General features: G+C 59.6%; 1 protein-coding gene and 1 long non-coding RNA gene across 3 annotated transcripts in view; one reads left to right on the top strand and one right to left on the bottom strand.

Moving 5' to 3' along the window:
* Window positions 1-718, bottom strand: part of LOC144740301 (uncharacterized) — a 5,637-nt gene extending 4,919 nt beyond the window's left edge. Inside the window, exon 1 of the long non-coding RNA XR_013589613.1 lies at window positions 435-718. This is a non-coding gene — a long non-coding RNA (uncharacterized LOC144740301). The remainder of the gene's footprint in view (window positions 1-434) is intronic.
* Window positions 719-13,180: 12,462 nt separating this feature from the next.
* Window positions 13,181-42,099, top strand: LOC144740300 (clathrin light chain A-like). 2 transcript variants are annotated; one of them, XM_078623172.1, is made up of 5 exons: window positions 13,181-13,923; window positions 22,733-22,782; window positions 26,408-26,528; window positions 27,477-27,588; window positions 40,131-42,099. In XM_078623172.1, exons 1-5 carry the CDS (start codon window positions 13,572-13,574, stop codon window positions 40,303-40,305), a joined length of 810 nt encoding a protein of 269 aa, XP_078479298.1. In that variant the 5' UTR covers window positions 13,181-13,571; the 3' UTR covers window positions 40,306-42,099. The 2 variants fall into 2 exon arrangements, with proteins under 2 accessions (XP_078479298.1, XP_078479299.1); XM_078623173.1 differs by lacking the exon at window positions 13,181-13,923 and adding an exon at window positions 14,719-14,787.
* Window positions 42,100-70,916: the final 28,817 nt, after the last annotated feature.

Genomic DNA, 70,916 nt, shown 5'->3' with positions numbered 1-70,916 from the left:
TTGTTGTTGTTAGTAGCGGTACTGATTGTTGTTGGTGGTGCTAGTGGTGGTGGTTGTTGTTGTTAGTGGTACTGATTGTTGTTGGTGGTGCTAGTGGTGGTGGTTGTTGTTGTTAGTAGTGCTGATTGTTGTTGGTGGTGCTAGTGGTGGTGGTTGTTGTTGTTAGTAGTGCTGATTGTTGTTGGTGGTGGTGGTAGTAGTAGTGGTACTGATTGTTGTTGGTGGTGGTGGTAGTAGTAGTGGTACTGATTGTTGTTGGTGGTGGTGGTAGTAGTAGTGGTACTGATTGTTGTTGGTGGTGGTGGTAGTAGTAGTGGTACTGATTGTTGTTGGTGGTGGTGGTGGTAGTAGTAGTGGTACTGATTGTTGTTGGTGGTGGTGGTGGTGGTTGTACTGGTACTGATTGTTGTTGCTGCTGCTGCTGGTCTCCTCACACAAAGGCCGCTCCTCCGCCCGTCTCCCCCTCTCCTCCTCCCAGTCGCCGCTCAGTCGCCCGCAGCAGCAGCGGCAGCAGCAACAACCCGCGTCCGCCCTCGTCTCTCCCTCCTCCTCCTCACCGCCGCCGCTCACCGCTCCAACCTTGGCCTACTACTCCACTCGCCTCACGATTCGCGGTTCCGCTCCCACAGATCTCACCGCTCGACGTCGTCGGGAGGCGGGGGGCGGGAAGGAGGCAACGGACGATAAAGGCGACGCCCCTAATGCGCGGTGACGTCATCACGCACGCTGAGGGTGCGTGGTGACGTCATCACGCACGCTGAGGGAGCGTGCGTGGTGACGTCACCGCGCACGCTGGGGATGTGCGCGGTGACGTCACCGCGCAATCACCCTCCCTCCCCCACCCTCTCACGTCACCCGAGGACGTCAACACGCACCCAGCACCCCGCGTGCGTGGTGACGTCACCGCGCACGCTGAGGGAGCGTGGTGACGTCATCACGCACGCTGAGGGAGCGTGCGTGGTGACGTCACCGCGCGCGCTGGGGATGTGCGCGGTGACGTCACCACGCAATCACCCTCCCTCCCCCACCCTCTCACATCACCCGAGGACGTCAACACGCACCCAGCGCCCCGCGTGCGTGGTGACGTCACCGCGCACGCTGGGGATGTGCGCGGTGACGTCACCACGCAATCACCCTCCCTCCCCCACCCTCTCACATCACCCGAGGACGTCAACACGCACCCAGCGCCCCGCGTGCGTGGTGACGTCACCGCGCACGCGGAGTGCGTGAGGGGAGCGTGCGTGCGTGTGTGCGTGGTGACGTCACCACACGCGAAGGGTACGGGAGGCGGGGTGTGTGTACGAGTGGTGGTGACGTCACCGCGCACGCGGGGGGTGCGTGCGTGGTGACGTCACCGCGCACGCTGGGGGGGCGTGCGTGGTGACGTCACCACCACTAGTACACACACCCCGCCTCCCGTACCCTTCTCGCGTGGTGACGTCACCACGCACACACGCACGCCCCCTTCCGCACGCCGCGTGCGCGGTGACGTCACCACGCACGCGGGGGTGGCGCGCGCGTGTGCGTGATGACGTCACCGCGCGCGCTGGCATGGCGTTGCGGCCGCCATCTTGGGTAGGGGTTGTGGGATGGTGTGTACAGTGCGTGTGTGTGTGGTACAGGGTGTGTGTGTGTGTGTGGTACAAGGTGTGTGTGTGTGTACAGGCTGTGTGTGTGTGTGTGGTACAGGCTGTGTGTGTGTGTGTGGTACAGGCTGTGTGTGTGTGGTACAGGCTGTGTGTGTGTGTGTGGTACAGGCTGTGTGTGTGTGTGTGGTACAGGCTGTGTGTGTGTGTGGTGTAGGCTGTGTGTGTGTGTGGTGTAGGCTGTGTGTGGTACATGCTGTGTGTGTGTGTGGTACAGGCTGTGTGTGTGTGTGTGTGGTACATGCTGTGTGTGTGTGGTACAGGCTGTGTGTGTGTGTGGTGTAGGCTGTGTGTGTGTGTGGTGTAGTCTGTGTGTGTGTGTGGTGTAGGCTGTGTGTGTGTGTGGTACAGGCTGTGTGTGTGTGTGTGGTGTAGGCTGTGTGTGTGTTTGTGGTGTAGGCTGTGTGTGTGTGTGGTACAGGCTGTGTGTGTGTGTGGTACAGGCTGTGTGTGTGTGTGTGGTACAAGCTGTGTGTGTGGTACAGGCTGTGTGTGTGTGTGTGTGGTACAGGCTGTGTGTGTGTGTGGTGCAGGCTGTGTGTGTGTGTACAGGCTGTGTGTGTGTGTGTTACATGCTGTGTGTGTGTTTGGTACATGCTGTGTGTGTGTGTGGTACATGCTGTGTGTGTGTGGTACAGGCTGTGTGTGTGTGGTACATGCTGTGTGTGTGTGTGTGGTACAGGCTGTGTGTGTGTGGTACAGGCTGTGTGTGTGTGTGGTACAGGCTGTGTGTGTGTGTGGTACAGGCTATGTGTGTGTGTGTACAGGCTGTGTGTGTGTGGTACAGGCTGTGTGTGTGTGGTACAGGCTATGTGTGTGTGTGTACAGGCTGTGTGTGTGTGGTACAGGCTGTGTGTGTGTGTACAGGCTGTGTGTGTGGTACAGGCTGTGTGTGTGTGTGGTACAGGCTGTGTGTGTGTGGTGTAGGCTGTGTGTGTGTGTGGTACAAGCTGTGTGTGTGGTGTAGGCTGTGTGTGTGTGGCACTCAAAAATCTGTCAAAACTTGACCCCCCCCCCCCTTCCCTGTACGCACGTTTGACCCCCCCACCCCACCCCCTACGAATCCTATAGAACGGACGCCATTTAATCCACGCAGACACGATCAAGGATTAATCATATTCGATTGTTTCAGCAGACAGAGAGTCCACTGCCGAACGATCTAACTCATTCTTGATTAGAATCTTTCGTGACTGCATGGATCCATCCTCTTTGGTTCTTTCGGTAAAGTCACGTGAGGTAGACAAAATAACATTTATCTTATTTAATTTTTCTACCTCCGTGACTTTAGAAAAATAAAATAAATTTTGGAAGTTGGGAAAAATAAAATACTCTTTAGTTTTTTCGGTAAAGTCACGTAGGTAAAACAATAAAATAAATTAAAACAACAATTTCATTATTATTTGGTTCTTTCGGTTAAGTCACGTCTAAAGATAAAATAATAAATTAAATTAAATAATAGAATACGACGTTTCGATTGCAACACAAGCAATCATCATCAGGTATAATGAAATAGCGACATAATATCTAACCAGAAAACTATAGACAGACATATTAGCAGACAGATATCACAAGATACATACATAGCGAGAGCAACACAGGTGACAGAGAGGGGTGATCGTCTCTGTGGGGTGGCCTTAAATAGACAGAGGGGGGGCGGAAGCTCTCTGGAAGCTCTCTGCTTCCGCCCCCCCTCTGTCTATTTAAGCGGAAGCTCTCTGGAAGCTCTCTGCTTCCGCCCCCCCTCTGTCTATTTAAGGCCACCCCACAGAGACGATCACCCCTCTCTGTCACCTGTGTTGCTCTCGCTATGTATGTATCTTGTGATATCTGTCTGCTAATATGTCTGTCTATAGTTTTCTGGTTAGATATTATGTCGCTATTTCATTATACCTGATGATGATTGCTTGTGTTGCAATCGAAACGTCGTATTCTATTATTTAATTTAATTTATTATTTTATCTTTAGACGTGACTTAACCGAAAGAACCAAATAATAATTCCTGCAGTCACGAAAGTTCTAAAATTAAGATTGAACAATTTCATTTTATTAATTGTTTCACGTACGTGACTTTACCGAAAAAACGATGAATCCTTGCAGTCACGAAAACTTCAAATCTAGATAATAAACAAATTTTCAATGCATTTAATTTTTCTACCTACGATTCATTGCTAAAGGTTGCTGTTTGGTGTTTTCACATGTTGACACTCAATCTACTTGGTTAGAAAAATAATATATCACGACGTTTCGATCGCAACGCAAGCGTCCGTCATCATTTTAAGGCCAATGTCGACAAATTATTATCGAGGCTTCAACACCCCCCCCCCCCCCCGTACATTGTCAGTAGACCCCCCCATCTCAGAGGTCGCAACCGGGTACCCGATACCCGTACCCTACCCGATACCCGGTTACCCGTACCCGACCGGGTACGGGTAGGCCGTGAGTCACTGGTGAGTCACCGTTTGTCACTCATTTCCCAACGTCTTGTCTCTTCTCACAATTCAAGTTCCTAGAATCAACCCACCCTCGCCTGCAACATGGCTTCATCCCAGAGGTTCGCAATCAGGTACCCGTACCCGTACCCGGCCGGGTACGGGTAGGGTACGGGTACGGGTAAGGGTACCCGTTTGCGACCCTGGTGCGACCAGGTATGGGTACGGGTGAGGAATCAAAACCCGTTTGCGACCTCTGCCCCATCTGCAAGCGTACGCAATTGGGTTACCCCCCCCCCCCTCCTTCTCAAACAACAGGGAGTGGCTCTTCTTCTGAACAAAATGAAGGGGGCGTGGGAGCATGGCGGTGAGGTGTGGGAAGCTGTAAGCCCCAGGATACTTTGGGCTCGCCTTCCCATCAACCGGAGGCGAGGAGTGGTGGTCGTGGTTACTTATGCCCCCACCGAAGATGAACATCCGTGGAGGGATGCAGGCAAGGCCGATGAGTCAGACGCCTGCTATGACCTCCTGTCACAGGTGCTGGCTAAAGTGGCCCCTAGGGATAGAGTCATCTTGTTGGGTGACTTCAATGCCCAAGTTGGTCATGATGCTGGCACCTGGGTTGGAGTGATTGGAAGGCATGGGCCAGATCAGCTCAATAACAACGGTAGGAGGCTGCTAGATTTTGTGCAGCCCATGGGCTTGTTATTACCAACACGATTTTCTGGCATTGGCGCATCCACACAACATCATGGATGCATGCCAGGTCCAAGCAAGAACATCTGCTGGACTATTATTATTACGGACCAGCGGATGCGAGCCCATGTCCTTGACACCAGGACCTACCGTGGGAGCTGATCTGCCCACTGACCATCGACTTGTCATCTGTAAGGTGCGCCTGCCATTCTTCCACTCCGGTGCTGGATGTCCATCTTGGACCCCATTAAACTCCATAGTGGGATGGTCTCAGCTAGCTGATGATAGTTGCAAGCAGTAATTTACACATCACTTGCAGCTGGGGTTAGAATCGTGACCCCCTCCTCCTGATTCTGAGGGGAAATGGGCGAAGTCCAGGACTATGGCTCATGCAGCTGCAACGGCTGCATTGGGTACGCGTCCCAGACCTCCCCAGAGACCCTGGCTTAATGAGGAGGTGTTCCAGCTCGTTGAGAGAAAACGACGGGCCCACTCCCATCGTCGACAATATCCGACCCCCAGGAACAGTTCTGCAGGTTTGCAGAGCATTTTGTTGTGAGGTCTTGGGGGGAGGGGAATTCCTTCAGCCCTGACAACATCATGGGTCAAGGTGTGGACGGCTCTGCTAGGGCTGCGGTGCCTCAAATATTGGCAGAAGTAGCCACCCCTTCTGAGTGGTTGGCTGAGGTGCCATCTGTTGAGAAAGGGCGATGGGCGATCTAAAGTCTGAGACCAGGAAAAGCGCCGGGCAGAGGCAATCTCCAAATCGAAATGCTGAGGGGGAGTGGCGTTTGTGCACAGACTGCCCTACATTACGTCATCACAACAGTCTGGACCACTGGACGGGTTCCGCAGGATTGGAAGGATGCCCTGGTGGTCCGCCTCTTTAAGAAGGGGGACCGCACAGTCTGTAACAACTACAGGGGCATCTCACTCCTCAGTGTGCCGGAAAAGGTCCTGGCAAGGATTATTCAACATCGCCTGACCAGGCCCGCTGAGGAGAGGCTTGCGGAACCCCAATGCGGTTTCATACTCAGGCGGCCCTGCACGCATGCCATATTCTCTGTCTGTCTGATACAGCAGAAGTGTAGGGAATTCCAACAAGACCTACATCTCTTCTTTATTGACCTGGTCAAGGCCTATGATACCATCAGTAGGCCTGGGCTCTGGGTTGTTCTTCGTGCTTTCGGAGTTCCTGACTCTCTACTCACGATCATTAAGGACCTTCATGATGGTGGATGGGCTCCAATGAACCTTCGTGGCCAGGATTTGGAGCCATTTTCTATTCACTTTGGAGTGCAACAGGGATGGAAGTTTTCCATGGCTGTACCACCAAACACTCCACCTGCTCAACTCCCCATTGGTGATGGAGCAATTGGGGAGAGAGTGGAGAGTGTCCCATACCTGGCCAGTGTGCTTATGAGCAGCTCCGGTTTTACAGCAGAGGTCTCACTTCGAATCAGTCAGGCGGCAATATCTTTTCATCGGTTGCGTAACGCTGTGTGGAAGCTCCGCACGAAGCTTCAGGTCTTCTCGGCCACAGTCATTCCCTCCCTTCTCTACGCTTGTGAAACGTGGACCCCTCTAAGAGAACATCTGCGCCGGTTAGAAACATTCAGGCTGGCATGCCTATGATCCATCCTGGGTTTAACCAGGCTGGATTGTGTGATGAGCTCGCAAATCCTTGAGAGATCTGGACCAATTCCCATCAGTGAGCTCCTCTGGCAAGCAAGGCTGCGTTGGCTGGGTCATGTAGCCCGCATGCCCAGCCACCGCATGCCCAAGCAGCTTCTATTTGGCCACATAGAGGGGGATAAACGGGCACAGCACAGGCTGTAGAACAGATGGACTGATCGTGGTACGAGAGGATGTGGAGCTGAGTGGACTTGCCGACGACTGGTACCAGCGGTGGCAAGATCGTGCTTCAAAGAACTCGACCTGTGGCCTGTACAGGTGTATGGAGTTCAATGAGACGTGGACGACGTAGTCGGAGGCACACATGTAGTTACACACACAAATGGACTGACACACACACACATGTAGTTACACACACAAATGGACTGACACACACACACATGTAGTTACACACACAAATGGACTGACACACACACACATGTAGTTACACACACAAATGGACTGACACACATGTAGTTACACACATAAATGGACTGACACACACACATGTAGTTACACACACAAATGGACTGACACACACACACATGTAGTTACACACACAAATGGACTGACACACATGTAGTTACACACACAAATGGACTGACACACACACATGTAGTTACACACACAAATGGACTGACACACACACACATGTAGTTACACACACAAATGGACTGACACACATGTAGTTACACACACAAATGGACTGACACACACACACATGTAGTTACACACACAAATGGACTGACACACATGTAGTTACACACAAAAATGGACTGACACACATGTAGTTACACACACAAATGGACTGACACACATGTAGTTACACACACAAATGGACTGACACACACACACATGTAGTTACACACACAAATGGACTGACACACATGTAGTTACACACACAAATGGACTGACACACACACACATGTAGTTACACACACAAATGGACTGACACACATGTAGTTACACACATAAATGGACTGACACACACACATGTAGTTACACACACAAATGGACTGACACACACACACATGTAGTTACACACACAAATGGACTGACACACACACACATGTAGTTACACACACAAATGGACTGACACACATGTAGTTACACACACAAATGGACTGACACACGTGTAGTTACACACACAAATGGACTGACACACACACACATGTAGTTACACACACAAATGGACTGACACACATGTAGTTACACACACAAATGGACTGACACACATGTAGTTACACACACAAATGGACTGACACACACACATAGACCCATAGAGACCCATAGAGACTCACAGAGACCAAGAGACTAACATAGATCCATAAAGACTCACAGAGACTCACAGAGACCCAGAGACTCACAGAGACCCAGAGAATCACATAGAACGACATAGACTCATAGATACTCACAGAGATCCATAGAGACCCATAGAGACTCACAGAGACCCAGAGACTCACATAGAACGACATAGACCCATAGAGACTCACAGAGATCCATAGAGACCCATAGAGACTCACAGAGACCCAGAGACTCACATAGAACCACAGAGACCCAGAGACTCACATAGATCCATAGAGACCCATAGACACTCATAGAGACTCACAGAGATCCAGAGACTCACATAGAACCATGGAGACTCATAGAGACTCACAGAGACCCAAAAACTCACACAGAACCATAGAGACCCATAGAGACCCACAGAGACTCATAGAGACTCACATAGACCCAGAGACTCATATATACCCATAGAGACTCAGAGACTCATATAAATCCATTCAGCCCCACGGAGACCCACACCCGTAGAGACCCATAGACATAAACTAAAGTGTGTTTATGTTTTGATTTAAAGCTTTCGTGACTGCAGGGATTCATATTCTTGGTTCTTTCGGTAAAGTCGTCACGTAGAAGGGAAAACTAAAATTATCACGACGTTTCGACTGCAACACAAGCAATCATCATCAGGTTTGAAATCCACAGCAAGAAAATTTGGATTTCAGGATCGAACCTACGACCTCCTGTAGACCAGGCGAGGTAGTCAACATCTCCCCATTGTCAGGATCGAACCCACGACCTCCTGTAGACCAGGCGAGGTAGTCAACATCTCCCAATTGTCAGGATCGAACCCACGACCTCCTGTAGACCAGGCGAGGTAGTCAACATCTCCCCATTGTCAGGATCGAACCCACGACCTCCTGTAGACCAGGCGAGGTAGTCAACATCTCCCCATTGTCAGGATCGAACCCACGACCTCCTGTAGACCAGGCGAGGTAGTCAACATCTCCCCATTGTCAGGATCGAACCCACGACCTCCTGTAGACCAGGCGAGGTAGGGGAGGGGTCATTTATATCGCGATAATCGCCACTGATATCGCGATAATCGCCACTGATATCGCGATAATCGTCGGCGATTATCGCGATAATTGTTGACTATATCGTGATATCGTCGAAGGTCAAGCCGGGTCACCCCCACCCAAGATGGCGGCAGGGACCGCCCCCCCCCCTTCAGTGTCTCGCGCAGACAGCGATGACGTAGCCCGTGACGTCACTCGGCTCCTTTGTTGTGGGCCGCGGGGGGCCTCTTCGTGGTAGGTGACGTCATCCGCCGCTTGGAGCGGTGACGTAATCGGCAGCATAACAGCACGGTGGGTGACGTCATCACCCCCTTCGAGCGGCGACGCCTACGACAGCTTAACATGGTGGATGACGTCATCCGCCGCTTCGAGCGGTGGGTGATGTCACCAACAGCTTCACAACCCGGTGGGTGACGTCACGGGACGCCGGGGGATGATTGACAGGGCGGCGTGGGCGGGGCCTCCCGAACCTTCCTAAGATGGCAGCCGTTGCCTAGCGACGGAAGCGGTGGGGAGGGGGTGAGGGGGGATTAAGCGGTGGGGACGAGGGGGGGGGCGAGAAGTGGGGGGGGGGCGGCGGGGGGTCACGTGGACTTCCGCGCGCGCCGACTGCGTCCGCGTGACTCCCGCGCATGCGCATTGCGGGGCGAGGGGACGCAGCCTCTTCCGGAAGACGTCTTCCAGAAGAAGCTTCCGCTTGTTTTCTTGTTCGCTGTGGCTGCTCGTCTTCCAGAAGACATCTTCCGGAAGACGTCTTCCAGAAGACATCTTCCAGAAGACATCTTCCAGAAGTAGAAGATTCAGGAAATGAAATATGTACTGGGTCTCTATGGGTCTCTGAGTATGGGTCTCTATGGGTTTCTATGGGTCTCTGAGTATGGGTCTATATGGGTCTCTGAGTATGGGTCTCTATGGGTCTCTGAGTATGGGTCTCTATGGGTCTCTGAGTATGGGTCTCTATGGGTCTCTGAGTATGGGTCTATATGGGTCGCTGAGTATGGATGTCTATGGGTCTCTGAGTATGGGTCTCTATGGGTCTCGGAGTATGGGTCTCTATGGGTCTCTGAGTATGGGTTTCTATGGGTCTCTGAGTATGGGTTTCTATGGGTCTCTGAGTATGGATGTCTATGGGTCTCTGAGTATGGGTCTCTATGGGTATCTATGGGTCTCTGAGTATGGGTTTCTATGGGTCTCTATGGGTCTCTGTGGGTCTCTGAGTATGGGTCTCTATGGGTCTCTGAGTATGGGTCTCTATAGGTATCTATGGGTCTCTGAGTATGGGTTTCTATGAGTCTCTATGGGTCTCTGTGGGTCTCTGAGTATGGGTCTCTATGGGTCTCTGAGTATGGGTCTCTATGGGTATCTATGGGTCTCTGAGTATGGGTTTCTATGGGTCTCTGTGGGTCTCTGAGTATGGGTCTCTATGGGTCTCTGTGGGTCTCTGAGTATGGGTCTCTATGGGTCTATGAGCACCGTACACCAACGCTGTGTGCAAAAATCCCAGTGGGATGCAAGTCAAACAACAACAACCACAAGACAACTTAGATTAAGGCCATCAGTCTCACTCTGTACTACAACAAACAAACATGGCCAAACCAAAAAAACTTTTCTAAATCACCAAAATAAAGCCATAAAAGCAATGAAACAGTGATCATAGGAACTGTGACCGAATTTTCACAATAAACGACATAAACAACATGTACTACCAGACCATGATCTCGCTTAGCCTCGTCAAAACAATTGCTGATTACAAGACTTCCGATTTGGTAAACAATTGAAATCTCGTCTCCGATGTCAGCAGTTCTCCTGGCTGCAGAGTTTGGTAGTACATGTTGTTTACGCCGTTAATTGTGAAAATTCGGTCACATCTTGGTTCTTTCGGTAAAGTCACGTAGAAGGGAAATAATAAAATAATAAAAATAAAACATAATAAGACGTTTCGGCCACAACGCAAGCAGCCATCCTCCGGTGAAGAACAGGTCTGTCGGAAAGACAGCGTCTGAAATTTTCAGACGCTGTCTTTGAATCCCTGCAGTCACGAAAGCTTTAAATCGAAATTCGGTCACAGTTCCTATGATCACTGTTTCATTGCTTTTATGGCTTGATTTTGGTGATTTTCGAAAAGTTTTTTGGTTTGGCCATGTTTGTGTTGTTGTAGTACAGAGTGAGACTGATGGCCTTAATCTAAGTTGTCTTGTGGTTGTTGTTGTTTGACTTGCATCCCACTGGGATTTTTGCACACAGCGTTGGTGTACGGTGATTTTTCTGCAATATTTTGCTGTCTTTTCTTGGATTTTCTGTTTGCGCATAGTCACTTTAAGATTTCGATTTAAAGTTTTCGTGACTGCAGGGATTCATCTTCTTGGTTCTTTCGGTAAAGTCATCACGTAGAAGGGAAATAATAAAATAATAAAAATAAAGCATATTAAAATAATATATATTATATTACTTTATTATGTTTTATTATTATTATTATTGTATTATTTCCCTTCTACGTGACTTTACCGAAAGAACCAAGAAGATCACTTTAAGATGTTTTCTTGTTCATGTTTTTGTTTTTCTGTTTGTTGCGGTTGCACCCGATTCAAGAGCCGAATGGCTCACAGGGCTATACCTAATCAATGAAATTTAACTTGAATCTGTCCCATCTGATGACGATCGCTTGTGTTGCGATCGAAACGCCGTGATCGATTATTTTTCTAACCAAGTAGAATGAGTGTCAACATGTTAAAACACCAAACAGCAACCTTTAGCAAGGAATCGTAGGTAGAAAAATAAAATTTTATTGAAAATTTGTTTATTTTCTAGATTTTAAGTTTTCGTGACTGTAAGGATTCATCGTTTTTTCGGTAAAGTCACGTACGTGAAACAATTAATAAAATGAAATAGTTGTTTTAATTTATTTTATTGTTTTACCTACGTGACTTTACCGAAAAAACTAAAGAGTCTTTTATTTTTCCCAACTTCCAAAATGTATTTTATTTTTATAAAGTCACGGAGGTAGAAAAGTTAAATAAGATAAATTTAATTTTTTCCAAAGAGGATGGATTCATGCAGTCACGAAAGCTTAAAATCAAGATTAAGTAAAACTGTTTAATCACACTGGTCAACACACTTTGTTCTGGCATAAGGTATTCCAACAGTTTTAAGGTAATTTTGGGGTGCCGATTCCAAATCTGGCATCAGTTTTTGTCTATCACATCAGGTTTTTGAGATATCAAATATTGTATTTTCAATAAAAACTGCGTAAGAAAAATATTAAATAAATGTGGATATCTACATAAAATTATATTATAAACACACCATCCTAAAAATACAGCACCGTATTTTAACACTAAATCAGTCACTGACTCGCAACAACTTGCAATCATAAGTGACAAGAGTTAATTTCGGGTAAAATCAATGTTTTTCACTCTAAATCCTTAATATGCGTGGCGGCTAGAGTCCTCTCGTCCTCTGGCTTGAGATGGCTGCCACCTATGGGTCAGATGATTGCCTGCCACCATTAAGCAATTGGTAATTAAATATAAAAAATAATTCCTAAAAAGTGTAAAGTTATGGAAAAAAAATTTCACGAAAATCAATTGTCACGCACAACGAGTCTGTGTGCAGAATGTCAGCTCGATTGGATCACGGGAAGTGGGTTAAAAAACGACCGAAAGATTTGCACGGTCGTAAGCGCGCAAGCAAGCAAGCAAGTGAACTTAATATAAAGGATTTAAAAATGAGATGTGATGGAGCAAATCTGAGATCATATTTGGAATCGGCACCCTGAAATTAGTCTAGAACAGCTGCAAAAGTCCAGGCCAGAAAAAAGATGCTTTTTTTGTTGACCAGTTAATTTATTAAGTCCAATTATTTACCAAATCGGAAGTCATCTTCCGGAAGTAGGAAACCGGAAATGCGCAATGGGCCGAGAAGACCTCCAACTTCCAATCCCGGAAGACGGAAGACGTCTACCAAACTCGGTAGACATCTTCCGGAAGACAGAACTCCGCAGTGGGTCGCGTCCACCGCATCTGCCGATTCAGGAAGACGTCTACCGAAATAGGAAGATGTCTTCCGGAATAAGGAAGATGGGGGGAGGGGACTTCTCTGCCCACTGCGGAGTTCCGGCTTCCTGCTTACGGAAGTCGTCTTCCGAAATCGGAAGATATCTTCCGGAAGAGGAAGAAGCCCTTAAGCAGTTTATGGTGTGGTGCGCGCGCGCGGCATCTTCCGGAAGACGTCTGCCGAATCCGGAAGATCGAATCCCTTAAGGAATCAATGGGGAGGTGGGTTGCGCGAGGCTTCTTCCGGAAGACATCTAGCGATTCCGGAAGATCGAACCCCTCAAGGAGTCTATGGGGTAGTGGGCGCGCGCCATCTTCCGGAAGATCGCCACCAAAACACGCGCAGATCCCCGCCCTTGGCTGTCATCATCAGCGTCTCCTCATCATCAGCAGCAGCAGCGTCAGCGGCTTCATCTTCTCTGCGTCTCTCGGTCTTCTCTCTCCTCACCACCACCTCACCACCACCACCCTCGTCCTCACCACCACTTTACCTCACCACCACTTTACTACCATCCTCACCAATACCTCACCACCCTCACCTCACCATCACTTTACTACCATCCTCACCAATACCTCACCACCTCACCACCACCACCTCACCAACATCACCTCACCACCACCTCACCAATACCTCACCACCACAACCTCACCAATACCTCACCACCACCTCACCCTCATCACCATCACCTCACAACAACCATCACCAAACTCACCGCCATGTCAGACGCCTTCGACGCTGCGTTCGGTAGCGATGCCACTGCTGCTGCTGCGTCGTTTCCTGAAGGCGGAGAATCTTCAACATCGCCCACCGCCGTGCTGAGTGGAGGAGGTGGAGGTGGTGGAGATGAAGACCCTGCAGCGGCCTTCTTGGCACAGCAGGAGAGCGAGATGGCCGGCATCGAGGGCATGGCCGAGGGGACAGACGGTGGCGGTGGCGCGGCGGCGATGATGATGATGGGAGGTGGGGTGATGGAGGGAGACGTGGGGGGGATGGGGATGGGTGGGCTGATGGATGGAGAAGGCTTCGGCATCCTCGACTCGGGAGAAGTTCCGCACAGCATCGGTGGTGGTGAGTGGTGGGTGGGTGAGGGGTGGGGTGAGTGGTGGTGAGTGGTGTGGGTGAGTGGTGGTGGTGGGTGGTGGGGTGGGTGGTGAGTGGTGGGGTGAGTGGTGGTGTTGGGTGAGTGGTGGGGTGAGTGGTGGGGTAGGTGGTGGGGTGGGTGAGTGGTGGGGTGAGTGGTGGGGTGAGTGGTGGGGTGAGTGGTGGGGTGAGTGGTGGGGTGAGTGGTGGGGTGAGTGGTGGGGTGGGTGGGTGGTGGGGTGGGTGAGTGGTGGGGTGGGGGGTGAGTGGTGGGGTGGGGGGTGAGTGGTGGGGTGGGGGGTGAGTGGTGGGGTGGGGGGTGAGTGGTGGGGTGGGGGGTGAGTGGTGGGGTGGGGGGTGAGTGGTGGGGTGGGGGGTGAGTGGTGGGGTGGGTGAGTGAGTGGTGGGGTGGGTGAGTGAGTGGTGGGGTGGGTGAGTGGTGTGGTGAGTGGTGGGGTGGGTGGGTGGGTGGAGTGAGTGGTGTGGGTGGGTGAGGGGTGGGGTGGGTGGGTGGTGGTGAGTGGTGGGGTGGGGGAGTGGTGGGGTGGGTGGTGAGTGGGTGGGGTGGGTGAGTGGTGGGGTGGGTGAGGGGTGGGGTGGGTGAGGGGTGGGGTGGGTGAGGGGTGGGGTGGGTGAGTGAGGGGTGGGTGAGTGGTGGGGTGGGTGAGTGGTGAGTGAGTGGTGGGGTGGGGGGTGGGGTTGGTGAGTGGTGGGGTTGATGAGTGGTGGGGTGAGTGGTGAGTGGTTGGGGTGGGGTGATGGAGGGAGACGTGGGGGGGATCGGTGGGGTGATGGATGGAGAAGGCTTCGGCATCCTCGACTCGGGAGAAGTTCCGCACAACATCGGTGATGGTGAGTGGTGGGTGGGTGAGGGGTGGGTGGGTGGTGGGTGGGGTGGGTGAGTGGTGGTGGTGGGTGAGTGGGGTGGGTGAGTGGTGGGTGGGTGAGGGGTGGGTGAGGGGTGGGGGAGGGGTGGGGTGAGTGGTGGGGTGGTGGTGAGTGGTGGGTGGTGGGGTGGGTGAGTGGTGGGGTGGTGAGTGGTGGGGTGGTGAGTGGTGGGGTGGTGAGTGGTGGGGTGGTGAGTGGTGGGGTGGGGGGTGAGGTGGGTGAGTGGTGGGGTGAGTGAGTGGTGGGGTGGGGTGGGTGAGTGGTGGGGTGGGGGAGTGAGGGGTGGGGTGGGTGGTAGGGTGGGTGGTGAGTGAGTGAGTGAGTGGTGGGGTGGGTGGGTGGTGAGTTGTGGGGTGGTGGGTGGGTGGTGGGGTGGGTGGTGAGTGGTGTGGTGAGGGATGTGGTTTGGTGAGGGGTGGGGTGAGTGGTGGTGAGTGGTGGGGTGGGTGGTGGGGTGAGTGGTGGGGTGGGTGAGTGGTGGGGTGGGTGGGTGGTGGGGTGAGTGGTGGGTGGTGGGGTGGATGGTGAGTTGTGGGGTGGGTGAGTGTTGGTGTGGGGTGAGTGGTGGGGTGGGTGAGTGGTGGGGTGGGTGAGTGGTGGGGTGGGTGAGTGGTGGGGTGGGTGAGTGGTGGTGGTGGTGAGTGGTGGGGTGGGTGGGTGGTGGGTGAATGGTGGGGTGGGTGAGTGGTGGGGTGGGTGAGTGGTGGGGTGGGTGAGTGGTGGGGTGGGTGGTGAGTGGTGGGGTGGGTGGTGAGTGGTGGGGTGGGTGGGTGGTGGGGTGGGTGAGTGGTGGGGTGAGTGGTGGGGTGAGTGGGGGGGTGAGTGGGGGGGTGAGTGGTGGGGTGAGTGGGGTGGGGTGGGTGGTGAGTGGTGGGGTGGGTGAGTGGTGGGGTGGGTGAGTGTTGGTGGGGTGGGTGAGTGTTGGTGTGGGGTGAGTGGTGGGGTGGGTGAGTGGTGGGGTGGGTGAGTGGTGGTGGTGGTGGTGAGTGGTGGGGTGGGTGGGTGGTGGGTGAATGGTGGGGTGGGTGAATGGTGGGGTGAGTGGTGGGGTGGGTGGTGAGTGGTGGGGTGGGTGGGTGGTGGGGTGGGTGAGTGGTGGGGTGGGTGGTGTGGTGGGGTGGGGGAGTGGTGAGTGGTGGGGTGGGTAGTGGGTGAGTGGGTGGTGGGGTGGGGGGTGGGGTGAGTGAGTGGTGGGGTGGGTGGGTGGTGGGGTGGGTGGGTGGTGGGGTGGGTGGGTGGTGGGGTGGATGGGTGGTGGGGTGAGTGGTGGGGTGGGGTGTGGTGGTGAGTGGTGGTGGGGTGGGTGAGTGGTGGGGTGGGGGAGTGGTGAGTGGTGGGGTGAGTGAGTGGTGGGGTAGGTGGTGAGTGGTGGGGTGGGTGAGTGAGTGGGTGGGTGCGTGGGTGGGTGGGTGGTGGGGTGAGTGAGTGGTGGGGTGGGGGGAGTGGTGGGGTGGGAGGAGTGGTGACGGTGAGGAGTGGTGACGGTGAGGAGTGGTGACGGTGAGGAGTGGTGACGGTGAGGAGTGGTGACGGTGAGGAGTGGTGACGGTGAGGAGTGGTGACGGTGAGGAGTGGTTAGTGGGGGGGAGTGGTGGGGGTGGTAGTCGTGGTGATAGTGTTAGTAGTGATGTGATGGTAGTAGTAGTAGTGGTGGTGGTGTTAGTAGTGATGTGATGGTAGCGGTGGTGGTGGTGTTAGAGATGGTGTATTTCTATCAGGAGCCACGTGCTCGCACTCGAACAGGCGTAGACCCCCACCGCAACAGCCCTGAGTCTCCCGTGCGTCGCCCTCATTCCCGAACCTTCTCGCTAGTTCTAGACGCTCGCTAGTTCTAGACGCTCGCTCTACCGGCAGACTCCACCATCCTCTTCCGTCACCTGGCCACGCTCCTATTCTCGATCATTCCCGCAGCCACCAGTCCACTCGTACTGCAGGCTGACTCCCCCTGTCACTACCTCCCGTGGCCACCAGTCCACTCACACTGCAGACTGCCTCCCCCTGTCATTACCTCCCGTAGCCACTAGTCCAATCACACTGCAGGCTGACTCCCCTGTCATTACCTCCCGTGGCCACTAGCCCACTCACACTGCAGGCTGACTCCCCTGTCATTACCTCCCGTGGCCATTAGTCCATTAACACTGCAGGCTGACTCCCTTGTCATTACCTCCTGTGGTCACTAGTCCACTCGTACTGCAGGCAGACTCCCCTGTCATTGCCTCCTGTGGCCACTAGTCCACTCACATCGTAGGTTGACTCTATTGTCATTACATCTCCCCCCCCCCTCTTAAAAATGTAGCCGTCCCGGCTAATACTAATCAACCGCACCGAGGAAGACGGCACTGTTTGGACGTGGGAAAATAAAGTCCATAGTAGTAGGTTTTTACCCTTTAAACTGGTACAAAACTGACACCTTTATACAAGGCATCATGTTTGCAATAACCACAACACAAGCAGTCCACACCCGAGACAGCTTTCCTTAGAGCCTAGTCTCCATTGGTGTTGGACCAGATGACGCCAAAAGGCTTCAAGGACAGTGCATATCATTATCAGAGTTGTTTCTTTTTGTTTGCATTTTGACTGCTTGTGTTGTGGTTATTGCAAACATGATGCCTTGTATAAAGGTGTCAGTTTTGTACCAGTCGAAAGGGTAAAAACCTACTACTATATTTTGCCACTGGTAAAGGAGATGTCTCAAGAAAGTCCATCTTCGTGGTTTGGAGAGCCATCGACGTAGCCGTAAAGTTCTCGACTGGGTCCTTGACGCCGCTCCATCTTGTGGGCATCTGGAGGGTATCATTCTGTGGGCGGCACAACGATGCATTTTTCGGGTCGCACAGCTACTTTGGGTGGCTGCCCTGGCACGTCGGACACTCCAGACCCCGGCCATACAGGACATGGAGATGAGATATTTGGGCGGGGATGGACGTACGGTTTGAGGCACGATGGGTTCAGTTTCAAATTAGCAGAGCGTACCCTGGTCAACACTGTACGCAACCGTTGCAAATGCTCCTCGAACGTACGAGCGAACACGATCGCATCATCCAAATGAAAGAGGCACGAAGTCCCACTGCAATCCTGCAAGAACCAGCTCCTTGAGTCTCTGAAACATGGCAAGCGCTGAATGTAAACCCATCGGGAGACTATTGAACTGATGAAGCCTGTGGGGTGTACGAAATGCAGTGTTTGGTTTTGACGACGCATCCAAGGGCGGTTGCCGAAATGCCGACAGTAGTTCCAACGTTGAAAAAAAAACTAGTGCCCGACAGCGCGTCCAACGAATCGTCCATGCGTGGGAGTCTGTATGCATCAGCCCACCGTTGTTTAGCTTTCGGAAATCGATACACAACCTCAGGCTACCGTCCGATTTCTTTTCAATGGCACCACAGGAGCCCCCCTGAGGATTGGTTGACGGTGAAACTATCTCTGCAGCTAACATCTCGTCCACCGCCTGTTTCACTTGCTCCTCCTTAGCTGGACTAGTACGATACGAATTTTAGCGAACAGGGGCTGCGTCCCCCGTATCAATGTGGTGATGCAACAGGGAAGTACGGCCAATTTAAAATTTCCCTTTCCTGAAAACATCCAAGAAGTGCAGCAGTAACGACTTCAATTCGCACCGTTGTACCTCTGACAATTCCGGGTTTTCTCTACAAAGGTTTTCCGCCCACGTTGCATCAGACTCGGCATTTTCCTCCACCGCTCCCGGGCTACTCGCTGCTGCTGAGTCACCCGCCTCACAACATGTGGGCATCGCGCGGGCTAACACGGTACCGGTTGAACCGTAGCCGTCTTTCTCACCCGCACTCAACACCTGCAGAAACGGCTCCTGACTCACACTCGGAATCATCTCCGCTCCCACCAGCGTAGGCCAGAGGTCGCAACCGGGTACCCGATACCCGGCTACCTGTACCCAGCCGGGTACGGGTAGCCGTTTGCGACCCTGGTGCGGCCGGGTACGGGTAGGCCTGAGTCACTGGTGAGTAACTGTTTGTCACTCATTTCTCAACGTCTTGTCTCTTCTCACAATTCAAGTTCCTAGAATCAACCCACCCGCGCCTGCAACATGGCTTCATCCCAGAGGTCGCAATCGGGTACCCGATACCCGTACCCGCCCGGTTACGGGTAGGGTACAGGCACGGCCGGGTACGGGTACGGGTACCCGTTTGTGACCCTGGTGCGGCCGGGTACGGGTACGGGGTAAGGAATCAAAACCCGTTTGCGACCTTTGGCGTAGGCCTCCGGGTCGCTCTGTTGGACGGCGTAAGGAGGATCGCCGCATCCGGGTCGGCCGTACGTAACCGCTTGAGGTATCGCAAGGGAACCAACATCTGCCTGCCCGGCGGGACCTCCACTGATTCTCTAACCAGTGCTTGAACCACGACGTCTGCACCCGCTTTGCCTTCCAGGAAAAACAACGGCTCCCCCAATGGCATCTCTACACATCTCTAATCCATAAGTATTATTAAGGGGCATCCCAACGGGTACGGGGACGGCCTGCATTTTCGAAATCAGAATGGGCCCCATCATCGCGATCCCTCCGATCCTTACACACGTCGCAACCCGGCCCACGATCCCCATGTTGCCTCCATTAGCCGCGACATACGTGCTCGGAACCGGTGTTACACGGCGGCTACTTGGCTGCAGCATGCTGTTATCAACTCTGAAAGAATAGTGACCGATGCGCCAATGTCCATCAAAGCTCGGACCTCTACTCCGTCAATGGAACCGGCCACTGCCGACGTACCCGCGGCAGCTGCTACCACACGACGTGCCAAACTCCTCCATTGAATATCCGACTCGGGCCACCGGCTTAAGAGTCGGAACTCGCCGCTCACTCGCGACCGATGAAGTACGCGGGGTAACAATGGAGCCTGGAGGATGCGATCTCTTAGATGCGAGGTGACATTTCGGCCCAGGTGTCTGGGTTGTCGCGACTTGCCTGCGGAGGGGTCGTTGACGAAGAGATGGATCATTGGAAACTCATTTGCCAGTAAAAAATATGATAATTGGTTTTTACCCTTCTATCTGGCAACAAAACTGACACCTTTTTTTACGAGGAGTCATGTTTGCATAGACTACAATACCTGCAGTCATAATGCAAACAAAAAACACAACTCTGATAATGATATGCACTGTCCTTGAAGTTGATTGGTCCACACCCGAGACAGCTTTCCTTAGAGCCTAGTCTCACATGGGTTGGACCAGATTAGGTCATCTGGCGTCGTCTGATCCAACCCATGTGAGACTAGGCTCTAAGGAAAGCTGTCTCGGGTGTGGACCAATCAACTTCAAGGACAGTGCACATTATCGAAGAGATGGATGTTGACGGCGTCGTCGGTCGGACGTCGCTCCGGCATCCCCGTGCGAGATGCCCCGCTCAACCACATCTGTAGCAGCCGGTGATGGCGGGCAGAGTGCAGAGTGGCCCTTTGCTCCTCCGGCACAGCTCAGAACATCGTCATCAAGGGCGGTAGGCAGGGCTCTCGACGCTTCCTCTTCCGTCCACCCGATGCCTTGATATACCGCCTCGAATCTTGTGGTGAAGCAGAGGTAGCAACCGGGTACCCGATACCCGTACCCTACCTGATACCCGGCTACCCGTACCCAGCCGGGTACGGGTACCCGTTTGCGACCCTGGTGCGGCAGGGTACGGGTAGACCGTGAGTCACTGGTGAGTCACCGTTTGTCACTCATTTCCCAACGTCTTGTCTCTTCTCACAATTCAAGTTCCTAGAATCAACCCACCCGCGCCTGCAACATGGCTTCATCCCAGAGGTCGCAATCGGGTACCCGATACCCGTACCCTACTCGTACCCGGCTGGGTACGGGTAGGGTACGGGTACGGCCGGGTACCAGTACGGGTAAGGAATCAAAACCCGTTTGCGACCTCTGCCTCCCACTGCTACAGACTCTTACACAGGAGTCGCGACGATCAGGCGCTCTCTCCTGCGCCGGCCGGAGCTGCAGTCGACTCGGCCGCCGTTTGCCCCACCCGTAAAATGGCGGCCGTCGACTGAGCGGCTTCCACCGCTGGGACCTACTCCGCCGCGCTCTCCGCTGCTCCCACTGTCGCCGCAGCCCGCGGCAAACCGCACGGCGAGAGTGGGGGGAGCAGCACGGTCCAGCCCGTCCCCCTGTTTTGTCCCATTTTTAAATCCTTTATATTAAGTTTGCGTGCTTGCTTACTTGCTTGCGTGCTTGCTTGCTTGCTTTACGACCGTGCAAATCTTTCGGTCGTTTTTTAACCCACTTCCCGTGATCCAATCGAGCTGACATTTTCCACACAGACTCGTTGTGCGAGACAATTAATGTTCGTGAAAAAAAATTCCCAAAATTTTACACTTTTTAGGCAAAAAAAAATGTATGTTACATATATTCAAATAGAACTCATTCATGGCTTTGGCTGAACGTCACAGTGTAAGAGCCCAGAGCGTATACCCTCCACAGGCCGTGGCAGAGTAGCGCAGTTGGTAGCGCCCTCGCTTCCCATGCCAAAGGTCGCGGGATCGATCCCCGCGTCCTCCACAGGCGAATATATTTTTAAATCCTTTATATTAAGTTCGCTACCACGCATAATAAGGATTTATAGTGAAAAACTTTGTATTTACGGGTTATACTTATTAAATCCTTTATATTAAGTTCGCTTGCTTGCTTAGGACCGTGCAAATCTTTCGGTCGTTTTTTAACCCACTTCCCGTGATCCAATCGAGCTGATATTTTCCACACACACTCGTTGTGCATGACAATTAATGGTCGTGAAAATTTTTTTCCAAAATTTTACACTTTTTAGGACAAAAATATTATATTTAATTACCAATTGCTTAATGGTGCAATGCAATCATCTGACCCATAGGTGGCAGCCATCTCAAGCCAGAGGACGAGAGGACTCTAGCCGCCACGCATATAAAGGATTTATAGTGAAAAACTTAGTTTTTACGGGTTATACTTATTTCTGTCCCTTGCTGCTACCGGCCGGCCGGCTTCCGCTCTCCTCAGCTCCCTCTTCACCCGCGGAGTCATTCACCCGCCCGCCCCGGGCTTGCTGCAGAAGTCGTCGTCGTCGTCGGTGGCTTCTCCCTGCGGCTATGCCATGGCATGATGATGCCCCACTTCTGACACCAGTTGCACTTGTCCTGGGAAGGATTCTTTATGAAGGAGCCGCGTCGCCCTCGGACCAGCGAAGAACCCCAACGCAACAGCCACGGGTCTCCCGCACGTTTACCTTGTGTGCGATGCCTGGCCAGGCCCATGTCCGGTGGGCACGCCCCTATTCCCCGAACCTTCTCGCTGGCCCTAGACCACGCTCCACTGCCCCATTACATCACCTGACCACGCCCCTATTACCTTGTCGCTGGCCCTAGACCACGCTCCACTGCCCCATTACATCACCTGACCACGCCCCTATTACCTTGTCGCTGGCCCTAGACCACGCTCCACTGCCCCATTACATCACCTGGCCACGCTGCTATTCCCCGAACCTTCTCGCTGGCCCTAGACCACGGTCTACAGGTTGACTCCATTGTCCCATTACATCACCACGCCGCTATTTTCGATCATTCTGTGGCCACCAGTCCACTCGCGCTGTAGGTTGACTATATTGTCATTACAGTAGTGATGGTAGTCGTAGTGGTGGTGGAGCTAGTGATATGATGGTAGTGATGGTGGTAGTGATGGTGTTAGTAGTGATGTGATGGTAGTGGTGTTAGTAGTGATGTGATGATGGTAGTAGGAGTAGTGGTGATGGTAGTGATGGTAGTAGTAGTGGTGGTGGTGCTAATAGTCATGTGATGGTAGTAGAAGTGATGGTGTTCGTAGTGGTGGTGAGTGTGGAGAGAGCGTGGAACTGAGTAGTTATTTTATCTGACTAAACCCATCATCATCACCCTCCTCACCCCGTGTCCCCACACAGACGACTTTGACTTGGGACTGAGTGGTGACCTCAACGGAGACATTTACAAGGTATAGAGATACACCTCACCACGACTACTCACCACGACTACTCACCACGACTACTCACCACGACTACTCACCACTACTACTCACCACTACTACTCACCACTACTACTCACCACTACTAACACCACCGCTACTACTATCACATCACCACCACCACCACCACTACTCACCACTACTAACACCACCACTACTACTCACCACTACTATCACATCACCACCGTCACCACCACTACTCACCACTACTCACCACTACTCACCACTACTCACCACTACTCACCACTACTAACACCACCGCTACTACTCACCACTACTATCACATCACCACCACCACCACTACTACTACTCACCATCACTACTACCATCACTATGACTACTCACCATCACTGCTACTCACCACCACTACTACTCACCACTACTAACACCACCGCTACTACTCACCATCACTACTACCATCACTATGACTACTCACCACCACAACCAACACCACCATCATCACTACTCACCACTACTCACCATCACTGCTACTCACCACTACTACTCACCACTACTAACACCACCGCTACTACTCACCACTACTATCACATCACCACCACTACTACTACTCACCATCACTACTACCATCACTATGACTACTCACCATCACTGCTACTCACCACCACGACTACTCACCACTACTAACACCACCGCTACTACTCACCATCACTACTACCATCACTATGACTACTCACCACCACAACCAACACCACCATCATCACTACTCACCACTACTCACCATCACTGCTACTCACCACTACTACTCACCACTACTAACACCACCGCTACTACTCACCACTACTATCACATCACCACCACTACTACTACTCACCATCACTACTACCATCACTATGACTACTCACCATCACTGCTACTCACCACCACGACTACTCACCACTACTATCACATTACCACCATCATCACCACTACTCACCACTACTACTCACCACTACTACTCACCAATACTATCACATCACCACCGTCACCACCGTCACCACCACCACCGTCACCAACACCACTACTCACTATCACATCACTACCACCATTACTACAACCACCACTACTACTACTCACCACCACTACCATCACCACCACTACCATCACCACTAATCATAATCACCGCAACCATCACTACTACCATCACTCACTACTACCATCACCACCACTACCATCACTACTACCATCACCACCACACGGTGACTGAAAGTGGCGAGTGGTGAGTGAGAGTGGCTAGTGAGAGTGGTGAGTGAGTGAGTGTGGTGAGTGAGAGTTGTGAGTGTCCCCCACAGGACGCTAACGGCCCACCCACCGCAGCTGCTGGTGGTGGTGGTGGCCGTGTGGTGAGTGGTAAGTGTGAGTGGTGAGTGAGTGTGGTGAGTGGTGAGTGAGTGTGGTGAGTGGTGAGTGAGTGTGGTGAGTGGTGAGTGAGTGTGGTGAGTGGTGAGTGAGTGGTGAGTGTGGTGAGTGGTGAGTGAGTGAGTGTGTGTGTGTGGTGAGTGTGTGTGTGTGGTGAGTGTGTGTGTGTGGTGAGTGAGTGAGAGTGGTGAGTGAGTGAGTGGTGAGTGAGTGTGAGTGGTGAGTGAGTGTGAGTGGTGAGTGAGTGTGAGTGGTGAGTGTGAGTGGTGAGTGAGTGTGAGTGGTGAGTGAGTGAGAGTGGTGAGTGAGTGTGAGTGGTGAGTGAGTGTGGTGAGTGAGTGAGTGTGGTGAGTGAGTGTGGTGAGTGAGTGTGGTGAGTGTCGCCCACAGGACGCTAACGGACCACCCACAGCAGCTGCTGGTGGTGGTGAGTGAGTGTGGTGAGTAAGTATGGTGAGTGAGTGTGAGTGAGTGAGTGAGTGTGAGTGAGTGAGTGAGTGTGAGTGAGTGTGGTGAGTGAGTGTGGTGAGTGAGTGTGGTGAGTGAGTGAGTGTGAGTGAGTGTGGTGAGTGAGTGTGGTGAGTGAGTGAGTGTGGTGAGTGAGTGTGGTGAGTGAGTGTGGTGAGTAAGAGTGGTGAGTGAGTGAGTGTGAGTGAGTGAGTGAGTGAGTGTGGTGAGTGTGGTGAGTGAGTGTGAGTGAGTGAGTGAGTGTGGTGAGTGAGTGTGGTGAGTAAGAGTGGTGAGTGTCGCCCACAGGACACTAAGGGACCACCCACAGCAGCTGGTGGTGGTGGTGAGTGAGTGTGGTGAGTAAGTGTGGTGAGTGAGTGAGTGAGTAAGTGTGGTGAGTGAGTGAGTGAGTGTGAGTGAGTGAGTGTGGTGAGTGAGTGTGGTGAGTGAGTGAGTGTGGTGAGTGAGTGTGGTGAGTAAGTGAGTGTGGTGAGTGAGTGTGGTGAGTGAGTGTGAGTGAGTGAGTGAGTGAGTGTGAGTGAGTGTGGTGAGTGAGTGTGGTGAGTGAGTGTGGTGAGTGAGTGAGTGTGAGTGTGAGTGTGGTGAGTGAGTGTGGTGAGTAAGAGTGGTGAGTGTCGCCCACAGGACACTAAGGGACCACCCACAGCAGCTGGTGGTGGTGGTGAGTGAGTGTGGTGAGTAAGTGTGGTGAGTGAGTGAGTGTGAGTGAGTGAGTGTGAGTGAGTGTGGTGAGTGAGTGTGGTGAGTGAGTGAGTGTGGTGAGTGAGTGTGGTGAGTGAGTGTGGTGAGTAAGAGTGGTGAGTGAGTGAGTGTGTGTGTGTGAGTGAGTGAGTGTGGTGAGTGAGTGTGAGTGAGTGAGTGTGGTGAGTAAGAGTGGTGAGTGTTGCCCACAGGACACTAAGGGACCACCCACAGCAGCTGCTGGTGGTGGTGAGTGAGTGTGGTGAGTAAGTGTGGTGAGTGAGTGTGAGTGAGTGAGTGTGAGTGAGTGTGGTGAGTGAGTGTGGTGAGTAAGAGTGGTGAGTGTCGCCCACAGGACACTAAGGGACCACCCACAGCAGCTGGTGGTGGTGGTGAGTGAGTGTGGTGAGTAAGTGTGGTGAGTGAGTGAGTGAGTAAGTGTGGTGAGTGAGTGAGTGAGTGAGTGTGAGTGAGTGAGTGTGAGTGAGTGAGTGTGAGTGAGTGAGTGTGGTGAGTGAGTGTGGTGAGTGAGTGAGTGTGAGTGTGGTGAGTGAGTGTGAGTGTGGTGAGTGAGTGTGAGTGAGTGTGGTGAGTGAGTGTGGTGAGTGAGTGAGTGTGAGTGTGGTGAGTGAGTGTGAGTGTGGTGAGTGAGTGTGAGTGAGTGTGAGTGAGTGAGTGTGGTGAGTGAGTGTGAGTGAGTGAGTGTGGTGAGTAAGTGTGGTGAGTGAGAGTGGTGAGTGTCGCCCACAGGACACTAACGGACCACCCACAGCAGCTGGTGGTGGTGAGTGAGTGTGGTGAGTGAGTGTGAGTGTGGTGAGTGAGTGTGAGTGAGTGTGGTGAGTGTGGTGAGTGAGTGAGTGTGAGTGAGTGTGGTGAGTAAGTGTGGTGAGTGAGAGTGGTGAGTGTCGCCCACAGGACGCTAACGGACCACCCACAGCAGCTGGTGGTGGTGGTGAGTGAGTGTGGTGAGTAAGTGTGAGTGAGTGAGTGTGGTGAGTGTGGTGAGTGAGTGTGGTGAGTGTGAGTGAGTGAGTGAGTGTGGTGAGTAAGTGTGGTGAGTGAGAGTGGTGAGTGTCGCCCACAGGACGCTAACGGACCACCCACAGCAGCTGGTGGTGGTCGTGGTGCTGACCTCCCTCCAGCCCCTGAGCCAGAGTCTCTGCGCCGCTGGAGACACGAACAGAGAGAGAGGCTGGACCAGCTGGGTACAGACGGGGGGGGGGGGGGGGAGACACGGGGGGGGGGGGACACGGGGGGGGGGGGGGGGACACGGGGGGGGGAAACACGGGGGGGGAGACACGGGGGGGGAGACACGGGGGGGGGGGGAGACGGGGGGGGGGGGGGACACGGGGGGGGGAGACACGGGGGGGGGAGACACGGGGGGGGGAGACACGGGGGGGGGGAGACACGGGCGGGGGGAGAGACACGGGGGGGGGAGACACGGGGGGGAGACACGGGGGGGGAGACACGGGGGGGGGGGAGACACGGGGGGGGGGGGGGACACGGGGGGGGGGGAGACACGGGGGGGAGACACGGGGGGGAGACACGGGGGGGGAGACACGGGGGGGGGAGACGGGGGGGAGGGAGACACGGGGGGGGGAGACACGGGGGGGGAGACACGGGGGGGAGAGACACGGGGGGGGGAGACACGGGGGGGGGGGGAGTCACGGGGGGAAGACACGGGGGGGGGGGGAGACACGGGGGGAGGGAGACACGGGGGGGAGAGACACGGGGGGGGGGGGAGACACGGGGGGGGGGAGACACGGGGGGGTGGGAGACACGGGGGGAGAGACACGGGGGGGGGGAGACACGGGGGGGGGAGACACGGGGGGGGGGGGAGACACGGAGGGGGGAGACACGGGGGGGGGGAGACACGGGGGGGGAGACACAGGGGGGAGACACGGGGGGGTGGGGAGACACGGGGGGAGGGAGACACGGGGGGGGAGACACTGTGTGTGTGTGTATCTGTGTGTCTGTGTGTGTGTGTGACTGTGTGTGTGTGTCACTGTGTGTGTGTGTGTGTCTGTGTGTGTGTATGACTGTGTCTGTGTGTTACTGTGTGTGTGTGTCTGTGTGTGTGTCTGTGTGTGTGTCTGTGTGTGACTGACTATCTGTGTGTGTGTGTGTCTGTGTGACTGTGTGTGTGTCTGTAGACGCGGCCTCCCGCAAGGCGGAGTGCGAGTGGAGGGAGCGCGCCAAGAAGGAGCTGGAGGAGTGGAGGGGGCGCCAGGGGGAGCAGCTGGAGAAGACGCGACGCAACAACCGGTACAGCCACCACCACCACAACCACCACAACAACCGAAACAACCACCACCACTCGCCCGCTCACTCACCCACTCACTCACCCACTCACTCACCCACTCACTCACCCACTCACTCACCCACTCACTCACCCATTCACTCGCCCGCTCACTCGCTCACTCGCTCACCCACTCACCCACTCACTCACTCATTCATCCACCCACCCACTCGCTCATTTACTTACTCACCCTGTGCTCACCCTGTGCTCACCCTGTGCTCACCCTGTGCTCACCCTGTTGCTCACCCTGCACTCACCCTGCACTCACCCTGCACTCACCCTGCACTCACCCTGCACTCACCCTGCACTCACCTCTCACCTCCGCTAACTTGCGACTCTCTCTCCCTCTCCGCCTGTGAACTCTGCCTCTCTCCCTTTCCCCCCCCCCCCACTGCTGACACGGATCTATGGTGTGCCAACACGCGTGTTCCAATGCGTGTGTGCCAACACGCGTGTGTGCCAACACGCGTGTGGCGTCGTGTGCCAACCCTTGCGCCACACGTGCCGACTTCACATGTGTGCCAACCCGTGTAACACGCGTGTGGGCTGTGTGTAACACGCGTGTGGGCTGTGTTTGCCACGCGTGTGCCAATCCGTGTGCCAATCCATGTGCCAACCCGCGTGCCAACACGCGTGGCACACGTGTGTGTTGTGTGTACCACGCGTGTGTGTTGTGTGTACCACACGTGTGTGCTGTGTTTGCCACGCGTGTGCCAATCCGTGTGCCAACACGCGTGCCAACACGCGTGTGCGTAGCGTGGCTGACGAGGCGTTCTTCGAGCAGCCAAACGCTCACGTCATTGGCTACATGTGGGTGCTCCCAGCCTTACCCACTCCACCAGCTCCACCAGAACTGAACACACACGCACGCGCGCGCGCGCAAGTGTCTGTGCGTGAGTGTCTGTGCGTGAGTGTGTGTGAGTGTGTGAGTGTCTGTGCGTGAGTGTTTGTGTGTGTGTGCGTGAGTGTCTTGTGTGTGTGCGTGAGTGTCTGTGTGTGCGTGAGTGTCTGTGCGTGTGTGAGTGTCTGTGCGTGAGTGTCTGTGCGTGAGCGTGAGTGTCTGCGCGTGAGTTTCTGCGCGCGAGTGTCTGCGCGTGAGTGTCTGCGCGTGAGTGTCTGCGCGTGAGTGTCTGCGCGCGAGTGTCTGCGCGCGAGTGTCTGCGCGCGAGTGTCTGCGCGCGAGTGTCTGCGCGCGAGTGTCTGCGGGCGAGTGTCTGCGGGCGAGTGTCTGCGGGCGAGTGTCTGCGCGCGAGTGTCTGCGGGCGAGTGTCTGCGGGCGAGTGTCTGCGCGCGAGTGTGGGTCTGCGCGCGAGTGTGGGTCTGCGCGCGAGTGTGTCTGCGCGCGAGTGTGTCTGCGCGCGAGTGTGTCTGCGCGCGAGTGTGGGTCTGCGCGCGAGTGTGGGTCTGCGCGCGAGTGTGGGTCTGCGCGCGAGTGTCTGCGGGCGAGTGTCTGCGCGCGAGTGTGTCTGCGCGCGAGTGTGTGTCTGCGCGCGAGTGTGTGTCTGCGCGCGAGTGTGTCTGCGCGCGTGTGTCTGCGCGCGAGTGTCTGCGCGCGAGTGTGTCTGCGCGCGAGTGTGTCTGCGCGCGAGTGTGTCTGCGCGCGAGTGTGTCTGCGCGCGAGTGTGTCTGCGCGCGAGTGTGTCTGCGCGCGAGTGTGTCTGCGCGCGAGTGTGTCTGCGCGCGAGAGTGTCTGTGTGTGTCTGTGCATGAGTGTCTGTGGGTGAGTGTCTGTGTGTGCGTGAGTGTCTGTGTGTGCGTGAATGTCTGTGTGTGCGTGAGTGTCTGTGGGAATGTTCGAACGCTCACTGCGGAGGAGAGGCTGCCACTCCTTTGTCGGGAGCTAGACCGGTACCGCCTGGATATCTGTGGCATTCAGGAGGTCCGGTGGACTGGTTCTGGCTCCTGCCACCATGAGGGGTGGACAGTCCTCCACTCGGGACAGGAGACTGCCAAACAACAGGGAGTGGCTCTTCTTCTGACCAAAAGAATGAAGGGGGCGTGGGAGCGTGGCGGTGAGGTGTGGGAAGCTGTAAGCCCCAGGATACTTTGGGCTCGCCTTCCCATCAACCGGAGGCGAGCAGTGGTGGTCGTGGTTACTTATGCCCCCACCGAAGATGAACATCCGTGGAGGGATGCAGGCAAAGCCGATGAGTCAGATGCCTTCTATGACCTCCGGTGCTGGCTAAGTGGCCACTCGGGACAGAGTCATCTTGTTGGGTGACTTCAATGCCCGAGTTGGTCATGATGCTGGCACCTGGTTTGGAGTGATTGGAAGGCATGGGCCAGATCAACTCAATAACAACGGTAGGAGGCTGCTAGATTTTTGTGCAGCCCATGGGCTTGTAATTACCAACACGCTCTTCCGGCATCGGCGCATCCACACAACATCATGGATGCATGCCGGGTCCAAGCAAGAACATCTGCTGGACTACATAGTGACGGACCAGCGGATGCGAGCCCATGTCCTTGACACCAGGACCTACCGTGGAGCTGATCTGCCCTCTGACCATCGACTAGTCATCTGTAAGATGCGCCTGCCATTCTTCCACTGCGGTGGTGGGTATACAACCAGGACCCCATTCCAACCAAAAGTGACCTGGTCTCAGTTAGGTGATGAAAGTTGCAAGCAAGAATTTCATCTTTCGATTTAAAGCTTTCGTGACTGCAGGGATTCATCTTCTTGGTTCTTTCGGTAAAGTCATCACGTAGAAGGGAAATAATAAAATAATAAAAATAAAACATAATAAAATAATTCTCACGACGTTTCGGCCACAACGCAAGCAGCCGTCCTCAGGTGAAACCAGGTCTGTCGAGACAACAGCGTCTGAATGAAACAGCACACGTGCTTGGAGCATATATATAAGCTGGGTTGGAAGGGGGGGGAAGGGGCGCCTTAACAAAAGAATTTGCATATCAAGAGGAATTTAGCATATTTATGGGAAATGCAGGTATGTGATTAGTACTACCTATGTCCGTGCATTATACAGGATTAGCAGCATCTAAGGGACAGACCTGGTTTCACCTGAGGACGGCTGCTTGCATTGTGGCCGATTCGTCGTGAGAATTATTTTATTATGTTTTATTTTTATTATTTTATTACTTCCCTTCTACGTGACTTTACCGAAAGAACCAAGAAGATAATTTCATCATCGCTTGCAGCTGGGGTTGGCATCGTCCCCCACTCCTCCTGATGTCGAGGGTGAATGGGTGAGGTTTAGGACTGTGACTCATGCAGCTGCAATGGCTGCTTTTGGTACGCGGTCCAGACCGCCCCAGAAACCCTGGCTGACAGAGGAGGTGTTCAGGTTAGTTGAGAAAAAGCGACAGGCCCACTCTCATCGGCTACAGCATCCCACGTCAGAGAATGAGGAGGTTTACCGCAGCCTTCGCTCGGAGGTTCAGAGAGCCGTGAGGCGCTGTAAGGATGGGTGGTGGTCGCGGGTTGCTGAGGAGATGGAGTCTGCCTCAGTAGCCCGCGATCACAAATCACTATTTAACTCCATCAAAAAAGTAACCTGCAGCGCCACACCTATTACCATCATTAGAGGAAAAAACGGTGATCCAATCTCCGACCCCGAGGAACAGGTTTGCAGATTTGCTGAGCATTTCTGTGAGGTCCTGGGGGAGGGAAAACATCATGGCACAAAGTGGGGATAACCCTGCTGAGGCTGCGGTGCCTCAAATATTGGAAGAGGTCACCCCCTGTGAGTGGCTGGCTGAGGTACCGGCTGTTGAGGAAGTACTGAGGGCGATCCGGAGTCTGAGACCAGGGAAGGCACCGGGCAGAGATGATCTCCCAAGCGAAATGCTGAGGGAGGGTGGCGTTTGTGCACAGACTGCCCTATATGACATCATAACAACAGTCTGGACCACTGGACGGGTTCCGCAGGACTGGAAGGATGCCCTGGTGGTCCCCCTCTTTAAGAAGGGGGACCGCACAGACTGTAACAACTACAGGGGCATCTCACTCCTCAGTTTGCCGGGTAAGGTCCTGGCAAGGATTATTCAACATCGCCTTGCTAGGCATGCTGAGGAGAGGCTTGCGGAGCCCCAATGTGGTTTCAGGAAAGGGCGGTCCTGCACAGATGCCATATTTTCGGTCCGTCTGCTACAGCAGAGGTAAAGGAAATTCCAACAAGACCTACATCTCTGCTTTATTGACCTGGTCAAGGCCTATGATACCATCAGTAGGCCTGGGCTCTGGGTTGTTCTTCGTGCTTTCGGAGTCCCTGACCCTCTGCTCACGATCATTAAGGACCTTCATGATGGTGAGCGGGCCCGGGTAAAACTACGTGGCCGGGAGTCGGAGCCTTTCCCTGTACACCTTGGGGTGCGACAGGGATGTCCTCTGGCTCCCACATTATTTAACATCTATTTCGACTGCGTAGTTCGTGAAGCCTTCAATAGCTGTACCGGGGGAATTACCATTTGGTACAGATATAATGGGAGGCTGATCGACGCCCGGGTGCGATCAAGGGATGGCTCCCTATTGGTCAACCACGTTATGTATGCCGATGATTTGGTAATAGCTGCTCATTCAGAAGAGGAGTTGGAGACGCTGCTGCTGAGACTGGAGTGTGCCAGTAAGAGGTGGGGCCTTACCATCAGCCCCACCAAAACTAAGCACCTGCCTGGGTATTTTGTACCATCGGGCACTCCGCCCCCACAACTCCCAATCGGTGATGGGGCAGTTGTGGAGAGAGTAGAGAGTTTCCCATACCTGGGCAGTGTGCTCATGACCGGCTCCAGTTTATCAGCAGAGGTCTCACTCCGAATCAGTCGAGCGGCATTATCTTTTCATCGGTTGCGTAACGCTGTGTGGAAGCTACCTGGTCTGTCGCTCCGCACGAAGCTTCAGGTCTTCTCGGCCACGGTCATTCCCTCCCTTCTCTACGCTTGCGAAACGTGGACCCCCCTAGTGGAGCATCTTCGCCGGTTGGAAACATTTAGGCTGGCCTGCCTACGATCCATCCTGGGTTTAACCAGGCTGGATTGTGTGAGGAGCTCACAAGTCCTTGAAAGATCTGGGCAAAGTCCCATCAGTGAGCTCCTCCCGGCAGGCAAGGCTGCGTTGGCTGGGTCATGTAGCCCGCATGCCCAGCCACCGCATGCCTAAACAGCTTTTGTTTGGCCGGATCGAGGGGGCTAAACGGGCGCGGCACGGGCTAGAGAAGAGATGGAGTGATGTGGTACAGGAGGACGTGGAGCTGAGTGGACTTGCCGATGACTGGTACCAGCGGTGTCAAGATCGGCCTCAGTGGAGGAGGCTCGTGAAGGACGCTACTGGGCAGTTGGAGGCAGTCGCCCTCCAACAACAACGGAGGGCGGAGGAGCGACGCTCACAACAACGAGCGGAGCGCCGGGTGGCTAAAGCACAGCAAGTTGGCACAGTAGGGGGCACAGGTGGTGCATCAGCCAGTCATCTCGGTCATCTCGGTCAGTCGACCCGTGGCACCTGGGTCTGCCCCGTGACCTCCTGCCAGCGGGCGTTCGACACTTCACGTGGCCTCAGGGTGCACATGGCCTGGCACAAGCGTCGTGGTGACGTCACCGCCACTTAGTGGCGAATGGCGGTTGTTGTTGTTGTTGTGTCACTGTATGTGTCACTGAGTCGGGGATAATTCCAGTAGGTGACAACTTCGTGGGTAACGGGTCCACCAACCAAACACACCGCACGCTGATGATGATGGTGGTGGTGCTACTGATGATGATCGTACTACTGATGACAATGATGATGGTGCCACTGATGGTGATGATGCTGCTGCTACTGCTGATGATGATGAAGATGCTGATGATGATGACCATAGTGGTGGTGGTGATGACGGTGGTAGTGGTGGTGATGACCGTGGTGATGATGGTGACGGTGGTGATGGTGGTGGTGGTGGTGACCGTGGTGGTGGTGACCGTGGTGGTGGTGACCGTGGTGGTGGTGACCATGGTGGTGGTAACCGTGGTGGTGGTGGTGGTGGTGATGACCGTGGTGATGACGGTGGTGGTGGTGATGACGGTGGTGGTGGTGATGATGGTGGTGGTGGTGGTGATGATGATGGTGGTGGTGGTGATGATGATGATGGTGGTGGTGGTGGTGATGACGGTGGTGGTGATGACGGTGGTGGTGATGACGGTGGTGGTGATGACGGTGGTGGTGATGACGGTGGTGGTGGTGATGATGATGATGATGGTGGTGGTGGTGGTGATGACCGTGGTGGTGGTGGTGGTGACGACGGTGGTGGTGACGACGACGGTGGTGGTGACGACGACGGTGGTGGTGACGACGGTGGTGGTGACGACGGTGGTGGTGACCGTGGTGGTGGTGATGATGACCGTGGTGGTGATGGTGGTGGTGGTGGTGATGACGGTGGTGGTGATGACGGTGGTGGTGATGACGGTGGTGGTGATGACGGTGGTGGTGGTGGTGGTAGTAATGACGGTGGTGGTGATGACCGTAGCCGTGGTGGTGATGGTGGTGATGACGGTGTTGGTGGTGGTGACGACGGTGGTGGTGACGGTGGTGATGGTGGTGTTGGTGGTGACGACCGTGGTGGTGATGACGCTGGTGGTAGTAGTGGTGGTGATGATGGTGATGACTGTGGTGGTGGTGACTGTGGTGCTGCTGCTGCTGCTGGCGCCGCCTCAGCCGCCGCCGCTGTGTAACCCGTGGTGGTGTGTGCCGTGCTCTGTGCCCACCGCCCCCAGCACAGCACTAGCCTAAAGCTGCCCTGTTACGAGGTAGAACAGTTAAGTGCTGCCAGCACCACCCCCCTCACCCCTCTCACTCCTGCTGCTGCTGCTGCTGCTCCTGTGGTCGTGGTCTCGTGTCACTGTCGGTGCTGCAAAGTCCACCACCACCACCCCCCCACCACCCCCCTCGTACACCACCTGCCCCCTCCCCGAGAAACCCCCTTAGAGACCCCCTTAGAGAGCCCCTTAGAGACCTTCTTAGAGACCCCTGAAGATCCCTAGCGACCCCCTAGAGACCCATACAGATCCCTCATCACCTGTAGAGTGTCCTAGAGACCCATAGAGACCCGTAGAGACCCGTAGAGACCCATAGAGATTCCTAGAGACCCATAGCGACCCATAGAGACCCATAGAGACCCACAGAGATTCTTAGAGGCCCACATAGGCCCACAGAGGCCCACAGAGGCCCACAGAGGCCCACAGAGGCCCACAGAGACCCACAGAGACCCACAGACACCCACAGACACCTATGGATCCCATAGAGAATCCCATGGATCCCATAGAGAATCCCATGGATCCCAAAGAGAATCCCATGGATCCCATAGAAATTCCATAGATCCCATAGAGATTCCCAGAGTCCCGTAAAGACCCATAGAGACCCCTGGATATGTCGTGGAGACCCCTATAGAAACACGCTTTCTAGACGATGTTGCTGCCACACGTAATCCCAAACAGAATCCCATAGAGAATCCCATAGAGAATCCTATAGAGATTCCCATAGTCCCGTAAAGACCCATAGAGACCCCTGGATATGTCTGGGAGACCCCTATAGAAACACGCTTTCTAGACGATGTTGCTGCCACACGCAATCCCATAGAGATTCCCATAGAGATTCCTATAGAGAATCCCAGAGAGACCCATAGAGACCCATATAGACCCACAGAGATTCCTAGAGACCCATAGACACCCATAGATCCCATAGAGAATCCCATGGATCCCATAGAAATCCCATAGATCCCATAGAGAATCCCATGGATCCCATAGAAATCCCATAGATCCCATAGAGATTCCCTAGAGACCCATAGAGACCCCTGGATATGTCTGTGAGACCCCTATAGAAACACGCTTTCTAGACGATGTTGCTGCCACACACAATCCCATAGAGAATCCCATAGAGAATCCCATAGATCCCATAGAGAATCCCATAGAGATTCCCAGAGACACGTAAAGACCCATAGAGACCCCTGGATATGTCTGGGAGACCCCTATAGAAACACGCTTTCTAGACGATGTTGCTGCCACACACAATCCCATAGAGAATCCCATAGAGAATCCCATAGAGAATCCCATAGAGAATCCCATAGAGAATCCCATAGATCCCATAGAGAATCCCATAGAGATTCCCAGAGACACGTAAAGACCCATAGAGACCCCTATATATGTGTCTGGGAGACCCCTATAGAAACACGCTTTCTAGACGATGTTGCTGCAACACGCAATCCCATAGAGAATCCCATAGAGAATCCCATAGAGATTCCCATAGAGAATCCCATAGAGAATCCCATAGAGAATCCCATAGAGAATCCCATAGAGATTCCCATAGAGAATCCCATAGAGAATCCCATAGAGAATCCCATACAGATTCCCATAGATAATCCCATAGAGATTCCCATAGAGAATCCCATAGAGAATCCCATAGAGAATCCCATACAGATTCCCATAGATAATCCCATAGAGAATCCCATAGAGAATCCCATAGAGAATCCCATAGAGAATCCCATAGAGAATCCCATACAGATCCCCATAGATAATCCCATAGAGATTCCCATAGAGAATCCTATAGAGAATCCCATAGAGAATCCCATAGAGAATCCCATACAGATTCCCATAGATAATCCCATAGAGAATCCCATACAGATTCCCATAGATAATCCCATAGATAATCCCATAGATAATCCCATAGAGAATCCCATAGATCCCATAGAGAATCCCATAGAGATTCCCAGAGACACGTAAAGACCCATAGAGACCCCTATATATGTGTCTGGGAGACCCCTATAGAAACACGCTTTCTAGACGATGTTGCTGCCACACGCAATCCACGCGATACTTTCCTGGCCACCCACTGCGTGCGATGGCCGGGGGTCGGTCGGTCGCTTCTGGGCAGCAAAGAAGCTCCCGCACGGCTCAGCGGGCTTGGCCTGCGGTGTAGCACAACATCACAAATAGATTCCAGTTGTCTCTGTTTCAATTCCTTGTTTTGTAAGTGATCTGCTTACCACCCCCCACCCCACCCCCCCCCCTATTCTTTGCATCGTCTTTGTGTGTCGTTGTGACGCTCCGTGCCCCCCCACTGCCCCCCACTGCCCCCCACTGCTCTTCCGATTGCCCCCCTGCGGTGCAAACGCACAAACTCCTACTAGAGATGTCGGGAGACCCCCCCAAACCCCCTAGTTATCCCCTAGACCTCCATAGACCCCCCTAGATCCCCCTAGACCCCCCTAGACCTCCTTAGACCCCCCCTAGACCCCCCTAGACCTCCATAGACCCCCCTAGACCTCCTCACACCCCCCCCTAGACCTCCATAGACCCCCCTAGATCCCCCTAGACCCCCCTAGACCTCCATAGACCCCCCTAGATCCCCCCTAGACCTCCTCAGACCCCCCCCCTAGACCCCCCTAGACCTCCATAGACCCCCCTAGAGATTCCTAGACCCCCTAGATCCCCTAGAGACCTCCATAGACCCCCCTAGAGATTCCTAGACCCCCCTAGATCCCCCTAGACCTCCTCAGACCCCCCCCTAGACCCCCCTAGACCTCCATAGACCCCCCTAGAGATTCCTAGATCCCCTAGATCCCCTAGAGACCTCCATAGACCCCCCTAGAGATTCCTAGACCCCCCTAGATCCCCCTAGACCTCCTCAGACCCCCCCCTAGACCCCCCTAGACCTCCATAGACCCCCCTAGACCCCCCTAGACCCCCCTAGACCTCCATAGACCCCCCTAGATCCCCCTAGACCTCCATAGAACCCCCTAGAGATTCCTAGACCCCCCTAGATCCCCCTAGACCTCCATAGACCCCCCTAGAGATTCCTAGACCCCCTAGACCCCCTAGACCTCCATAGACCCCCCTAGAGATCCCTAGACCCCCTAGACCTCCATAGACCCCCCTATAGATTCCTAGACCCCCCTAGACCCCCCTAGACCTCCTCAGACCCCCCCCTAGACCCCCCTAGACCTCCATAGACCCCCCTAGACCCCCCTAGACCTCCATAGACCCCCTAGAGATTCCTAGACCCCCCTAGACCTCCATAGACCCCCTAGAGATTCCTAGACCCCCCTAGACCTCCATAGACCCCCCCTAGACCTCCATAGACCCCCTAGAGATTCCTAGACCCCCCTAGACCCCCTAGACCTCCTCAGACCCCCCCTAGACCCCCCTAGACCTCCATAGACCCCCTAGAGATTCCTAGACCCCCCTAGACCTCCATAGACCCCTAGAGATTCCTAGACCCCCCTAGATCCCCCCTAGACTTCCATAGACCCCCCTAGAGATTCCTAGACCCCCCTAGATCCCCCTAGACCTCCATAGACCCCCCCTAGACCCCCCCCTAGACCCCCCTAGACCTCCATAGACCCCCTAGAGATTCCTAGACCCCCCTAGACCCCCTAGACCTCCTCAGACCCCCCCTAGACCCCCCTAGACCTCCATAGACCCCCTAGAGATTCCTAGACCCCCCTAGACCCCCTAGACCTCCATAGACCCCTAGAGATTCCTAGACCCCCCTAGATCCCCCCTAGACTTCCATAGACCCCCCTAGAGATTCCTAGACCCCCTAGATCCCCCTAGACCTCCATAGACCCCCCTAGAGATTCCTAGACCCCCCTAGACCCCCCTAGACTTCCATAGACCCCCCTAGACCTCCATAGACCCCCTAGAGATTCCTAGACCCCCCTAGACCTCCATAGACCCCCTAGAGATTCCTAGACCCCCCTAGACCCCCTAGACCTCCTCAGACCCCCCCTAGACCCCCCTAGACCTCCATAGACCCCCTAGAGATTCCTAGACCCCCCTAGACCCCCTAGACCTCCATAGACCCCTAGAGATTCCTAGACCCCTCTAGATCCCCCCTAGACTTCCATAGACCCCCCTAGAGATTCCTAGACCCCCCTAGACCTCCATAGACCCCCCCTAGACCCCCTAGAGATTCCTAGACCCCCTAGACCTCCTCAGACCCCCCCTAGACCCCCCTAGACCTCCATAGACCCCCTAGAGATTCCTAGACCCCTCTAGACCCCCTAGACCTCCATAGACCCCTAGAGATTCCTAGACCCCCCTAGATCCCCCCTAGACTTCCATAAACCCCCCTAGAGATTCCTAGACCCCCCTAGACCCCCTAGACCTCCATAGACCCCTAGAGATTCCTAGACCCCCCTAGATCCCCCCTAGACTTCCATAGACCCCCCTAGAGATTCCTAGACCCCCCTAGACCCCCTAGACCTCCATAGACCCCTAGAGATTCCTAGACCCCCCTAGATCCCCCCTAGACTTCCATAGACCCCCCTAGAGATTCCTAGACCCCCCTAGACCCCCTAGACCTCCATAGACCCCTAGAGATTCCTAGACCCCCCTAGATCCCCCCTAGACTTCCATAGACCCCCCTAGAGATTCCTAGACCCCCCTAGACCTCTATAGACCCCTAGAGATTCCTAGACCCCCCTAGATCCCCCCTAGACTTCCATAGACCCCCCTAGAGATTCCTAGACCCCCCTAGACCCCCTAGACCTCCATAGACCCCTAGAGATTCCTAGACCCCCCTAGATCCCCCCTAGACTTCCATAGACCCCCCTAGAGATTCCTAGACCCCCTAGACCCCCTAGACCTCCATAGACCCCCCGTAGAAACCTCCTAGAGATGTTTAGAGATTCCTAGACCCCCTGGACCCCCATAGACACCCCCTAGACCCGCTAGAGATTCCTAAACCCGCCTAGAGACCCCTCTAGACCCCCCATAGACCCCCCTAGAGATCCCCCTACAGAGGGGTTTAGGAATCTCCACCTCTCCTCTGTGTAGCGGTGTGTTTGGCCTCCTCCCTGGGCAGGCCTGGCCCAGCAGTGCATGACCTCCCCGTGACCTCCCCGTGACCTCCCCCCACACTGCCTCCCCACCCCCCCGTGCGGTCACCCCCCCCCCCCTGTGACCTGTGACCCCTGTGGGACCCCATGTGACCCCTTTGTAATCCCTGTGAACACTATGACCCCCCTCCCCCCTTCCCACCCTGTGCTGTGTGTAAGAGCTGCGTGTGTGTGTGTGCGTGTGTGTGTGCGTGCGTGCGTGTGTGTGCGTGCGTGCGTGTGTGCGCGTGCGTGTGTACGTGTCTACCTCTATCTGTGTACGTGTGTACCCGTGTGTGTGTACGTGTGTGCGTGTACCCGTGTGTGTACGTGTGTGTACGTGTGTACCCGCCGTGTGTGTGTGTACGTGTGCGTGCACCCGTGTGTGTGTGCATGTGTGTACCCGTGTGTGTGTGTGCGTGCACTCATGTGTGTACCTGTGTGTGTGTGCGTGTACCCGTGTGTGTGTACGTGTGTGCGCGTGTAACCGTATGCGCGCGTAACCGTATCTGTGTGTACCCGTGTGTATTTGTGCGTGTGTGTTTGTGCATGTACTCGTGTGTGTGTACGTGTGTGTGCATGTACCCGTGTGCGTGTACCCGTGTGCGTACGTGTGTGTGCGTGTGCCTGTGCGTGCCTGTGCGTGCGCCCGTCCGTGCCCGTGCGTGCGTGCGTGTCTGTGCGTGCGTGCACGCGCGTGCCTGCCCGTGCAGGGCTGCGGAGGAGGCGTGCGTGCGCGAGCGAGAGGAGGAGGAGGGTCCGGGCTCCGAGTGGGAGCGCGTCGCTCGCCTCTGCGACTTCAACCCCAAGACGTCCAAGCAGACCAAAGACGTCTCCCGCATGCGCAGCATCATCATCTCCCTCAAGCAGAGCCCCCTCGTGCGCTAGCGCACACCGCTCGCCGGCCCCATAGCACGCTGGTCCTATAGCCGGCCCTATAGCCGGCCCTATAGCCGGCCCCATATAATGCTGGCCCCATAGGACACTGGGTCGCATGCCACGTGGCTACCGTGGGAAAGCGTCGTCTGCTAGCTAGGCGCATGCCTGCTGGTCCTCCTTGCCCGCTACTCCACTAGTCGGTTAGTTCACTAGCTGGTTAGTCCACGAGCTGGTTAGCCCACTAGCTGGTTAGTTTACTAGCTGGTTAGTTCACTAGCTGGTTAGTCCACGAGCTGGTTAGCCCACTAGCTGGTTAGTTTACTAGCTGGTTAGTTCACTAGCTGGTTAGTCCACGAGCTGGTTAGCCCACTATCTGGTTAGTTTACTAGCTGGATAGTTCATGAGCTGGTTAGTCCACGAGCTGGTTCACTATCTGGTTAGCCCACTATCTGGTTAGCCCACTATCTGGTTAGTTTACTAGCTGGTTAGTTCATGAGCTGGTTAGTCCACGAGCTGGTTCACTATCTGGTTAGCCCACTATCTGGTTAGTTTACTAGCTGGTTAGTTCATGAGCTGGTTAGCCCACGAGCTGGTTAGTTCACTAGCTGGTTAGTCCACTAGCTGGTTAGTTCACTCGCTGGTTAGTTCACTCGCTGGTTAGTCCACTAGCTGGTTAGTCCACTAGCTGGTTAGTCCACTAGCTGGTTAGTTCACTAGCTGGTTAGTCCACTCGCTGGTTAGTCCACTAGCTGGTTAGTCCACTAGCTGGTTAGTCCACTAGCTGGTTAGTTCACTAGCTGGTTAGTCCACTCGCTGGTTAGTCCACTAGCTGGTTAGCCCACTATCTGGTTCACTTTCTGGTTAGTTCATGAGCTGGTTAGCCCACGAGCTGGTTAATCCGCTAGCCGGTTAACCTGCTGGCCGGTTAACCCACTGGTTATCTGGTTAGCGTGCTGTTTAGCTGCTTTGCATGTTAGTGTGCTGGCTATCTGGTTAGCATGCTGGCTATTTGGTTAACATTCCGTCTATCTGGTTTGTGGGCTGGTTATCTGGTTTGCCTACTGGTTAATCTGCTGGCTGTCTGGTTAGCATGCCGCTTATCTGGTTAGCGTACCGGCTATTTGGTTAACATTCCGTCTATCTGGTTCGCGTGCTGGATATCTGGTTAGCATGCCAGTTATCCGGTTAATGTGCCGGCTATCTGGTTAGCGTGCCAGTTATTTAGTTAGTATGCTGGCTATCTGGTGGGCATGCCGGTTACTTGGTTAGTATGCTGGCTATCTGGTTGGCGTGCCGGTTACTTGGTGAATATGCCGGCTATCTGGTTAGTGTGCCGGTTACTTGGTTAGTATGCTGGCTATCTGGTTAGTATGCTGGCTATCTGTTGAGCGTGCCGGCTACCTGGTTATTGTTCTGGTTAGTGTGCCAGCTTTTCGGTTGTCGTGCCGGTTATCTGGTTAGCGTGCCGGTTATCTGGTTAGCGTGCCGGTTATCTGGTTAGCGTGCCGGTTATCTGGTTAGCGTGCCGGTTATCTGGTTAGCGTGCCGGTTATCTGGTTAGCGTGCCAGTTATCTGGTTAGCGTGCCGGCTATCTGTTTGGTGTGCCCCACACTTTCCCCCCACACCCCTACGAACTCTAATTGCCCCCCCTCCCACCACTCCCCTCGTGTCTGCCTGTGATTGGTGGAAGTAGTGGTGGTGGTGGTGGTTCTAGTCGTGGTGGTGGTTGTAGTAGTGGTGGTGGTGGTTGTCTTCCCCGTTTGATGTTGGTGACCAATAAAGTTATACCAATACGAGTGGTACACTCATGGCTGTGTGTCCCTCTGTGTGTGTCTCTCTGTGGACCCCCCTAATGGAGCATCTTCGCCAGTTGGAAACATTTAGGCTGGCCTGCCCACGATCCATCCTGGGTTTAACCAGGCTGGATTGTGTGAGGAGCTCACAAATCATTGAAAGATCACAGCCTTTCACCTTTTGGCGTCATCTGGTACAACACCAATGGAGACTGGGCTCTAAGAAAAGCTGTCTCGGGTGTGGACCAATCAACTTCAAGGACAGTGCATATAATCATCAGAGTTTCTTTTTGTTTGCATTTTGACTGCTTGTTGTGGTTATCGCAAACATGATGCCTTGTATAAAGGTGTCAGTTTTTGTACCAGTTGAAAGGGTAAAAATCTATTACTATATTTTGCCACTGGTAAAGGAGGTCTGATAGTGTAAATGCTTACCCCGAGCTCTCAATACTCTGATAGTGCGCTGTTTTTGAGTTGTACACCTTTTGGCGTCTTCTGGTCCAACACCAATGGAGACTATGCTCTAAGAAAATCTGTCTCAGGTGTGGACCAATCAACTTCAAGGACAGTGCATATCATTATCATCATCAGTTGTTGCTTTTTCTTTGCATTTTGACTGCTTGTGTTGTAGTTATTACAAACATGATGCCTTGTATAAAGGTGTCAGTTTATGTACCAGTTGAAAGGGTAAAAACCTGTTACAATGCAGAGACAGTGACAGCCCAAAGACGATGGCATGGAGATGGTCAATCCTGACCCCACAGCAGCCCCGAGCTCCCTCGAGATCCCACGACAGCCCTGAGCTCCCCCGAGATCCCACGACAGCCCTGAGCTCACCCGAATCCCACGACAGCCTTGAGCTCCCCCGAGATCCCACGGCAGCCCTGAGCTCCCTCGAGATCCCACGACAGCCCTGAGCTCCCCCGAGATCCCACGGCAGCCCTGAGCTCACCCGAATCCCACGACAGCCCTGAGCTCCCTCGAGATCCCACGGCAGCCCTGAGCTCCCCCGAGCTCCCACGACAGCACTGAGCTCCCCCGAGATCCCACGGCAGCCCTGAGCTCCCTCGAGATCCCACGACAGCCCTGAGCTCCCTCGAGATCCCACGGCAGCCCTGAGCTCCCACGAGCTCCCACGACAGCCCTGAGCTCACCCGAATCCCACGACAGCCTTGAGCTCCCCCGAGATCCCACGGCAGCCCTGAGCTCCCTCGAGATCCCACGACAGCCCTGAGCTCCCCCGAGATCCCACGGCAGCCCTGAGCTCACCCGAATCCCACGACAGCCCTGAGCTCCCTCGAGATCCCACGGCAGCCCTGAGCTCCCCCGAGCTCCCACGACAGCACTGAGCTCCCCCGAGATCCCACGGCAGCCCTGAGCTCCCCCGAGATCCCACGGCAGCCCTGAGCTCACCCGAATCCCACGACAGCCCTGAGCTCCCCCGAGCTCCCACGACAGCCCTGAGCTCCCCCGAGATCCCACGACAGCCCTGAGTTCCCCCGAGACCCAACGACAGCCCTGAGCTCCCCCGAGATCCCACGGCAGCCCCGAGCTCCCCCGAGATCCGACGACAGCTCTGAGCTCCCCCGAGACCCTACGACAGCCCTGAGCTCCCCCGAGACCCTACGACAGCCCTGAGCTCCCCCGAGATCCCACGGCAGCCATGAGCTCCCCCGAGATCCCACGACAGCCCCGAGCACCCCTGAGATCCCAAGACAGCCCTGAGCTCCCCCGAGATCCCACGACAGCCCTGAGCTCCCCCGAGATCCCACGACAGACCCGAGCTTCCCCGTGATCCCACGACAGCCCTGAGCTCTCCCGAGATCCCACGACAGCCCTGAGCTCCCCCGAGATCCCACGACAGCCCTGAGCTCCCCCGAGATTCCACAACAGCCCCGAGCTCCCCCGAGATCCTACGACAGCCCTGAGCTCCCCCGAGATCCTACGACAGCCCTGAGCTCCCCCGAGATCCCACAACAGCCCTGAGCTCCCCCGAGATCCTACGACAGCCCTGAGCTTCCCAGAGACCCTATGACAGCGCTGAGCTCCCACGAGATCCCACGACAGCCCTGAGCTCCCCCGAGATCCCACGACAGCCCTGAGCTCCCCCGAGATTCCACGACAGCCCCGAGCTCCCCCGAGATCCTACGACAGCCCTGAGTTCCCCCGAGATCCCACGACAGCCCTGAGCTCCCCCGAGATCCCACGGCCGCCCCGAGCTCCCCCGAGATCCTACGACAGCCCTGAGCTCCCCCGAGATCCCACGACAGCCGTGAGCTCCCCCGAGACCCTACGACAGCCCTGAGCTCCCCCGAGATTCCACGACAGCCCTGAGCTCCCCCGAGATCCCACGGCAGCCCCGAGCTCCCCCGAGATCCCTCGACAGCCCTGAGCTCCCCCGAGATCCCACGACAGCCCTGAGCTCCCCCGAGATCCCACGACAGCCCTGAGCTCCCCCGAGATCCCACGGCAGCCCCGAGCTCCCCCGAGATCCTACGACAGCCCTGAGCTCCCCCGAGATCCCACGACAGCCCTGAGCTCCCCCGAGACCCCATGACAGCCCAGAGCTCCCCCGAGATCCCACGACAGCCCCGAGCTCCCCCGAGACCCCACGACAGCCCTGAGCTCCCCCGAAATCCCACGACAGCCCCGAGATCCCCCGAGATCCCACGACAGCCCCGAGCTCCCCCGTGATCCCACGACAGCCCTGAGCTCCCCCGTAATCCCACGGTAGCCCTGAGCTCCCCCGAAATCCCACGACAGCCCTGAGCTCCCCCGAGATCCCACGACAGCCCTGAGCTCCCCCGAGATCTCACGACAGTCCTGAGCTCCCCCGAGATCCCACGACAGCCCTGAGCATCTCCGAGATCCCACGGCAGCCCCGAGCTCCCGCGAGACCCCACGACAGCCCTGAGCTCCCCCGAGATCCGACGACAGCCCCGAGCTCCCCCGAGACCCCATGACAGCTCTGAGCTCCCCCGAGACCCCACGACAGCCCTGAGCTCCCCCGAGATCCCACGGCAGCCCTGAGCTCCCCCAAGATCCCACGACAGCCCTGAGCTCCCCGAGATCCCACAGCAGCCCCGAGCTCCCGCGAGATCCTACGGCAGCCCCGAGTTCCCCCGAGATCCCACGACAGACCTGAGATCCCACGGCAGCCCCGAGCTCCCCCGAGATCCTACGACAGCCCCGAGCTCACCCGAATCCCACGACAGCCCTGAGCTCCCCCGAGCTCCCACGACAGCCCTGAGCTCCCCCGAGATCCCACGACAGCCCTGAGTTCCCCCGAGACCCAACGACAGCCCTGAGCTCCCCCGAGATCCCACGGCAGCCCCGAGCTCCCCCGAGATCCGACGACAGCTCTGAGCTCCCCCGAGACCCTACGACAGCCCTGAGCTCCCCCGAGACCCTACGACAGCCCTGAGCTCCCCCGAGATCCCACGGCAGCCATGAGCTCCCCCGAGATCCCACGACAGCCCCGAGCACCCCTGAGATCCCAAGACAGCCCTGAGCTCTCCCGAGATCCCACGACAGCCCTGAGCTCCCCCGAGATCCCACGACAGACCCGAGCTTCCCCGTGATCCCACGACAGCCCTGAGCTCTCCCGAGATCCCACGACAGCCCTGAGCTCCCTCGAGATCCCACGACAGCCCTGAGCTCCCCCGAGATTCCACAACAGCCCCGAGCTCCCCCGAGATCCTACGACAGCCCTGAGCTCCCCCGAGATCCTACGACAGCCCTGAGCTCCCCCGAGATCCCACAACAGCCCTGAGCTCCCCCGAGATCCTACGACAGCCCTGAGCTTCCCAGAGACCCTATGACAGCGCTGAGCTCCCACGAGATCCCACGACAGCCCTGAGCTCCCCCGAGATCCCACGACAGCCCTGAGCTCCCCCGAGATTCCACGGCAGCCCTGAGCTCCCCCGAGATCCCACGGCAGCCCTGAGCTCCCCCAAGATCCCACGACAGCCCTGAGCTCCCCGAGATCCCACAGCAGCCCCGAGCTCCCGCGAGATCCTACGGCAGCCCCGAGTTCCCCCGAGATCCCACGACAGACCTGAGATCCCACGGCAGCCCCGAGCTCCCCCGAGATCCTACGACAGCCCCGAGCTCACCCGAATCCCACGACAGCCCTGAGCTCCCCCGAGCTCCCACGACAGCCCTGAGCTCCCCCGAGATCCCACGACAGCCCTGAGTTCCCCCGAGACCCAACGACAGCCCTGAGCTCCCCCGAGATCCCACGGCAGCCCCGAGCTCCCCCGAGATCCGACAACAGCTCTGAGCTCCCCCGAGACCCTACGACAGCCCTGAGCTCCCCCGAGACCCTACGACAGCCCTGAGCTCCCCCGAGATCCCACGGCAGCCATGAGCTCCCCCGAGATCCCACGACAGCCCCGAGCACCCCTGAGATCCCAAGACAGCCCTGAGCTCTCCCGAGATCCCACGACAGCCCTGAGCTCCCCCGAGATCCCACGACAGACCCGAGCTTCCCCGTGATCCCACGACAGCCCTGAGCTCTCCCGAGATCCCACGACAGCCCTGAGCTCCCTCGAGATCCCACGACAGCCCTGAGCTCCCCCGAGATTCCACAACAGCCCCGAGCTCCCCCGAGATCCTACGACAGCCCTGAGCTCCCCCGAGATCCTACGACAGCCCTGAGCTCCCCCGAGATCCCACAACAGCCCTGAGCTCCCCCGAGATCCTACGACAGCCCTGAGCTTCCCAGAGACCCTATGACAGCGCTGAGCTCCCACGAGATCCCACGACAGCCCTGAGCTCCCCCGAGATCCCACGACAGCCCTGAGCTCCCCCGAGATTCCACGACAGCCCCGAGCTCCCCCGAGATCCTACGACAGCCCTGAGTTCCCCCGAGATCCCACGACAGCCCTGAGCTCCCCCGAGATCCCACGGCCGCCCCGAGCTCCCCCGAGATCCTACGACAGCCCTGAGCTCCCCCGAGATCCCACGACAGCCGTGAGCTCCCCCGAGACCCTACGACAGCCCTGAGCTCCCCCGAGATTCCACGACAGCCCTGAGCTCCCCCGAGATCCCACGGCAGCCCCGAGCTCCCCCGAGATCCCTCGACAGCCCTGAGCTCCCCCGAGATCCCACGACAGCCCTGAGCTCCCCCGAGATCCCACGACAGCCCTGAGCTCCCCCGAGATCCCACGGCAGCCCCGAGCTCCCCCGAGATCCTACGACAGCCCTGAGCTCCCCCGAGATCCCACGACAGCCCTGAGCTCCCCCGAGACCCCATGACAGCCCAGAGCTCCCCCGAGATCCCACGACAGCCCCGAGCTCCCCCGAGACCCCACGACAGCCCTGAGCTCCCCCGAAATCCCACGACAGCCCCGAGATCCCCCGAGATCCCACGACAGCCCCGAGCTCCCCCGTGATCCCACGACAGCCCTGAGCTCCCCCGTAATCCCACGGTAGCCCTGAGCTCCCCCGAAATCCCACGACAGCCCTGAGCTCCCCCGAGATCCCACGACAGCCCTGAGCTCCCCCGAGATCTCACGACAGTCCTGAGCTCCCCCGAGATCCCACGACAGCCCTGAGCATCTCCGAGATCCCACGGCAGCCCCGAGCTCCCGCGAGACCCCACGACAGCCCTGAGCTCCCCCGAGATCCGACGACAGCCCCGAGCTCCCCCGAGACCCCATGACAGCTCTGAGCTCCCCCGAGACCCCACGACAGCCCTGAGCTCCCCCGAGATCCCACGGCAGCCCTGAGCTCCCCCAAGATCCCACGACAGCCCTGAGCTCCCCGAGATCCCACAGCAGCCCCGAGCTCCCGCGAGATCCTACGGCAGCCCCGAGTTCCCCCGAGATCCCACGACAGACCTGAGATCCCACGGCAGCCCCGAGCTCCCCCGAGATCCTACGACAGCCCCGAGCTTCCCCGAGACCCTACGACAGCGCTGAGCTCCCCCGAGATCCCACGACAGCCCTGAGCTCTCCCGAGATCCCACGACAGCCCTGAGCTCCCCCGAGATTCCACGACAGCCCCGAGCTCCCCCGAGATCCTACGACAGCCCTGAGCTCCCCCGAGATCGTACGACAGCCCTGAGCTCCCCCGAGATCCCACAACAGCCCTGAGCTTTCCCGAGATCCTACGACAGCCCCGAGCTTCCCAGAGACCCTACGACAGCGCTGAGCTCCCCCGAGATCCCACGACAGCCCTGAGCTCCCCCAAGATCCCACGGCAGCCCTGAGCTCCCCCGAGATCCCATGACAGCCCTGAGCTCCCCCGAGATCCCACGGCAGCCCTGAATTCCCCCGAGATCCCAAGGCAGCCCTGAACTCCCCCGAGATCTTCTGGCAGCTCTGAGCTCCCCCGAGATCCTACGGCAGCCCTGAGCTCCCTCGAGATCCTACGGCATCCCTGAGCTCTCCCGAGATCCTACGACAGCCCCGAGCTCCCCCGAGATCCCACGACAGCCCTGAGCTCCCCCGAGATCCCACCACAGCCCTGAGCTCCCCCGAGATCCCACGACAGCCCCGAGCTCCCCCGAGATCCCACGACAGCCCTGAGCTCCCCCGAGATCCCACGACAGCCCCGAGCTCCCCCGAGATCCCACGGCAACCCTGAGCTCCCCGAGATCCCATGACAGCCCTCGAGCTCTCCCGAGACCCTACGACAGCCCTGAGCTCCCCCGAGATCCCACAGCAGCGCCGAGCTCCCCCAAGATCCCACGACAGCCCTGAGCTCCCCCGAGATCCCACGGCAGCCCCGAGCTCCCCCGAGATCCCACGACAGCCCTGATCTCCCCCGAGATCCCGCGACAGCCCCGAGCTCTCCCGAAACCCTACGACAGCCCTGAGCTCCCCGGAGATCCCACAGCAGCCCCGAGCTCCCCTGAGATCCCACGGCAGCCCTGAGCTCCCCCAAGATCCCACGACAGCCCTGAGCTCCCCCGAGATCCCACAGCAGCCCCGAGCTCCCGCGAGATCCTACGGCAGCCCCGAGTTCCCCCGAGATCCCACGACAGCCCTGAGCTCCCCCGAGATCCCACAGCAGCCCCGAGCTCCCCCGAGATCCTACGACAGCCCTGAGCTTCCCCGAGACCCTACGACAGCGCTGAGCTCCCCCGAGATCCCACGACAGCCCTGAGCTCCCCCGAGATCCCACGACAGCCCTGAGCTCCCCCGAGATTCCACGACAGCCCCGAGCTCCCCCGAGATCCTACGACAGCCCTGAGCTCCCCCGAGATCCTACGACAGCCCTGAGCTCCCCCGAGATCCCACAACAGCCCTGAGCTCCCCCGAGATCCTATGACAGCCCCGAGCTTTCCAGAGACCCTTCGACAGCGCTGAGCTCCCCCGAGATCCCACGACAGCCCTGAGCTCCCCCGAGATCCCACGACAGCCCTGAGCTCCCCCGAGATTCCACGACAGCCCCGAGCTCCCCCGAGATCCTACGACAGCCCTGAGCTCCCCCGAGATCCTACGACAGCCCCGAGCTTTCCAGAGACCCTACGACAGCGCTGAGCTCCCCCGAGATCCCACGACAGCCCTGAGCTCCCCCGAGATCCCACGACAGCCCTGAGCTCCCCCGAGATCCCATGACAGCCCTGAGCTCCCCCGAGATCCCACGGCAGCCCTGAATTCCCCCGAGATCCCAAGGCAGCCCTGAACTCCCCCGAGATCTTCTGGCAGCTCTGAGCTCCCCCGAGATCCTACGGCAGCCCTGAGCTCCCTCGAGATCCTACGGCAGCCCTGAGCTCCCCCGAGATCCTACGACAGCCCCGAGCTCCCCCGAGATCCCACGACAGCCCTGAGCTCCCCCGAGATCCCACGACAGCCCTGAGCTCCCCCGAGATCCCACGACAGCCCTGAGCTCCCCCGAGATCCCACGACAGCCCTGAGCTCCCCCGAGATCCCACGACAGCCCCGAGCTCCCCCGAGATCCCACGGCAACCCTGAGCTCCCCGAGATCCCATGACAGCCCTCGAGCTCTCCCGAGACCCTACGACAGCCCTGAGCTCCCCCGAGATCCCACGGCAGCCCCGAGCTCCCCCAAGATCCCACGACAGCCCTGAGCTCCCCCGAGATCCCACGGCAGCCCCGAGCTCCCCCGAGATCCCACGACAGCCCTGATCTCCCCCGAGATCCCACGACAGCCCTGAGCTCCCCCGAGATCCTACGACAGCCCCGAGCTTCCCAGAGACCCTACGACAGCGCTGAGCTCCCCCGAGATCCCACGACAGCCCTGAGCCCCCCCGAGATCCCACGACAGCCCTGAGCTCCCCCGAGATCCCATGACAGCCCTGAGCTCCCCCGAGATCCCACGGCAGCCCTGAATTCCCCCGAGATCCCAAGGCAGCCCTGAACTCCCCCGAGATCTTCTGGCAGCTCTGAGCTCCCCCGAGATCCTACGGCAGCCCTGAGTTCCCTCGAGATCCTACGGCAGCCCTGAGCTCTCCCAAGATCCTACGACAGCCCCGAGCTCCCCCGAGATCCCACGACAGCCCTGAGCTCCCCCGAGATCCCACGACAGCCCTGAGCTCCCCCGAGATCCCACGACAGCCCCGAGCTCCCACGAGATCCCACGACAGCCCTGAGCTCCCCCGAGATCCCACGACAGCCCCGAGCTCCCCCGAGATCCCACGGCAGCCCTGAGCTCCCCGAGATCCCATGACAGCCCTCGAGCTCTCCCGAGACCCTACGACAGCCCTGAGCTCCCCCGAGATCCCACAGCAGCCCCGAGCTCCCCCAAGATCCCACGACAGCCCTGAGCTCCCCCGAGATCCCACGGCAGCCCCGAGCTCCCCCGAGATCCCACGACAGCCCTGATCTCCCCCGAGATCCCACGACAGCCCCGAGCTCTCCCGAAACCCTACGACAGCCCTGAGATCCCCGGAGATCCCACAGCAGCCCCGAGCTCCCCCGAGATCCCACGGCAGCCCTGAGCTCCCCCAAGATCCCACGACAGCCCTGAGCTCCCCCGAGATCCCACAGCAGCCCCGAGCTCCCGCGAGATCCTACGGCAGCCCCGAGTTCCCCCGAGATCCCACGACAGCCCTGAGCTCCCCCGAGATCCCACAGCAGCCCCGAGCTCCCCCGAGATCCTACGACAGCCCTGAGCTTCCCCGAGACCCTACGACAGCGCTGAGCTCCCCCGAGATCCCACGACAGCCCTGAGCTCCCCCGAGATCCCACGACAGCCCTGAGCTCCCCCGAGATTCCACGACAGCCCCGAGCTCCCCCGAGATCCTACGACAGCCCTGAGCTCCCCCGAGATCCTACGACAGCCCCGAGCTTCCCAGAGACCCTACGACAGCGCTGAGCTCCCCCGAGATCCCACGACAGCCCTGAGCTCCCCCGAGATCCCACGACAGCCCTGAGCTCCCCCGAGATCCCATGACAGCCCTGAGCTCCCCGGAGATCCCACGGCAGCCCTGAATTCCCCCGAGATCCCAAGGCAGCCCTGAACTCCCCCGAGATCTTCTGGCAGCTCTGAGCTCCCCCGAGATCCTACGGCAGCCCTGAGCTCCCTCGAGATCCTACGGCAGCCCTGAGCTCCCCCGAGATCCTACGACAGCCCCGAGCTCCCCCGAGATCCCACGACAGCCCTGAGCTCCCCCGAGATCCCACGACAGCCCTGAGCTCCCCCGAGATCCCACGACAGCCCTGAGCTCCTTCGAGATCCCACGACAGCCCTGAGCTCCCCCGAGATCCCACGACAGCCCCGAGCTCCCCCGAGATCCCACGGCAACCCTGAGCTCCCCGAGATCCCATGACAGCCCTCGAGCTCTCCCGAGACCCTACGACAGCCCTGAGCTCCCCCGAGATCCCACAGCAGCCCCGAGCTCCCCCAAGATCCCACGACAGCCCTGAGCTTTCCCGAGATCCCACGGCAGCCCCGAGCTCCCCCGAGATCCCACGACAGCCCTGATCTCCCCCGAGATCCCACGACAGCCCTGAGCTCCCCCGAGATCCTACGACAGCCCCGAGTTTCCCAGAGACCCTACGACAGCGCTGAGCTCCCCCGAGATCCCACGACAGCCCTGAGCCCCCCCGAGATCCCACGACAGCCCTGAGCTCCCCCGAGATCCCATGACAGCCCTCAGCTCCCCCGAGATCCCACGGCAGCCCTGAATTCCCCCGAGATCCCAAGGCAGCCCTGAACTACCCCGAGATCTTCTGGCAGCTCTGAGCTCCCCCGAGATCCTACGGCAGCCCTGAGTTCCCTCGAGATCCTACGGCAGCCCTGAGCTCTCCCGAGATCCTACGACAGCCCCGAGCTCCCCCGAGATCCCACGACAGCCCTGAGCTCCCCCGAGATCCCACGACAGCCCTGAGCTCCCCCGAGATCCCACGACAGCCCCGAGCTCCACCGAGATCCCACGACAGCCCTGAGCTCCCCCGAGATCCCACGACAGCCCCGAGCTCCCCCGAGATCCCACGGCAGCCCTGAGCTCCCCGAGATCCCATGACAGCCCTCGAGCTCTCCCGAGACCCTACGACAGCCCTGAGCTCCCCCGAGATCCCACAGCAGCCCCGAGCTCCCCCAAGATCCCACGACAGCCCTGAGCTCCCCCGAGATCCCACGGCAGCCCCGAGCTCCCCCGAGATCCCACGACAGCCCTGATCTCCCCCGAGATCCCACGACAGCCCCGAGCTCTCCCGAAACCCTACGACAGCCCTGAGCTCCCCGGAGATCCCACAGCAGCCCCGAGCTCGCCCGAGATCCCACGGCAGTCCTGAGCTCCCCCAAGATCCCACGACAGCCCTGAGCTCCCCCGAGATCCCACAGCAGCCCCGAGCTCCCGCGAGATCCTACGGCAGCCCCGAGTTCCCCCGAGATCCCACGACAGCCCTGAGCTCCCCCGAGATCCCACAGCAGCCCCGAGCTCCCCCGAGATCCTACGACAGCCCTGAGCTTCCCCGAGACCCTACGACAGCGCTGAGCTCCCCCGAGATCCCACGACAGCCCTGAGCTCCCCCGAGATCCCACGACAGCCCTGAGCTCCCCCGAGATTCCACGACAGCCCCGAGCTCCCCCAAGATCCTACGACAGCCCTGAGCTCCCCCGAGATCCTACGACAGCCCTGAGCTCCCCCGAGATCCCACAACAGCCCTGAGCTCCCCCGAGATCCTATGACAGCCCCGAGCTTTCCAGAGACCCTTCGACAGCGCTGAGCTCCCCCGAGATCCCACGACAGCCCTGAGCTCCCCCGAGATCCCACGACAGCCCTGAGCTTTCCCGAGATTCCACGACAGCCCCGAGCTCCCCCGAGATCCTACAACAGCCCTGAGCTCCCCCGAGATCCCACGACAGCCCTGAGCTCCCCCGAGATCCCACGGCCGCCCCGAGCTCCCCCGAGATCCTACGATAGCCCTGAGCTCCCCCGAGATCCCACGACAGCCGTGAGCTCCCCCGAGACCCTACGACAGCCCTGAGCTCCCCCGAGATTCCACGACAGCCCTGAGCTCCCCTGAGATCCCACGGCAGCCCTGAGCTCCTCCGAGACCCTACGACAGCCCTGAGCTCCCCCTAGATCCCACGGCAGCCCTGAGCTCCCCCGAAATCCCACGGCAGCCCTGAGCTCCCACGTGATCCCACGACAGCCCTGAGCTCCCCCGAGATCCCACGACAGCCCCGAGCTCCCCCGTGATCCCACGACAGCCCCGAGCTCCCCCGAGATCCCACGACAGCCCTGAGCTCTCCCGAGATCCCACGGCAGCCCCGAGCTCCCCCGAGATCCCACGACAGCCCTGATCTCCCCCGAGATCCCACGACAGCCCCGAGCTCTCCCGAAACCCTACGACAGCCCTGAGCTCCCCGGAGATCCCACAGCAGCCCCGAGCTCCCCCGAGATCCCACGGCAGCCCTGAGCTCCCCCAAGATCCCACGACAGCCCTGAGCTCCCCCGAGATCCCACAGCAGCCCCGAGCTCCCGCGAGATCCTACGGCAGCCCCGAGTTCCCCCGAGATCCCACGACAGCCCTGAGCTCCCCCGAGATCCCACGGCAGCCCCGAGCTCCCCCGATATCCTACGACAGCCCCGAGCTTCCCCGAGACCCTACGACAGCGCTGAGCTCCCCCGAGATCCCACGACAGCCCTGAGCTCCCCCGAGATCCCACGACAGCCCTGAGCTCCCCTGAGATTCCACAACAGCCCCGAGCTCCCTCGAGATCCTACGACAGCTCTGAGCTCCCCCGAGATCCCACGACAGCCCTGAGCTCCCCCGAAATCCCACGACAGCCCTGAGCTCCCCCGAGATCCCACGACAGCCCTGAGCTCCCCCGAGATCTCACGACAGTCCTGAGCTCCCCCGAGATCCCACGACATCCCTGAGCTCCTCCGAGATCCCACGGCAGCCCCGAGCTCCCCCGAGACCCCACGACAGCCCTGAGCTCCCCCGAGATCCGACGACAGCCCCGAGCTCCCCCGAGATCCCACGACAGCCCTAAGCTCCCCCGTGATCCCACGACAGCCCCGAGCTCCCCCGAGATCCCACGACAGCCCTGAGCTCCCCCGTGATCCCACGACAGCCCTGAGCTCCCCCGAGATCTTCTGGCAGCTCTGAGCTCCCCCAAGATCCCTCGACAGCCCCGAGCTCCCCCGAGATCCCACGACAGCCCTGAGCTCCCCCGAGATCCCACGACAGCCCTGAGCTCCCCCGAGATCCCACGACAGCCCTGAGCTCCCCCGAGATCCCACGACAGCCCTGAGCTCCCCCGAGATCCCACGACAGCCCTGAGCTCCCCCGAGATCCCACGACAGCCCCGAGCTCCCCCGAGATCCCACGGCAGCCCTGAGCTCCCCGAGATCCCATGACAGCCCTCGAGCTCTCCCGAGACCCTACGACAGCCCTGAGCTCCCCCGAGATCCCACAGCAGCCCCGAGCTCCCCCAAGATCCCACGACAGCCCTGAGCTCCCCCGAGATCCCACGGCAGCCCCAAGCTCCCCCGAGATCCCACGACAGCCCTGATCTCCCTCGAGATCCCACGACAGCCCCGAGCTCTCCCGAGACCCTACGACAGCCCTGAGCTCCCCCGAGATCCCACAGCAGCCCCGAGCTCCCCCGAGATCCCACGGCAGCCCTGAGCTCCCCCAAGATCCCACGACAGCCCTGAGCTCCCCCGAGATCCCACAGCAGCCTCGAGCTCCCCCGAGATCCCACAACAGCCCTGAGCTCCCCCGAGATCCTATGACAGCCCCGAGCTTTCCAGAGACCCTTCGACAGCGCTGAGCTCCCCCGAGATCTCACGACAGCCCTGAGCTCCCCCGAGATTCCACGACAGCCCTGAGCTACCCCGAGATTCCACGACAGCCCCGAGCTCCCCCGAGATCCTACGACAGCCCTGAGCTCCCCCGAGATCCTACGACAGCCCCGAGCTTCCCAGAGACCCTACGACAGCGCTGAGCTCCCCCGAGATCCCACGACAGCCCTGAGCTCCCCCGAGATCCCACGACAGCCCTGAGCTCCCCCGAGATCCCTTGACAGCCCTGAGCTCCCCCGAGATCCCACGGCAGCCCTGAATTCCCCCGAGATCCCAAGGCAGCCCTGAACTCCCCCGAGATCTTCTGGCAGCTCTGAGCTCCCCCGAGATCCTACGGCAGCCCTGAGCTCCCTCGAGATCCTACGGCAGCCCTGAGCTCCCCCGAGATCCTACGACAGCCCCGAGCTCCCCCGAGATCCCACGACAGCCCTGAGCTCCCCCGAGATCCCACGACAGCCCTGAGCTCCCCCGAGATCCCACGACAGCCCTGAGCTCCCCCGAGATCCCACGACAGCCCTGAGCTCCCCCGAGATCCCACGACAGCCCCGAGCTCCCCCGAGATCCCACGGCAACCCTGAGCTCCCCGAGATCCCATGACAGCCCTCGAGCTCTCCCGAGACCCTACGACAGCCCTGAGCTCCCCCGAGATCCCACAGCAGCCCCGAGCTCCCCCAAGATCCCACGACAGCCCTGAGCTCCCCCGAGATCCCACGGCAGCCCCGAGCTCCGCCGAGATCCCACGACAGCCCTGATCTCCCCCGAGATCCCACGACAGCCCCGAGCTCTCCCGAAACCCTACGACAGCCCTGAGCTCCCCGGAGATCCCACAGCAGCCCCGAGCTCCCCCGAGATCCCACGGCAGCCCTGAGCTCCCCCAAGATCCCACGACAGCCCTGAGCTCCCCCGAGATCCCACAGCAGCCCCGAGCTCCCGCGAGATCCTACGGCAGCCCCGAGTTCCCCCGAGATCCCACGACAGCCCTGAGCTCCCCCGAGATCCCACGGCAGCCCCGAGCTCCCCCGAGATCCTACGACAGCCCCGAGCTTCCCCGAGACCCTACGACAGCGCTGAGCTCCCCCGAGATCCCACGACAGCCCTGAGCTCCCCCGAGATCCCACGATAGCCCTGAGCTCCCCTGAGATTCCACAACAGCCCCGAGCTCCCCCGAGATCCTACGACAGCCCTGAGCTCCTTCGAGATCCTACGACAGCCCTGAGCTCCCCCGAGATCCCACAACAGCCCTGAGCTTTCCCGAGATCCTACGACAGCCCCGAGCTTCCCAGAGACCCTTCGACAGCGCTGAGCTCCCCCGAGATCCCACGACAGCCCTGAGCTCCCCTGAGATCCCACGAAAGCCCTGAGCTCCTCCGAGACCCTACGACAGCCCTGAGCTCCCCCTAGATCCCACGGCAGCCCTGAGCTCTCCCGAGATCCCACGGCAGCCCTGAGCTCCCACGTGATCCCACGACAGCCCTGAGCTCCCCCGAGATCCCACGACAGCCCCGAGCTCCCCCGTGATCCCACGACAGCCCCGAGCTCCCCCGAGATCCCACGACAGCCCTGAGCTCCCCCGAGATCCCACGGCAGCCCCGAGCTCCCCCGAGATCCCACGACAGCCCCGAGATCCCCCGAGATCCCACGACAGCCCCGAGCTCCCCCGTGATCCCACGACAGCCCTTAGCTCCCCCGTAATCCCACGACAGCCCTGAGCTCCCCCGAGATCCCACGACAGCCCTGAGCTCCCCCGAGATCCCACGACAGCCCTGAGCTCCCTCGAGATTCCACGACAGCCCTGAGCTCCCCTGAGATCCCACGGCAGCCCTGAGCTTTTCCGAGACCCAACGACAGCCCTGAGCTCCCCCTAGATCCCACGGCAGCCCTGAGCTCCCCCGAGATCCCACGGCAGCCCTGAGCTCCCACGTGATCCCACGACAGCCCTGAGCTCCCCCGAGATCCCACGACAGCCCCGAGCTCCCCCGTGATCCCACGACAGCCCTGAGCTCCCCCGAGATCCCACGACAGCCCTGAGCTCCCCCGAGATCCCACGGCAGCCCCGAGCTCCCCCAAGATCCCTCGACAGCCCTGAGCTCCCCCGAGATCCCACGACAGCCCAGAGCTCCCCCGAGATCCCACGACAGCCCTGAGCTCCCCCGAGATTCGACGACAGCCCCGAGCTCCCCCGAGACCCCACGACAGCTCTGAGCTCCCCCGAGACCCCAGAACAGCCCTGAGCTCCTCCGAGATCCCACGGCAGCCCTGAGCTCCCCCGTGATCCCACGACAGCCCCGAGCTCCCCCGAGATCCCACAACAGCCCTGAGCTCCCCCGTGATCCCACGACAGCCCCGAGCTCCCCCGAGATGCTATGACAGCCCTGAGCTCCCCCGAGATCCCACGGCAGCCCTGAATTCCCCCGAGATCCCAAGGCAGCCCTGAACTCCCCCGAGATCTTCTGGCAGCTCTGAGCTCCCCCGAGATCCTACGGCAGCCCTGAGCTCCCTCGAGATCCTACTGCAGCCCTGAGCTCCCCCGAGATCCCACGACAGCCCCGAGCTCCTCCGAGATCCCACGACAGCCCTGAGCTCCCCCGAGATCCTACGGCAGCCCTGAGCTCCCCCGAGATCCTACGGCAGCCCTGAGCTCCCCCGAGATCCAACGGCAGCCCTGAGCTCCCCCAAGATCTTCTGGCAGCCCTGAGCTCCCCCGAGACCCCACGACAGCCCTGAGCTCCCCCGAGATCCCACGACAGCCCTGAGCTCCCCCGAGATCCCACGACAGCCCTGAGCTCCCCCGAGATCCCACGGCAGCCCTGAGCTTCCCCGAATCCCACGACAGCCCTGAGCTCCCTCGAGATCCCACGACAGCCCCGAGCTCCCCCGAGATCCCACGACAGCCCTGAGCTCCCCCGAACTCCCACGGCAGCCCCAAGCTCCCCCGAGCTCCCTTGACAGCCCTGAGCTCCCCCGAGATCCCACGACAGCCCTGAGCTCCCCCGAGATCCGACGACAGCCCTGAGCTCCCCCGAGATCCCACGACAGCCCTGAGCTCTCCCGAGATCCCACGGCAGCCCTGAGCTCCCCCGAGATCCCACGACAGCCCTGAGCTCCCCCGAGATCCCACGACAGCCGTGAGCTCCCCCGAGATCCCACGACAGCCCTGAGCTCCCCCGAACTCCTCCGAGATCCCATGGCAGACCTGAGCTCCCACGAACTCCCATGGTAGCCCCGAGCTCCCCCGAGATCCCACGGCAGCCCTGAGCTCCCCCAAGATCCCACGACAGCCCTGAGCTCCCCCGAGATCCCACAGCAGCCTCGAGCTCCCCCGAGATCCCACAACAGCCCTGAGCTCCCCCGAGATCCTATGACAGCCCCGAGCTTTCCAGAGACCCTTCGACAGCGCTGAGCTCCCCCGAGATCTCACGACAGCCCTGAGCTCCCCCGAGATTCCACGACAGCCCTGAGCTACCCCGAGATTCCACGACAGCCCCGAGCTCCCCCGAGATCCTACGACAGCCCTGAGCTCCCCCGAGATCCTACGACAGCCCCGAGCTTCCCAGAGACCCTACGACAGCGCTGAGCTCCCCCGAGATCCCACGACAGCCCTGAGCTCCCCCGAGATCCCACGACAGCCCTGAGCTCCCCCGAGATCCCTTGACAGCCCTGAGCTCCCCCGAGATCCCACGGCAGCCCTGAATTCCCCCGAGATCCCAAGGCAGCCCTGAACTCCCCCGAGATCTTCTGGCAGCTCTGAGCTCCCCCGAGATCCTACGGCAGCCCTGAGCTCCCTCGAGATCCTACGGCAGCCCTGAGCTCCCCCGAGATCCTACGACAGCCCCGAGCTCCCCCGAGATCCCACGACAGCCCTGAGCTCCCCCGAGATCCCACGACAGCCCTGAGCTCCCCCGAGATCCCACGACAGCCCTGAGCTCCCCCGAGATCCCACGACAGCCCTGAGCTCCCCCGAGATCCCACGACAGCCCCGAGCTCCCCCGAGATCCCACGGCAACCCTGAGCTCCCCGAGATCCCATGACAGCCCTCGAGCTCTCCCGAGACCCTACGACAGCCCTGAGCTCCCCCGAGATCCCACAGCAGCCCCGAGCTCCCCCAAGATCCCACGACAGCCCTGAGCTCCCCCGAGATCCCACGGCAGCCCCGAGCTCCGCCGAGATCCCACGACAGCCCTGATCTCCCCCGAGATCCCACGACAGCCCCGAGCTCTCCCGAAACCCTACGACAGCCCTGAGCTCCCCGGAGATCCCACAGCAGCCCCGAGCTCCCCCGAGATCCCACGGCAGCCCTGAGCTCCCCCAAGATCCCACGACAGCCCTGAGCTCCCCCGAGATCCCACAGCAGCCCCGAGCTCCCGCGAGATCCTACGGCAGCCCCGAGTTCCCCCGAGATCCCACGACAGCCCTGAGCTCCCCCGAGATCCCACGGCAGCCCCGAGCTCCCCCGAGATCCTACGACAGCCCCGAGCTTCCCCGAGACCCTACGACAGCGCTGAGCTCCCCCGAGATCCCACGACAGCCCTGAGCTCCCCCGAGATCCCACGATAGCCCTGAGCTCCCCTGAGATTCCACAACAGCCCCGAGCTCCCCCGAGATCCTACGACAGCCCTGAGCTCCTTCGAGATCCTACGACAGCCCTGAGCTCCCCCGAGATCCCACAACAGCCCTGAGCTTTCCCGAGATCCTACGACAGCCCCGAGCTTCCCAGAGACCCTTCGACAGCGCTGAGCTCCCCCGAGATCCCACGACAGCCCTGAGCTCCCCCGAGATCCCACGAAAGCCCTGAGCTCCCCCGAGATTCCACGACAGCCCCGAGCTCCCCCGAGATCCTACGACAGCCCTGAGCTCCCCCGAGATCCCACGACAGCCCTGAGCTCCCCCGAGATCCCACGGCCGCCCCGAGCTCCCCCGAGATCCTACGACAGCCCTGAGCTCCCTCGAGATCCCACGACAGCCGTGAGCTCCCCCGAGACCCTACGACAGCCCTGAGCTCCCCCGAGATTCCACGACAGCCCTGAGCTCCCCTGAGATCCCACGGCAGCCCTGAGCTCCTCCGAGACCCTACGACAGCCCTGAGCTCCCCCTAGATCCCACGGCAGCCCTGAGCTCTCCCGAGATCCCACGGCAGCCCTGAGCTCCCACGTGATCCCACGACAGCCCTGAGCTCCCCCGAGATCCCACGACAGCCCCGAGCTCCCCCGTGATCCCACGACAGCCCCGAGCTCCCCCGAGATCCCACGACAGCCCTGAGCTCCCCCGAGATCCCACGGCAGCCCCGAGCTCCCCCGAGATCCCACGACAGCCCCGAGATCCCCCGAGATCCCACGACAGCCCCGAGCTCCCCCGTGATCCCACGGCAGCCCTGAGCTCCCCCAAGATCCCACGACAGCCCTGAGCTCCCCCGAGATCCCACAGCAGCCTCGAGCTCCCCCGAGATCCCACAACAGCCCTGAGCTCCCCCGAGATCCTATGACAGCCCCGAGCTTTCCAGAGACCCTTCGACAGCGCTGAGCTCCCCCGAGATCTCACGACAGCCCTGAGCTCCCCCGAGATTCCACGACAGCCCTGAGCTACCCCGAGATTCCACGACAGCCCCGAGCTCCCCCGAGATCCTACGACAGCCCTGAGCTCCCCCGAGATCCTACGACAGCCCCGAGCTTCCCAGAGACCCTACGACAGCGCTGAGCTCCCCCGAGATCCCACGACAGCCCTGAGCTCCCCCGAGATCCCACGACAGCCCTGAGCTCCCCCGAGATCCCTTGACAGCCCTGAGCTCCCCCGAGATCCCACGGCAGCCCTGAATTCCCCCGAGATCCCAAGGCAGCCCTGAACTCCCCCGAGATCTTCTGGCAGCTCTGAGCTCCCCCAAGATCCTACGGCAGCCCTGAGCTCCCTCGAGATCCTACGGCAGCCCTGAGCTCCCCCGAGATCCTACGACAGCCCCGAGCTCCCCCGAGATCCCACGACAGCCCTGAGCTCCCCCGAGATCCCACGACAGCCCTGAGCTCCCCCGAGATCCCACGACAGCCCTGAGCTCCCCCGAGATCCCACGACAGCCCTGAGCTCCCCCGAGATCCCACGACAGCCCCGAGCTCCCCCGAGATCCCACGGCAACCCTGAGCTCCCCGAGATCCCATGACAGCCCTCGAGCTCTCCCGAGACCCTACGACAGCCCTGAGCTCCCCCGAGATCCCACAGCAGCCCCGAGCTCCCCCAAGATCCCACGACAGCCCTGAGCTCCCCCGAGATCCCACGGCAGCCCCGAGCTCCGCCGAGATCCCACGACAGCCCTGATCTCCCCCGAGATCCCACGACAGCCCCGAGCTCTCCCGAAACCCTACGACAGCCCTGAGCTCCCCGGAGATCCCACAGCAGCCCCGAGCTCCCCCGAGATCCCACGGCAGCCCTGAGCTCCCCCAAGATCCCACGACAGCCCTGAGCTCCCCCGAGATCCCACAGCAGCCCCGAGCTCCCGCGAGATCCTACGGCAGCCCCGAGTTCCCCCGAGATCCCACGACAGCCCTGAGCTCCCCCGAGATCCCACGGCAGCCCCGAGCTCCCCCGAGATCCTACGACAGCCCCGAGCTTCCCCGAGACCCTACGACAGCGCTGAGCTCCCCCGAGATCCCACGACAGCCCTGAGCTCCCCCGAGATCCCACGATAGCCCTGAGCTCCCCTGAGATTCCACAACAGCCCCGAGCTCCCCCGAGATCCTACGACAGCCCTGAGCTCCTTCGAGATCCTACGACAGCCCTGAGCTCCCCCGAGATCCCACAACAGCCCTGAGCTTTCCCGAGATCCTACAACAGCCCCGAGCTTCCCAGAGACCCTTCGACAGCGCTGAGCTCCCCCGAGATCCCACGACAGCCCTGAGCTCCCCCGAGATCCCACGAAAGCCCTGAGCTCCCCCGAGATTCCACGACAGCCCCGAGCTCCCCCGAGATCCTACGACAGCCCTGAGCTCCCCCGAGATCCCACGACAGCCCTGAGCTCCCCCGAGATCCCACGGCCGCCCCGAGCTCCCCCGAGATCCTACGACAGCCCTGAGCTCCCTCGAGATCCCACGACAGCCGTGAGCTCCCCCGAGACCCTACGACAGCCCTGAGCTCCCCCGAGATTCCACGACAGCCCTGAGCTCCCCTGAGATCCCACGGCAGCCCTGAGCTCCTCCGAGACCCTACGACAGCCCTGAGCTCCCCCTAGATCCCACGGCAGCCCTGAGCTCTCCCGAGATCCCACGGCAGCCCTGAGCTCCCACGTGATCCCACGACAGCCCTGAGCTCCCCCGAGATCCCACGACAGCCCCGAGCTCCCCCGTGATCCCACGACAGCCCCGAGCTCCCCCGAGATCCCACGACAGCCCTGAGCTCCCCCGAGATCCCACGGCAGCCCCGAGCTCCCCCGAGATCCCACGACAGCCCCGAGATCCCCCGAGATCCCACGACAGCCCCGAGCTCCCCCGTGATCCCACGACAGCCCTTAGCTCCCCCGTAATCCCACGACAGCCCTGAGCTCCCCCGAGATCCCACGACAGCCCTGAGCTCCCCCGAGATCCCACGACAGCCCTGAGCTCCCTCGAGATTCCACGACAGCCCTGAGCTCCCCTGAGATCCCACGGCAGCCCTGAGCTCCTCCGAGACCCAACGACAGCCCTGAGCTCCCCCTAGATCCCACGGCAGCCCTGAGCTCCCCCGAGATCCCACGGCAGCCCTGAGCTCCCACGTGATCCCACGACAGCCCTGAGCTCCCCCGAGATCCCACGACAGCCCCGAGCTCCCCCGTGATCCCACGACAGCCCTGAGCTCCCCCGAGATCCCACGACAGCCCTGAGCTCCCCCGAGATCCCACGGCAGCCCCGAGCTCCCCCAAGATCCCTCGACAGCCCTGAGCTCCCCCGAGATCCCACGACAGCCCAGAGCTCCCCCGAGATCCCACGACAGCCCTGAGCTCCCCCGAGATTCGACGACAGCCCCGAGCTCCCCCGAGACCCCACGACAGCTCTGAGCTCCCCCGAGACCCCAGAACAGCCCTGAGCTCCTCCGAGATCCCACGGCAGCCCTGAGCTCCCCCGTGATCCCACGACAGCCCCGAGCTCCCCCGAGATCCCACAACAGCCCTGAGCTCCCCCGTGATCCCACGACAGCCCCGAGCTCCCCCGAGATGCTATGACAGCCCTGAGCTCCCCCGAGATCCCACGGCAGCCCTGAATTACCCGAGATCCCAAGGCAGCCCTGAACTCCCCCGAGATCTTCTGGCAGCTCTGAGCTCCCCCGAGATCCTACGGCAGCCCTGAGCTCCCTCGAGATCCTACTGCAGCCCTGAGCTCCCCCGAGATCCCACGACAGCCCCGAGCTCCTCCGAGATCCCACGACAGCCCTGAGCTCCCCCGAGATCCTACGGCAGCCCTGAGCTCCCCCGAGATCCTACGGCAGCCCTGAGCTCCCCCGAGATCCAACGGCAGCCCTGAGCTCCCCCGAGATCTTCTGGCAGCCCTGAGCTCCCCCGAGACCCCACGACAGCCCTGAGCTCCCCCGAGATCCCACGACAGCCCTGAGCTCCCCCGAGATCCCACGACAGCCCTGAGCTCCCCCGAGATCCCACGGCAGCCCTGAGCTTCCCCGAATCCCACGACAGCCCTGAGCTCCCTCGAGATCCCACGACAGCCCCGAGCTCCCCCGAGATCCCACGACAGCCCTGAGCTCCCCCGAACTCCCACGGCAGCCCCAAGCTCCCCCGAGCTCCCTTGACAGCCCTGAGCTCCCCCGAGATCCCACGACAGCCCTGAGCTCCCCCGAGATCCGACGACAGCCCTGAGCTCCCCCGAGATCCCACGACAGCCCTGAGCTCTCCCGAGATCCCACGGCAGCCCTGAGCTCCCCCGAGATCCCACGACAGCCCTGAGCTCCCCCGAGATCCCACGACAGCCGTGAGCTCCCCCGAGATCCCACGACAGCCCTGAGCTCCCCCGAACTCCTCCGAGATCCCATGGCAGACCTGAGCTCCCACGAACTTCCATGGTAGCCCCGAGCTCCCCCGAGCTCCCACGACAGCCCTGAGCTCCCCCGAGATCCCACGACAGCCCTGAGGTCCCCGAGATCCCACGACAGCCCCGAGCTCCCCCGAGATCCCACGACAGCCCTGAGCTCCCCCGAACTCCTCCGAGATCCCACGGCAGCCCTGAGCTCCCACGAACTCCCACGGCAGCCCCGAGCTCCCCCGAACTCCCACGGCAGCCCTGAGCTCCCACGAACTCCCCCGAGATCCCACGACAGCCCTGAGCTCCCACGAACTCCCACGACAGCCCTGAGCTCCCCCGAGATCCCATGACAGCCCTGAGCTCCCCCGAGATCCCACGGCAGCCCTGAATTCCCCCGAGATCCCAAGGCAGCCCTGAACTCCCCCGAGATCTTCTGGCAGCCCTGAGCTCCCCCGAGATCCTACGGCAGCCCTGAGCTCCCTCGAGATCCTACGGCAGCCCTGAGCTCCCCCGAGATCCTACGACAGCCCCGAGCTCCCCCGAGATCCCACGACAGCCCTGAGCTCCCCCGAGATCCTACGGCAGCCCTGAGCTCCCCCGAGATCCTACGGCAGCCCTGAGCTCTTCCGAGATCCAACGGCAGCCCTGAGCTCCCCCGAGATCTTCTGGCAGCTCTGAGCTCCCCCGAGACCCCACGACAGCCCTGAGCTCCCCCGAGATCCCACGACAGCCCTGAGCTCCCCCGAGATCCCACGGCAGCCCTGAGCTCCCCCGAATGCCACGACAGCCCTGAGCTCCCTCGAGATCCCACGACAGCCCCGAGCTCCCCCGAGATCCCACGACAGCCCTGAGCTCCCCCGAACTCCCACGGCAGCCCCAAGCTCCCCCGAGCTCCCACGACAGCCCTGAGCTCCCCCGAGATCCCACGACAGCCCTGAGCTCCCCCGAGATCCCACGACTGCCCTGAGCTCCCCCGAATCCCACGACAGCCCCGAGCTCCCCCGAGATCCCACGACAGCCCTGAGCTCCCCCTAGATCCCACGGCTGCCCTGAGCTCCCCCGAGATCCCACGACAGCCCTGAGCTCCCCCGAGATCCCACGACAGCCCTGAGCTCCCCCGAACTCCTCCGAGATCCCACGGCAGCCCTGAGCTCCCACGAACTCCCACGGCAGCCCCGAGCTCCCCCGAACTCCCACGGCAGCCCTGAGCTCCCCCGAACTCCCCCGAGATCCCACGACAGCCCTGAGCTCCCACGAACTCCCACGGCAGCCCCGAGCTCCCCCGAACTCCCACGGCACCCCTGAGCTCCCACGAACTCCCCCGAGATCCCACAGCAGCCCTGAGCTCCCACGAACTCCCACGACAGCCCTGAGCTCCCCCGAGATCCCACGACAGCCCTGAGCTCCCCCAAACTCCCACGGCAGCCCTGAGCTCTCCCGAGATCCCACAATGGCCCCGAGCTCCCCCGAGATCCCACGATGGCCCCGAGCTCCCCCGAGCTTCCACGACAGCCCTGAGCCACCCCGAGACCCCACGACAGCCCTGAGCTCCCCCGAGATCCCACGACAGCCCTGAGCCCCCCCGAGACCCTACGACAGCCCTGAGCTCCCCCGAGATCCCACGGCAGCCCGGAGCTCCCCCGAGATCCCACGGCAGCCCTGAGCTCCCACGAATCCCACGACAGCCCCGAGCTCCCCCGAGATCCCACGACAGCCCTGAGCTCCCCCTAGATCCCACGGCTGCCCTGAGCTCCCTCGAGATCCCACGACAGCCCTGAGCTCCCCCGAGATCCCACGACAGCCCTGAGCTCCCCCGAACTCCTCCGAGATCCCACGGCAGCCCTGAGCTCCCACCAACTCCCACGGCAGCCCCGAGCTCCCCAGAGATCCCACGGCAGCCCCGAGCTCCCCCGAGATCCCACGACAGCCCCTAGCTCCTCCGAGATCCCACGGTAGCCCTGAGCTCCCCCGAGATCCCACGACAGCCCCAAGCTCCCCCGAGATTCCACGACAGCCCTGAGCTCCCCCGAGATCCCATGGTAGCCCCGAGCTCCCCCGAGATCCCACGACAGCCCCGAGCTCCCCCGAGATCCCACGGTAGCCCCGAGCTCCCCCGAGATCCCACGGCAGCCCTGAGCTCCCCCGAGATCCCACGGTAGCCCTGAGCTCCCCCGAAATCCCACGACAGCCCTGAGCTCCCCCGAGATCCCACGGTAGCCCTGAGCTCCCCCGAGATCCCACGGTAGCCCCGAGCTCCCCCGAGATCCCACGACAGCCCTGAGCTCCCCCGAGATCCGACGACAGCCCTGAGCTCCTCCGAGATCCCACGACAGCCCTGAGCTCCTCCGAGACCCCACGACAGCCCTGAGCTCCCCCGAGATCCCACGACAGCCCTGAGCTCCTCCGAGATCCCACGACAGCCCTGAGCTCCTCCGAGATCCCACGACAGCCCTGAGCTCCCCCGAGATCCGACGACAGCTCTGAGCTCCCCCGAGATCCCACGACAGCCCTGAGCTCCCCCGAGATCCCACGGCAACCCTGAGCTCCCCCGAGATCCCACAGCAGCCCTGAGCTCCCCTGAGATCCCACGACAGCCCTGAGCTCCCCCCGAGATCCCACGACAGCCCTGAGCTCCCCCGAGATCCCACGGCAGCCCCGAGCTCCCCCGAGCTCCTACGACAGCCCTGAGCTCCCCCGAGATCCCACGACAGCCCTGAGCTCGCCCGAGATCCCACGACAGCCCTGAGCTCCCCCCGAGATCCCACGACAGCCCTGAGCTCCCCCGAGATCCCACGACAGCCCTGAGCTCCCCCCGAGCTCCTACGACAGCCCTGAGCTCCCCCGAGATCCCACGACAGCCCTGAGCTCCCCCGAGATCCCACGACAGCCCTGAGCTCCCCTGAGATCCCACGACAGCCCCAAGCTCCCCTGAGATCCCACGACAGCCCCAAGCTCCCCCGAGATACCACGACAGCCCTGAGCTCCCCCGAGATCCCACGGCAGCCCCGAACTCCCCCGAGATCCCACGACAGCCCCGAGCTACCCTGAGATCCCAAGACAGCCCCGAGCTCCCCCGAGATCCCACGACAGCCCTGAGCTCCACCGAACTCCCACGGCAGCCCCAAGCTCCCCCGAGCTCCCACGACAGCCCTGAGCTCCCCCGAGATCCCACGACAGCCCTGAGCTCCCCCGAGATCCCACGACAGCCTTGAGCTCCCCCGAGATCCCACGACAGCCCTGAGCTCTCCCGAGATCCCACGGCAGCCCTGAGCTCCCCCGAGATCCCACGACAGCCCTGAGCTCCCCCGAGATCCCACGACAGCCCTGAGCTCCCCCGAGATCCCACGACAGCCCTGAGCTCCCCCGAACTCCTCCGAGATCCCACGACAGCCCTGAGCTCCCCCGAACTCCCACGGCAGCCCCAAGCTCCCCCGAGCTCCCACGACAGCCCTGAGCTCCCCCGAGATCCCACGACAGCCCTGAGCTCCCCCGAGCTCCCACGACAGCCCTGAGCTCCCCCGAGATCCCACGACAGCCCTGAGCTCCCCCGAGATCCCACGACAGCCCTGAGCTCCCCCGAACTCCTCCGAGAACCCACGGCAGCCCTGAGCTCCCACGAACACCCACGGCAGCCCCGAGCTCCCCCGAACTCCCACGGCAGCCCTGAGCTCCCCCGAACTCCCCCGAGATCCCACGACAGCCCTGAGCTCCCACGAACTCCCACAGCAGCCCCGAGCTCCCCTGAATTCCCACGGCAGCCCTGAGCTCCCACGAACTCCCCCGAGATCCCACGACAGCCCTGAGCTCCCACGAACTCCCATGACAGCCCTGAGCTCCCCCGAGATCCCACGGTAGCCCCGAGCTCCCCCGAGATCCCACGGCAGCCCTGAGCTCCCCCGAGATCCCACGGTAGCCCTGAGCTCCCAACGAAATCCCACGACAGCCCTGAGCTCCCCCGAGATCCCACGGTAGCCCTGAGCTCCCCCGAGATCCCACGGTAGCCCCGAGCTCCCCCGAGATCCCACGACAGCCCTGAGCTCCCCCGAGATCCGACGACAGCCCTGAGCTCCTCCGAGATCCCACGACAGCCCTGAGCTCCTCCGAGACCCCACGACAGCCCTGAGCTCCCCCGAGATCCCACGACAGCCCTGAGCTCCTCCGAGATCCCACGACAGCCCTGAGCTCCTCCGAGATCCCACGACAGCCCTGAGCTCCCCCAAGATCCGACGACAGCTCTGAGCTCCCCCGAGATCCCACGACAGCCCTGAGCTCCCCCGAGATCCCACGGCAACCCTGAGCTCCCCCGAGATCCCACAGCAGCCCTGAGCTCCCCTGAGATCCCACGACAGCCCTGAGCTCCCCCCGAGATCCCACGACAGCCCTGAGCTCCCCCGAGATCCCACGGCAGCCCCGAGCTCCCCCGAGCTCCTACGACAGCCCTGAGCTCCCCCGAGATCCCACGACAGCCCTGAGCTCGCCCGAGATCCCACGACAGCCCTGAGCTCCCCCCGAGATCCCACGACAGCCCTGAGCTCCCCCGAGATCCCACGACAGCCCTGAGCTCCCCCCGAGCTCCTACGACAGCCCTGAGCTCCCCCGAGATCCCACGACAGCCCTGAGCTCCCCCGAGATCCCACGACAGCCCTGAGCTCCCCTGAGATCCCACGACAGCCCCGAGCTCCCCTGAGATCCCAGGACAGCCCCAAGCTCCCCCGAGATCCCACGACAGCCCTGAGCTCCCCCGAGATCCCACGGCAGCCCCGAACTCCCCCGAGATCCCACGACAGCCCCGAGCTACCCTGAGATCCCAAGACAGCCCCGAGCTCCCCCGAGATCCCACGACAGCCCTGAGCTCCCCCGAACTCCCACGGCAGCCCCAAGCTCCCCCGAGCTCCCACGACAGCCCTGAGCTCCCCCGAGATCCCACGACAGCCCTGAGCTCCCCCGAGATCCCACGACAGCCCTGAGCTCCCCCGAGATCCCACGACAGCCCTGAGCTCTCCCGAGATCCCACGGCAGCCCTGAGTTCCCCCGAGATCCCACGACAGCCCTGAGCTCCCCCGAGATCCCACGACAGCCCTGAGCTCCCCCGAGATCCCACGACAGCCCTGAGCTCCCCCGAGCTCCCACGACAGCCGAGCTCCCCCGAGATCCCACGACAGCCCTGAGCTCCCCCGAGATCCCACGACAGCCCTGAGCTCCCCCGAACTCCCACGGCAGCCATGAGCTCCCCCGAGATCCCACAATGGCCCCGAGCTTTCCCGAGATCCCACGATGGCCCCGAGCTCCCCCGAGCTCCCACGACAGCCCTGAGCCCCCCCGAGTCCCCACGACAGCCCTGAGCTCCCCCGAGATCCCACGACAGCCCTGAGCCCCCCCGAGACCCTACGACAGCCCTGAGCTCCCCCGAGATCCCACGGCAGCCCGGAGCTCCCCCGAGATCCCACGGCAGCCCTGAGCTCCCCCGAATCCCACGACAGCCCCGAGCTCCCCCGAGATCCCACGACAGCCCTGAGCTCCCCCGAGATCCCACGGCTGCCCTGAGCTCCCCCTAGATCCCACGACAGCCGAGCTCCTCCGAGATCCCACGGTAGCCCTGAGCTCCCCCGAGATCCCACGGCTGCCCTGAGCTCCCCCTAGATCCCACGACAGCCCCGAGCTCCTCCGAGATCCCACGGTAGCCCTGAGCTCCCCCGAGATCCCACGACAGCCCCGAGCTCCCCCGAGATCCCACGACAGCCCTGAGCTCCCCCGAGCTCCCACGACAGCCGAGCTCCCCCGAGATCCCACGACAGCCCTGAGCTCCCCCGAGATCCCACGACAGCCCTGAGCTCCCCCGAACTCCCACGGCAGCCATGAGCTCCCCCGAGATCCCACAATGGCCCCGAGCTTTCCCGAGATCCCACGATGGCCCCGAGCTCCCCCGAGCTCCCACGACAGCCCTGAGCCCCCCCGAGTCCCCACGACAGCCCTGAGCTCCCCCGAGATCCCACGACAGCCCTGAGCTCCCCCGAGATCCCACGACAGCCCTGAGCTCCCCCGAGATCCCACGACAGCCCTGAGCTCCCCTGAGATCCCACGACAGCCCCAAGCTCCCCTGAGATCCCACGACAGCCCCAAGCTCCCCCGAGATACCACGACAGCCCTGAGCTCCCCCGAGATCCCACGGCAGCCCCGAACTCCCCCGAGATCCCACGACAGCCCCGAGCTACCCTGAGATCCCAAGACAGCCCCGAGCTCCCCCGAGATCCCACGACAGCCCTGAGCTCCACCGAACTCCCACGGCAGCCCCAAGCTCCCCCGAGCTCCCACGACAGCCCTGAGCTCCCCCGAGATCCCACGACAGCCCTGAGCTCCCCCGAGATCCCACGACAGCCTTGAGCTCCCCCGAGATCCCACGACAGCCCTGAGCTCTCCCGAGATCCCACGGCAGCCCTGAGCTCCCCCGAGATCCCACGACAGCCCTGAGCTCCCCCGAGATCCCACGACAGCCCTGAGCTCCCCCGAGATCCCACGACAGCCCTGAGCTCCCCCGAACTCCTCCGAGATCCCACGACAGCCCTGAGCTCCCCCGAACTCCCACGGCAGCCCCAAGCTCCCCCGAGCTC

The sequence above is a fragment of the Lampetra planeri genome, unplaced genomic scaffold (assembly GCF_965212315.1).
Source record: "Lampetra planeri unplaced genomic scaffold, kcLamPlan1.2.h2 scaffold_203, whole genome shotgun sequence".
Taxonomy (NCBI): domain Eukaryota; kingdom Metazoa; phylum Chordata; class Hyperoartia; order Petromyzontiformes; family Petromyzontidae; genus Lampetra; species Lampetra planeri.
The sequence above is the reverse complement of the archived record's forward strand: the minus strand, read 5'-3'. Positions and strand labels throughout refer to the sequence as shown.

Bases quoted from the DNA above. Each gene is read 5' to 3' on its own strand.
- LOC144740300 (XM_078623172.1), top strand. From the start codon at position 13,572: ATGTCAGACGCCTTCGACGCTGCGTTCGGTAGCGATGCCACTGCTGCT. The intron at 13,924-22,732 runs GTGAGTGGTGGG...GTCCCCACACAG, and splicing joins TCCGCACAGCATCGGTGGTG to ACGACTTTGACTTGGGACTG. The intron at 26,529-27,476 runs GTACAGACGGGG...GTGTGTCTGTAG, and splicing joins AGAGAGGCTGGACCAGCTGG to ACGCGGCCTCCCGCAAGGCG.